Genomic DNA, 60,948 nt, shown 5'->3' with positions numbered 1-60,948 from the left:
ATCTACAAATATGAGCTGGAGAGATGGCTCAGCGGTTAAGAGCACTAACTGCTCTTCCAGAGGTCCTGAGTTCGATTCCCAGCAACTACATGGTAGCTCACAACCATCTGTAATGAGATCTGATGCCCTCTTCTGGTGTGTCTGAAGACAGCTACAGTGTACTTATATATAATTAATCTTTTTTTAAAAAAAAAATCTGATTCAGATTGGCCACATAACCCTAATTCATACCACAAAATTTCTAATTATGTACTACACGTTTGATAGCTAAAAGATACCAGACCACCAAAGAGGCATGATATAAAAAAAAGGGGGGGGGGATCAACCCCAGGAAACCTGTGTTCATCATGGCGCAGTTTTAGAGGGGACTTTACCCAAGAGCAGTTATTCAGTTTTTGATGACATCGCTTTCAGTGGTTGTCAACTTTTTTGTGCCGCATAATTATCCAAGAATCCATTTACTGCTTAATAATTGTTTATGGTTTGGGGGTTTTTATTGCCAGTAAGCTGGGAGTAAAAACTATGTAGCTGAGCAGGTCTTTAATGACTTGAACCTCCACCTTCCAAATACTGGGGCTACAAACTCATGCCACCACGCCCTGCTCTTGTTCTTTATTTGAAAATTACAAATTAAGTTACAAGTCATCCACTTAATGCCGTGGAACCTTCCATATTTCCAAGAAACTTTCTGGTAAATCAGACGTCCACATTATCTAGGAAAAACAAGAGACTGGCTTTCGAGCAATTTGGCCATCTCCAGCTCTCTTAAAACACGGCTTCAACTACCTAATCTTTAAAATCCCTAAATTGCAAGTGAAGAAACTGAGGCTCTTGGCTCCCATTCTTTCATTCAGAAACAAGAGTCCATAGACTGTGTCGTGTCCCTCCCCCCACTACCCCCCACCCGTCTTCTGCGTGAGTCTGGGGAAATTAAGGCTGTGATTGGCTGCCGAAATAACCATGGTTACGGGAGGCGGGGCTGTGAGCACCGCCTACCCTAACACTGGCGGGGTGGCCCCGCGAGAGGCTGGCGGGCACTGGGCCCAGCCAGGAGCCGCAGGCCGGGCCTCGCGCGATCGCCCGGCCGGGCGCGGGCGCGGCCTTCTGCGGGTCCTTGATGCGGTTGAGGCGGCGCGGGTCAGAGAGAAGCCCGGCCCGGTGGCGGGCGCGGTAGGAGGCGGCGGGGCCGCGGGCCCGGCCCGGAGACTGCGGCGCCTCTACGATGGACGCCTTAGAGGAAGAGAGCTTCGCGCTGTCCTTGTAAGTGACGTGGCCAGGGTCTGCGGGTGTCGTCCGGGGCCGGGCGCGGGCTAGCGGATCGGGGCTCCGCTCTAGCGGGGGCGTTTTCTTCCCGCGGGCATATGTCACCGATTACCAGCGCTTCCATCACAATCCTCTGGCCTCAATCTTGGCCGTCAGCAAACCCCAGAGGCCTTGAGCTGCCCTGGCTGGCGGCGGCCTCACCGCCTGTATAAAGCCACTCCTGATCCAGTTACCCGCTAGGCCGGCGCTCCTCCCGCGTGTGGTCACACTCACCAGCAGATAGGTGTGGCGTTAAGAGCCAGGATGCGGTGAGTAAATCCCGCGGGTAATAAATGCAGAAGTCTGAAGATGTCCCACACCAGCCTCAGCTCCCCAAATTGTTTGCTTTTTTTGTGATTGTCATGGGTGTTTTCTTGTACCTGTAATTTCTATACTAGACAGTAATCCTTGATTGGAGAAACTGAGTGATGGGAGGTTCATCTTGCTATTATTATTTTTATGCAGGTTGGGAACCTTACATTAAAAACTGCTAGTGGTCTAGGCATCTAGGGTAATTCAAGCATTTGGGCTAATAGCCACTTATCAATGAGTGCACACCATGTATGTTTTTCTGTGATTGGGTTGCCTCACTCAGGATGATATTTTCCAGTTCCAACCATTTGCCTATGAATTTCATAAAGGCATTGTTTTTGATAGCTGAGTAATATTCCATTGTGTAGATGTACCACATGAAACTCAAGACGGATGATCAAAATGTGAATGCTTCACTCCTTCTTTAAAAGGGGAACAAGAATACCCTTGGCAGGGAATAGAGAGGCAAAGATTGAAACAGAGACTGAAGGAACACCCATTCAGAGCCTGCCCCACATGTGGCCCATACATATACAGCCACCTAATTAGACAAGATGGATGAAACAAAGAAGTGCAGGCAGACAGGAGCCGGATGTAGATCGCTCCTGAGAGACACAGCCAGAATACAGCAAATACAGAGGCGAATGCCAGCCTCAAACCACTGAACTGAGAATAGGTCCCGTATTGAAGGAATCAGAGAAAGAACTGGAAGAGCTTGAAGGGGCTCGAGACCCCAAAAGTACAACAATGCCAAGCAACCAGAGCTTCCAGGGACTAAGCCACTACCTAAAGACTATACATGGACTGACCCTGGACTCTGACCTCATAGGTAGCATTGAATATCCTAGTAAGAGCACCAGTGGAAGGGGAAGCCCTGGGTCCTGCCAAGACTGAACCCCCAGTGAACTTGATTGTTGAGAGGAGGGCGGCAATGGGGGGAGGATGGGGAGGGGAACACCCATAAAGAAGGGGAGAGGAGGGGCTGGAGAGGTGGCTCAGCGGTTAAGAGCACTGACTGCTCTTCCAGAGGTCCTGAGTTCAAATCCCAGCAACCACATGGTGGCTCACAACCATCTGTAATGAAATCTGATGCCCTCTTCTGGTGTGTCTGAAGACAGCCACAGTGTACTTATAATAAATAAATCTTTAAAAAAAAAAAAAAAAAAGAAAGGGAGGGGTTAGGGGGATGTTGGCCCGTAAACCGGGAAAGGGAATAACACTCGAAATGTAAATAAGAAATACTCAAGTTAATAAAAAAATTTAAAAAATTAAATATAAATACCTCTGGATACCACAGGAGACTCAAAAAAAAAAAAAAAAAAAAAACAAAACAAACCTGCTAGTGGGCTTTGTTATTGCCCAGTGTGTGCGAGGCCTTGAGTTCAATCCTCATACCCACAGAAAACACAAGTTCAGCTCCTGAAATGATTATTTGAACCAGCACCTAATCCTGATGTGTTTTCAGCTCCTCTGCCTCTGATGCAGAATTCGATGCTGTGGTTGGATGTTTAGAGGACATTATTATGGGTAAGTTTTGACACTGTGCTTGCTCCCTCTAGTTCCTTTGGTCCATTCCATGATTTAAATCAAGTAGACCTTTGCTTTAAAACAATTTTTTTAAATGTATTCATTTACATGTGTGATGGATTGTGGGTGGGGTTGTTGCCAGGTCGCTGTGGACATGTGGAGGTCAGAGGAGAGAGTTGGTTCTGTTCTGAGGGTTGAACTGGGGTTACCTGGCTTACACAGCAGTCCCTGAGCCATCACAACATCTCAAACCCCTGCTTATAAGAGCATGCAGAGAAATAAATTTGAGTAGTTGATTTTTAAAAGCTCAAAACACTGAAATGTTAACACACAGCCCCGATGTAATAGTAAGCAGGCCACACTGAGCTGTTGTCTTAGAAACAATCTACGGGTCGGCAAGATGGCTCAGTGGGTAGAGGCATTCACCAGCAAGCCTGACAACCTTAGTTTAATCCCCAAGATCCACAGGCTCCCCATGGTTGTCTTCAGACTTCCATACACAGGCTGTAGCAGGCATGCGCCTACTTGAAAACAAATAAAAGTATAATTAAAAGAGAATGAACCCAAAACCTAGTGAGTAGCACACCACTATAATCTCAGCACAGGTGGGTGGAGGCAAGATTGGAGAGTTTGGGTTCTGGCTATGCCCTATAAGCCTTTTAAAAAACAGCCATAGAGCGAAGGTTTCAGAGGAGAACAATTTAGAAAACCAATCAACTGACAGATAGGATGTAGCTCTTAGCCAGGCATTGAGCAATATTAACCAATTTTATTTCACATATACAGTAAGAACAATTTTGGTTTTTATGTCGTTTTGAGCGTTAACATTTTCATGCTGTAGAACAGTCCATGCAGGAGACAAGGTGTCAAATCTCATTGGATCTCTTCGTTTTCTTTTTTTATTAAATAATTTATTTAATGTATATGAGCACACTAACTGTCTTCAGACACACCAGAAGAGAGCATCGGATCCCATTACAGATGGTTGTGAGCCACCATGTGGTTGCTGGGATTTGAACTCAGGACCTCTGGAAGAGCAGTCAGTGCTTTTAACCACTGAGCCAGCTCTCTAGCCCTCTTCATTTTCTTTTGTTGTAATTGTTGTTGTTTAGTTTTTGGGTTGTCTTTGATATTATCGTTATCTTTTGAGACAGGGTTTCTCTGTGTAGCCCTGGCTGTCCTGGAACTTACTCTGTAGACCAGGATGACTTCAAACTGACAGATCCATTCTCCTGGAATGGATCACTATATACAGCTTGGATCAACTGGATCTCATGGAGTCGTCTCCTCAACTGAGGCTCCTTCCTCTCTGATGTCTCTAGCTTGTGTCAAGTTATACACAAAACCAGCCACTACTATATTCTTGATGTGTCTTGACGGTTGGTTTGGTATCGAGAGTTTTGTGTTTAGGGTCTAAGGTCCGGGCAAGCCTTGTTCTTCCTTGCCTTCTGGCCTCAGGCTCCCAAGCTCTAGGACTGCAGACGTGAGCTACGATAGTCTCCTGTTCCCTTGCTTTCTTAGTTCTGATTTCCAGATCCCTTTGGGCATCTTCCCACTCTACTAAGTGGTCAGCAGGCAGTAACAAATCCAAATTTGAAGACAAACAGAAGATGAAAACTAAATGTGGCAGCTTCTCAGCTTTTCCTAGCAACTGGAAAAAGACCTGTTGTTTTGTTTTGAGGTGTGTGGCTTAACCTAGATTAGTCTGAAAAATCACCTTTATAGAGTCTGACTCCAATCCTAGGTCTCTCCAGAAGCCCTCTCCTGAGGAGTTCTCCGTTGTTTTGCCCACTGTAGATATCCCACCTATCATGGAGAAATGGGCTTAATTAATTCTGGGTCACTTTTGAAGATTTTCTTTTAGTTGTAGAAATGCTAGTTGGCTCAGGATTGTCAGAATTCCCTACTTCTTGACCTTGAGTGTTTACTGTGAATTTCTACCTGAAGTCTCCTCTGAATTCACCTGGCAAGCCAGGGGACAGACACCGCATTCATCTTTATGCTCCAGATGAGAAGATTGGGATCTACAGAAGTAGTCACTTGTCCAAGGTCATACAAAGTACATGGCTGAGGAAGGGTTTGAACCCGGGGTAGTCTGGCCTCTTACAGACCCCACCCTTTAACCCACTATGCAGTTTTCACTGGTGCTGCTAAAATGATATTAAAATAGGAGGAAGGGGGACAGCAAGGTGGCTCACAAGCCTAACGGCCAAGTTTAATCTGTGAGACCCACATGGTAGAGGGAAAGAATCTACGCCCATCCTTTGGATGGGTACCATGGCTCATGCATGAATCCCAACATGCTGGAGGAGCCCTTTGAATTCCCAGCCAGCCTGAAATTCCATAGCAAGCTTCAGGCCAGTCAGCTGCACAGTGAGACCCTGTCTCAAAATAAATATGTAGCTTAAAAAGGGTGGTCAATAAGGTGGCTCAGTGGGTAATGTGCTGCTGCCCAGCCTGACGACCTGAATTCAGTTCCAAGCCCTTGTATGTGGACAGTAGAAGGAAAGAACCCCCTACAGGTTTTCCTCCCACCTCTGGCCTCATGCCATGACCAAGCAGGTGCACGTATGCACATTAAAAATGAATAAATGAAAATGTAATTTAAAGAGAAAAAAACTAGGGATGCAGGGTTTCTTGCCATTGTAGTCTCCCAATTTGAGAACTGATCTTTGGTGTACACAGTAAATGGGTGTGTTAAAGAGATCCCAGGTAACTCTTTGTGGGATTGCAGGTATCCTGTTCCGATAGATTATGGCCTCTCCCTCCCCCTCCCCCCCTTCTCCCCCTCCCCCTCCCCCCTCCCTGTATGTGTGTATATGTGGGTGTGTTTGGGTTGTTTGTTGCTTTTTTTCAGTTTTGTTTGAAACAAGGTTTCTCTATGTAACCCTGTCTACCCTGGGTTTTTTTTTGCTCTGTAGACCAGACTAGTTTCATACTCCGGTTAGCCTGCCTCTGCCTCCTGAGTGCCCAGGCTGTGACCCCAGCTCTCAGAGTCGGAAGGATGGCTACAAGTCCAACACTAGCCTGGTCTACAGAGTGAATTCCAGGTCAACCAAGCATATGGATTTATGGAGATCCTATCCCAAAAACTAAAAATAAAATAGTCGCAAAGACTTATAAGCCAGCAAAGTGCTTATTTTAAAAGGTTTATGCTGTACATTGTAGGTATATTTTACTACATTGTAAATGCATTTACTAAACTGTACCAGATGCTGAGTTCCAGCTACTGCAGAGAAGCTTCATGGACAAGTACTACCAGGAATTTGAAGACACTGAAGAGAATAAGCTCACCTATACTCCCATTTTTAATGAATATGTAAGTAGATCTGTTTCTCCTGCCAGAAAATTAAAGTTTCTCTTAAAATCTGAACTTAGATCTGTTATGTATAATTAATATATACTATTAAAATGTTTACATTCATATCAAAAAAGTTGCAAAGCCTGGTGGCACCTGTAGCCACCTGCCACTAGCACTCAAGAGGCTGAGGCAGAAGTATGGCCACAAGTTAGAAACCTGCCCAGGCTACCTCGTAAACTTCAAGTTAGCTTAGGTCGTTTAGCAAGATTATTTCTTTTAAAAAAGAAAAAAACAAATTGAAATTAGTTTACTCTTTATATATGCCAGTACTGCCAAGGGAATGCAGATTAGAATCTGGTTTGGATCATTTTCTCTTGCCAGATCTTAGAACTCTTTTTTTTTTTTTTAAGATTTATTTATTTATTTATTCATTTATTTATTATAAATACACTGTAGCTATCTCCAGACACCAGAAGAGGGCATCAGATCTCATTACAGATGATTGTGAGCCACCATGTGGTTGCCGGGATTTGAACTCAGGACCTCTGGAAGAGAAGTCATTGTTCTTAACAACTGAGCCATCTCTCCAGCCCCTTGGGGCTCTTTTCTAAAGGGTTTTCATGAAGTAGTCGGTGAGCGTACAGCTTGTGGTTTAAAACAAACCGGCCTTTACCGCAGTCTTGTCCTGCACTGGGAGACTTTGCATTTGTCTGCTGTGACAAAGCAGTGCCAGTGAGATGGCCAATGGGTAAAGCTCAAGATGAGGAAGGGAACTGGTTCCATAGGAGTTGTCCTTTGACATCCACATGCACACGGTGGCACATACATGCCCACTCACATACATCGTGTCCTCAATAATGATAAATCAAATAAAAACACGGGGCTGGGCAGATGGCTCCCAGAGGACTGCAGAGCGGCTCAGCACCTACATCCAGTGACTCTCAGCCCCCTATAAATCTAGCTCCAGAGGATCCAACACCCCCTTCTGGCCTCTGCAGCCATCTGCACTCATGGTGTATGTGCAAGCATGTGTGTGTGCGCACGCGCACACACCACAGGACCTCGGCTAATGACCAGAGGGCCCACCTCCCTGTCTCCACTGTTGCAGATTTCCCTGGTAGAGAAGTACATTGAAGAGCAGTTGCTGGAGCGTATCCCAGGCTTCAATATGGCGGCCTTCACCACCACACTGCAGTGAGTTGAGCTTGACTCTGGTTCTGTGCTTCTCATTTCTCCTCCCCTAGACTGAAGAAAACCCACTCTGTCCTTATCATCTCTAAGGACACTGGGTGGCTGGGTCCTAAGTGGGGGTGGGAGGCCCTCTGTGCCTTTGCAAGGCTTCAAGGTTTTCAGATGTGTATGTGTGTGCGTGCGTGCGTGCGTGCGTGCGTGCGTGCGTGCGTGCGTGCGTGCGTGCGTGCGTGCGTGTGTGTGTGTGTGTGTGTGTGCGTGAATTGACTTACAGGCAATTGTGTGCCCACATGCATGCTGGAAACAACCCTGGGTCCTCTGCGAGATCAGCAAGTGCTCTTAACCACTGAACCCTCTCTCTGGCCACTTTTTTTCAGAGGGAAACAGGGTCCTTTATAGCCAAGGCTGGTTACACGCCTGATGCTTCTCCACCTCCCAGGTGCTGATAGCCATTCCCCACCCTGGCCGGCCTGTGCATCTTGAAGGGAGTCTATTCATTCACAAAGCCAACAACACGGTCTTTTGCAGGCACCATAAAGATGAAGTGGCTGGCGACATCTTTGACATGCTGCTCACATTCACGGATTTCCTGGCTTTCAAGGAGATGTTCCTGGACTACAGAGCAGTAAGTTACGGCTGCGTGCCTACTTAGCCTCAGCGAGACACACAGAGACGAGAGGGCAGAGCTGTGGAGACAACCACCTGCCTCCATCCTCTGCCCTTCGACCTCTTCCCCTTAAAATGGTTTGTGTTAGTTTGGTGGCCTTTGAGGAGTTAGCTGCTGTCCCATTCTGACCAGGGCCTTTCTGTGTCTCGATGAAGCTAGCATGGGGCTTCCAACAAAGGAGTCTCATTCTATCATTTTTCATGCAGGCTCCTTTAAGAAAAAGGAGCTGCCTTACTTGTTAGTTCTGTATGCATTTATTGAGACAGAGTAAGTATTACTATCTAGGCTAGAATTTGCTGTGTAGACCAAGCTGGCCTCAAACTCGGACATCCTTCTGCCTCAGCTGCCTGAGAACCTGGATTAAAAGCATGGCACGGTGCCCATTCCTAGTTAGTCATGTTTTTTTTAATTTAGTTTATTATTATTTATGTGTATAAGTGTCTGCCTGCAGGTATATCTGTGTACCACATACATGTATATCTGGTGCCTAGGGAGGCCAAAAGATCAGGTAGGGTCCCCTGGGACTGGAATTAGAGACACTCTAATGCTGTGATGGTGGGAATCAAATCCAGGTCCCCTAAAAGAGCAGTCAGTGCCTTTAACCACCAGGCTGTTTCTTGGGCCCCAAGAAGTCTAGGGCCATAGCTGAGAAAAAGGAAATAGCATGGCCTTGCCCCTTGTACGTTCCTTGGGAGCTCACACAGCTCCCTGCTCTCCCCACCATTCTCCAATCCCAGAGGCTCCTCAGTCAGGAGAGCTTCCTCCCTTCCTGGGGTCTTGAAGTTCTGTGCTTTCTCCTGTAGGAAAAGGAAGGCCGAGGACTGGACTTAAGCAGCGGCTTGGTGGTGACTTCTCTGTGTAAGTCATCTTCTACGCCAGCTTCCCAGAACAACCTACGGCACTAGATCCCTCCTTCACACAGTGGGTGTGATGGATATGAGGTCACCAGCCCAGCAGGCTCAGAGAAATATGGGCTAATGACAGATGCATCCTGCAAGACCCACTGTGCCACAGCCCTTCGTTCATGTGAAGTATTGACGAGTCCTGGAAAACATGACTGACCCTCCTGGCCCTTGTCAGAACCTCCTTCCTGTAGTCAGTAACCCTCACGTTCCCCGCTCCCATCCTCATACAGACACCTCTCCCAGGCACTTCTGAGAGGCTCCTCTGAATCAAGCCCAGGTTGGCCGCCTCGCCTGGGGGTACTCTTTCCCCAGCAACATGGTAGTGTAGTGTGTCAACAGTGTGGACACCACATCACTATGATCCCTTCATCCTGCAGGCTTTAGTGAGTCTTTGTTTTCCCACCGTTTTCACCTGGGTCCGTTTCAGGCCTCAGCCTCAATGTGGCTTTTGTTTGGGTGTGTTTATCTAGGGAGATGCAGGCCAGCTGCCTGTCCTGGTTTCTGAATCTCCTGGGATTACAGCTTGACTGGCTGTCGGGATTCACTGAGAGGGCTGTCCTCTACCCACAAGTGAACATGAACTCCAACCTTACATTAACAGTCCTTTCACCAGCGAACCCTGCTGGTCTTGATGTAGCCCCACTATTCTACTCTCTAAGCATTATTTTCAAGAAACCTATTTTTATAGATGAAAACTCAGGCTAACCTAGTGAGTATGACCTTGGGGTGCCCATGATCAACCACTTAAAGATCAGAGTATTATATGCTGTGTGCTTTTTAGTTATGAGTGTTGTGAGTGCAAACTGCTTTCCAATGGTGTCCTCTCGCTGGGCACCAGTACAAACAGGCTGTGTGCTAGAACGGGCCACAGCTCTGTCGGGATAGCATGCTGGGTGTGTCCGTGCATGTTTGTGTGCCATGCTGTCCAATGGCGTGCTGGGTGTGCTTGTGCATGCTTGCGTGCAGTCCTTCGTGCAGGCCGGAGAGCGGGGGTTTTTACTGGGGGGTTGGGACTTTGGTGTTTGTTTTCATACAGTGTCTCCTGCTAAGTTAATGCTCCCCTGATCCAGCTCGTTCTGGTGGGAGGGGCAGGACACAGTTTTTCTGGTCATCTGTCATCTTTGGTGGACGGCCACCAACCAGAAAGCATGTGTGTCACATCTCTAGAAAGAAGAGAACACTTCAGATCCTAATGTATACTTTTGACTTTAACTTTTATAGTAAACATAAGAATCCACGATGACTTTCCATGTGACCATTCCGACTTTAAAGGATTTAAGCTAAGCTAAGCTCTGTTTTTTCTGTAGCTGTGTGTCTGTCACTTAGGACTTTTGTAAAATGAGTAAAATTTGAGGTGTTTTAGCAAGAATAATAACTCAATGTGTATTGTCTGTTTTAATGTAACTACTGACATCCGGTTATTGTTGCTTTGGTCTTTTGAGATCAAAGGCCCTCTCGGGGCCAGCTCTGTAAATGTCACCTCTCAAGTGACCTTTCCCTTCCTGCTCCCCCGAAAATCAGGGCTGCTCACTGCAGGCATATGCTGAAGGCATTCAGTAAGGTTTGCTGGTCAGCCTGCCCGGTTTTTAAAAAAATAAAAAGGAAAGTGGACAAATACAGAGAAAAAATACTGGGGGCAGGGGTGAAGGGGCTGGAGAGAAGGCTCAGTGGTTAAGAGCACTGGCTGCTCTTGCAGAGGCCCAGGGTCAATTCACAGCACTCTCATGGCGGCTCATACTGACTCCAGCTTTGGGGCATCCAGTGCTCTCTCTCTCCTGGCCTCCTCTGGCACCCATACAGTGCAAATACATACACGTAGGAAAACAGTGCTTACATGTGAAATAAAATAAAAATCATAAGTCTAAAACAAAAAAGATTCAGAAGGCAGGCAGACTGCAAGAATAGGTTGCTAGTTATGTGTGTTGGGCCACAAACTTGGACAGATGCTATATGCTTCCTCTGACGATACTGCGTCAGACCCAGGGCAAGAAAGCTAACAGCCTGACCCGTTCTAGCCCATCACTGGGATGCTGCCTTCTGTTCCCTTTCCTGAGCAGCAGGACCTAGAATGTGGCGTTGTGTTGGGCCGTGAGATACCTGATGGGACTGTGAGAGCTCTGGCTTGCTAGGGGTCTACTTTTCCTCTCTGCCTCAAAATGGGCTATTCTTCCTTAAACCAAGCTTTCCTTGGGGCTTCATCCTGAAACCTTCAAAACAGATACTGTGAATATTTACAGTAACCAAGGCAGGTGTGAGCGGGGACCAGGAGCCAAGGCTTGATCTCCTCCTCACAATATCAAAACCCCAACTATGTGGTCCTAACTTCATCCCGTTACCATTTTCTTAAAGGACCAAAAAGCAATACATTAGCAAGCATCTAGGACCACAAATGATAACACCTTTCCAAACAGACACATCCATTTTTATTTAAATTGTAAAAAATAATAATTCCAAATAAGAGTCGCCATTAACCCCCTGACAACTCACCAGGCAAGGCCCTGCTTCCCTCTCTCCCTCCTTGGAAGTCCCCTGTGTCTAATCAGCAGCCTGGGGGAAGCACCCTGCACGGATGCTCTCTCCCAAAGGGAGAGAAAGAGTTCCACGTGAGGGAGGGGACATGGTGAGGCTTGCTGTCTTGGAAACTATTGAAACCAACTGAAATAGTCCAGTCCTCGAAATCCCAACTCTTCTATAAAAGTCTCTCTACAGGTGACAATGGGTTGGCGTGCGGTAGGGGAGGGGGAGGTGGGACCAGAAGAGCCTGGGGGTGGGCTTAGCTTCTGGAACGTAGATCATGTGTTGTCTTGTTAGGTTTACACTAGGCAGATCAGAGGCTGAAGGTCTGTTAGTGCATTTAGTGCTGGTGAGCAGGGTGGCCCAGCCTGGGACACTGAAGTTCTCTGATGACAAGGCAAAGCCACAAGAGCCCCCCAACCCCATCATCTTCTGCTGAATAAGGGAGGTGAGGAGGATGTCCCCGCTCCTGGCTCTTGGCTGTCCATCTGTGCCAGCTTGGGCCTGTTCCTCAGGAGTGCTTGGAGAGCTTAAGCCTGGTAAGGTTGGGGGTGGCCCTGTGCTAAGACCCAGCCGTGGCTTAGGTCACAGCATAGCTGGCTTAAGAGTAGCCCCCAGCCATCTGACTCGTGGCCGCGTTGCTGCCCACTCCTCGCCAGGCCTGGAAGCTGAAGAAAGCACTCAGTCCGTAGGCAATCATCACCAGACAAGCAAAGAACTGGCAGGGGAGAAAAGAAGCCAAGGTGGTCAGTCAGAGAGAGCCGGGGAAGCACATGGGGACGGTGACACAAGACCAAGTGGGTCTCCTCAGATGGACTTGGGGATAAAAGCTTGAGCCACTATGCCTACCCACACACGCCACACACGTGGCATTATGTTCTAAGAGTCACGGTCAACAGAACTACACAGGTCAGACATGTCAGATGGTGCCAGGGACAGCCATGAGTGTTCCCCTGCTCTCTGGAAGGAGTGACCATGGTGTAGGTTTATACACCTAGTATCCACGGACCTAGTAACCACGAGTAACATTCAGGGCTGGAATTCAGCTTAGGTAGAGCTGCCCAGCCTCACAAGGCCCTGTGGTTCCAGGACCGGAATTGAAAAAAAAAACAATCCGTAATAATATTCAAAGCCCCCAGGAGTTCTCTGAGCCAGTTTGTACTCTGTGACATACGCTTTCAGAGGCTTAGATCTCAGTTCCCAAGAGGGAGTTCACTAAACCATATTCAGGAAGAGGGAAGACACCGGGCACAGGCTGCCCTGTCCTGGACATGACCACAACTCCAGTTTCCTTGGCTGACAAAGAACCTATAGGATCTGCCACTAGAAGTGAACAGGGCCTTGTGGATGGAGTGTGGATAGCCATTTGACACAGCCCCCAAGTTTGGGTTTTTTTATAAAAGTACAAATAAAAGAAATGTAGATGGAATGTGTGTAGTGATTGACAGCCAGCCCAAGGGGACACGTGACGTGACTATCCACAGTGGATCCCAAGCATTCGTGTTCCCTCGAGTTCTGCTGTTTACTCACTAAGGAAGACTGAGGCCCACTGAGCATCCAGCCAGTGACCACTCAGGAGCCTATGAGCACACAGAGGCCTGGGCTGGAAGCCATGCAGAAGACCGGAGCCCCGGGAACTTACAGAGGCAGCCGAGCGCTGGTTGTACGGTCGGGAGCCCCTCAGGGATGTCAGATCGACCGCCGCCGCACAGGCGACAAAGGCGGTGATATAGAGGACGGTGGCAGCAACAAAGAAGACCAGTAACTGTGGGGGAAAGGAAGGGAAGATGTAAAACACCCATGGGGAACATCGCCACCTTGAGCTGAGTCAGAAAGCCCTGGCGGGAAGGCCTGATGTGTCAGCGCAGGACAGTGCCACTGCAACAAGCCACCACCTCTAACCAGCTAAAGAAATGCAGGCCACCTCATAGCTGGCACACGTCATGTCCATGCTCTCCCTATGGCCACATCAGCACTTGGCCTTGTGTCTGGCCCTCACATCCCTCTACCCAGTGGGAGAAATCTACAATTCCCTTGCACTAAACTCGAGGGCAAATACCAGGGCCAGGACCCTAGGGAATCTATACAAGGCATCCAGACACCTGGATGTGAGCCTTCAGCTGGCAGCAGGGCCTGATCCATACCCCCAGTGATGGCTCTTGTCTTCAAACTGGTCTCCAACCATTTATTTGTGCTTTGCATTTCTTTAATTGCCAACATTTAAAATTAGATCTCATATGAAAACATGTTTAAGGCTTCCGGGCATCGTGGTCTACACCTGTAATCCCAGTATCTCAAGAGGCAGAGGCAGGAGGATCACAAATCTGAGGCCAACCTGGTGTATATAGTGAGATACTGTCTCAAAACACCAAATAAGATGGGTGGTGGTGGCGACCCGTGCCTTTGAACCCAGCACACAGGAGACAGAGGCAGGCCGATCTCTGAGTTTGAGGCCAGCTTGGTGTACAAAGTGAGTTCCAGGACAGCCAGGGCTACAGAGAAAGCCTAGCTCAAAACAAAACAAAACAAAAAACGCTCAAATCTGGGCAAAGTAGCTTACAGGAGCCAACATGTCCAAACACAAAGGCAGGAAGACATGGATTCCAGGTCAGTCTGGCCTACACATCAAAACTGTATCAAAAAACAAACAAACCAAAAAACTAACCAGGGCTGGGCATGGATCTCAGTGGTAAAGCGTTTGTTCTGCATTTATGAGGTCCTGGATTTGAGCCCTAGCACCACCAGTACAACAAACAAAAGCCCTCAAGGCTTGGCACCAAGGGGCCTCATCCTCTCAAGGTTGAAGCTGGACAGAGGCAGCTCCTCAGGGCCAGGTACTTGTTAGTTTTCTGGAAACTTCTTGGCCCAGTTCACTAGTCCATCTTGCCTGGTCAACAGGTCGACAGTCTCCAACTCTGAGTAGAGAAGGGTCACCGCCCAGCTCCTCTCCCAGCTCAGCCCAGCAGCACCAGACAGAGCAGCAGCTGGCCGCCTCCATTGAGCGCTGTGCTGCAATGTCCTCCTTGCCCTGGAGACCGAGGTCTCCCGCTTTGCAGGATTCTTCTTTAGGGGCTCAGGGATATTCAGAAGGGGGCTAGGCCCTCAGCTGGGAGTCCAGCCACCACCACCTCAATCCCAAATCTTGTACCCAAGTACAATGAGCGACCACTGCACACCCTGCCTGGCTCTGGCTAGTGATACAAGGATCTAACAAACCCATTCTGTCTGAGCATGACTCACGTTTCCTCTCATTAAACAGGCATTGAGTTGTAAACAACTGCTGCCCAGTTCCAGCCTCGCTTGCCTTGCGATCATGTGCCTCTGTGTTCACTAAAAGGCTTAGATGCAGCTGCATGGGTTTTCTGGGTTGCAGGAAAAAAAAAAAAGCCAGCCATTTTCTGTGTCTGGCTAGGGTGCTTCCTGTAGTCAGAGGAGCCCGGCCTGAGACAAACCTGGAGTACCCTTCTCTCCAAATCGGCGGAGCCTCCTGGAGGAAGCTAGGACCCATGCTAAGCCCCAGCTTGCACTGACAAACCCAGATCTCCTAGCTCAAAATTCTGATCATCCTCAAGACAGAACAGTATCCCAAGACTCCCTAGGATATCTGCAGGGCCATCAACAGCCCCTCACTGCTGGCCCCACACTTCCCCATCCCAGCTCCTCAGGTAACTAAGAGGCAGGAGGAACCCTACCCACCCACCCACACACCCACCCACCCACCCACCCACACACCCACACACCCACACACCCACACACCCACACCCACACCCACACCCACACACCCACACACACACACACACACACACACACACACACACCCTCTGTTTCACATTAATGGAAGGTCAAGAGGTCCTGTCCTAGCCACTCACTGACAAGAGGACTCAGCCTGGAGCCACCCAGTGCCCCTGCCCCAACTCACCACCAACGGCCAGGGCACCATATACAACTTCATGTGCAGTTGAAACAGGTAGATGATGAAGAAGACAATTGTTACCAGCCAGAGGAAGACAGCTACAAACATAACCCAGCCGTAGGCAGGATACAGGTGGTATGGGGTGTCAGCAATCAAGGCCCACACCAGCAGCCCCAGCACCTGTGGAAAAATGGGCAAGTTTCTCAGAGCCGAACAGGGCCAGCTGGAGGCTCAGGCCTTGGCCTCCTTTCTTGTTAACTCAAAAGTATCTTAGGCCTGCAAGATGGCTAAGAGGGTAAAATGTTTGCCACAAGCCTGACAACCTGAGTTCAATTCTGGAACTCAGGTATTAGGAGAAAAGTGACTTCCAGAAGTTGTCCCCAGACCTCTGTGTGTGCACAGTGGCAGGGAGCACGCCCATACGCACGCACAATTAAAAACAGCTTCTTCAAAGAAATCTTGACTTGGCGCCTGTTTACATCTGTGCTGGGGATATTGTCTGGCCACTGTTCCCCCTTTTCAAGTCCCACCATGCTGTGTGACAAAAGGCTCTTCCCTAGGTCCCCCAGATACTACCACCCAAGGGAGGAACAGTGTCTCTCCCATACAGTGTATGCTGCATATGTCAGTACCGCCCACAGCAGACCAGGGTCTCGATTTTGTCACAGGGAAAAACAACAACACGCCTGCTGGAAGCCAGTCTTGGAGGCTCATACCTGCAGTCCTAACACTGAAGGAAAAAGAGACTCAAGATGAGTTCAAGGCCAACATCTACCTAGGGGGTCATAGGCCAGTCTTTGGCCATGTGAACCCATGTCTCAAAATAAGAGGGGTGTGTGTGTGTGTGTGTGTGTGTGTGTGTGTGTGTGTGTGTGTGTGTGTGTGTATGTGTAGATAGCTCAGTGGTTAAGAGCACTGACTGCTCCACATGGTGGCTCACAACCATCTGTAATGGAATCCAGTGCCCTCTTCTAGTGTGTCTGAAGAGAGTGACAGTGCCCTCACATACAGAAATCTTAAAAAAAAAAAAAAGAAAGAAAGAAAGAAAAAAGAAAAAAGAAAGAAAAGGAGGGAGCACTTTGAGATGGCTCAGCAGGTAATAGGACTTATTGCCCAAGCTTGAAAAGCTGACACCCTGAGGTTACCCTACAGAACCCACAGTGGAAGGGACGAACCTTTGGGAAGGTAAACCATGCCGGGAAGCTTGGAGGGTAGAGTGGCCTGATACCCCCAAATCCCTAACTGTGTATTTTGAACCTAAAGGCATGGGCTTTGTTTAGAACCCGTTCCTCTTCCACCTGCACAACTAACTGGTCTGTTTCCTTACCTCATTTGTAACAGTGAAGGGATCGCACCCACCTCAGACCTCGAGGCCTGGGAGTAAGCTCAATTTTACACTGGGAGCAACAGTCAGCCTGTGTAGTCTCTCCCCCCAGAGTCCTGCCACAAAACACCAACCGCAGAGGGTTCCACACACAGACTCCTTGCAGGGGCACATCCCAAGGATCCCCGGGAAGACCCAGGGAAGTACAACTCCGTGGCTGTCCTAGGCCTCCCCAGCATCCTCTTGGTTGGCCAAGGATCTCTATCTAGGTTGGGGGATACCCACTCTCCTCTTGTCTGGAACTCTGCCACCATGGGTGTGGAAGTCTACTGTGGCTCTGGAGAAGGCCTCTGTTGCTAGACACAGAAGGATTGTTCCTCCCTCTGCCCGCGCAGTGTGGAAGCCGGTGGCCCCAGCCCAAGGATGAGACCACTTTCAGTCAGATCTTAGGATGCTGGTCTTTGGAAACAAATTCCCATCCCCTGGCCTACCCACTCTGCTGACAGGCCTCTTGCAAGTCCAGAGGGATCTAAAGAGCAGTTCTCACCCGAGGGCTCAGGACTCGGAGTTGGGGCTCTGCCAGCTACCTTCTCTCAAACCACCCCACCACAAGGAAGTTTCTTTGGTTTGGAATACGCGCTTGCAGGATGATGACAGGGACCCCGTAGCTGAGCAGGCCTAGGAGCCCAGCAATGCCCCAGCCAAAGAAGACTCTGTACCTGCACTCCCCAGCTAGGGCGAGCCCCAGACATCCCATGTCACATAGCACCCCTCCATCTGCTCTTGCCTCTGACCCTCACGAGCACGCCCAGGGTTTGGCCCTTGTGCCCACTTTACAGTGAAGAAGATGGGACAGTGTAGCAAGGCCTTCCTAGTCTGTGGTCACATGCCAAACTGGGAGCCAGCCCTCATTTTGTTACAACTCAAGGGCCAGGGAGATGGCTCAGCAGGTGAAGGCACTTGCCACCGAGTCTGACGACCTGTATTAGATCTCCAGAACCTATGTGGCAGGAAAGAACTGACTTCCTTAAAGTTGTCCTCCAACCTCTTTCTTGGCATGGCCTCATTAGTCCAGCCTGACCTTGAACTCACACTTCTGCTTCTCAAGCACTATGACAGGTATGTGGCACCACACCTGGCCCTCACACACCCTGTACTCCCCACCCCAAATCACCGTGCCTGAAATAGACACACTAGAAAGGCCATGAACCCCCAGAGCTAGGTGAGGTCATTTCTGTCAGAGGAATGAGTACGCCCTGGAATAACATCTCCGGCAGCATCTCAGGTGAGACGTGGGAAGGGGAAGAGGGGGAACACCTAGGGACCATCAGGTGAAGTACGTTCCAGGTTCCCAACCCTCTGCCTGTGGGTCGGCTGTTCCCTAGTATCTGAAAGGAAATTAGAAAGGGCGTCCAAATGACAATCCAGAAAAGGCCCATGCATGTTCACATTCATGCCCACTTACAATGCTGTCACTCACAGGCTTCAGTGGAGGGGTCACCAGTTAAACAGCTGAGGCTCCCTGGCTTAGATTAGTGACCTCCCAATTACCCTCTCTCTGGGCTGTCTTGCCAAGTTTCCGTCAACACTCAGCAGGCATACAGTACACTGAAGGTAAAAGGTGAATTAGCCAGCTCTGCCTTGTCATAGCTGTAAGAAAGGAGTTGCTGAGGGATGGATAAGGCAAAACGTGTCAGTCCCCTCTGAGGGCAGGGCTGTAGAACATGTTCCCACCCTATCCCACTCCACCCCTGATTTCCAGATCAGTAAACACACACTAGAGATAAAGCACAAGATAGGCAGGAGAATATGTGTTCCTGTGGAGTTGTGGAGCTTGGCCCCAGGCCTAGGAAGCTGACTTGGTTTCTGTCCTAGAACAAGGAAGGTCCGTTCCTTTATTAGAACCCAGCAAACAGGTTTCTCCTGGTCCCTAAGCCATCAGCCTGGGTATTTTGCTGACCCCTTGACTGACCTGTGTGGTCCTGTGAGGGAGGTTCCTGAAGCCTCAGGACCTCCTGGGACTCACTGAAATGCACCTGTCACAGATCTCCGTCTAGCTAAAGCACCAAACACCACTCTTCCAGGGGTGGCAAAAGGCAGCAGGTAGCGGGGAGTGGAGAATGAGGCCAGCGTCCTTAATTCTACTCCCTTACCCCATGACCAGAACTCCACGTCCAGAACGTGTCTCGTGTAGCTCACATATCCCAGCAGCATGACCTGTCCCTGGGTGCCTCTCTTCAGAACCCTCTACTGTAGCACTTCTGTGTCAGGGCACCCGACCTTCAAGGTGCTCCCACATCAGATCAAAAGCATGAACTGGTCAAATACGCATGCTCACAGGGTGGCCAAATACGCATGCTCACGGAGTGGCCAAATACGCATGCTCACGGGGTGGGTGCTGTGGGGATAAATTCAGGTAGGGGTGGGGTTCCAGAAGGAGGAAAGTCTTGGGACATAGGGCAGAGGAAGATCTCACTGGTAAAGTTACACGTTAGAAGTATTAGGGAACTGAAGAGGGGAGGGGGACAGAGTCACGTGGGACTCTAGGAAAAGATGCAACTCTATGGCATTCTGGGTAACCTTGACCTCCGTGTCCACCAACCCCTGATTTCTAGACATTGTCGGACCAAAGTCGAATGAATCACTGTATGCTCTTGGGAGATTCACCTAACCTTTCTGGTTCTATGTCCTCACCTGGAACACATGAAGTAGGGTTTTTTTGTTTGTTTTTTTTTTAATTGGGCAAGGGATCAGGGACAGGTGTGCCGGGGGCCATAACATGGAGGGTGTAGTTATATGGTGTAGTTAAATCACAGGAAAGCAAGGATGGAGTGAGGGCGCTTCCAGGAAGGGGAAGCAGCTCTGCCTGGAGGTTGACACTAAGGTTCCTAGATGGGCTATTCGGGTTGTAGAAGGGGCTGAGCCAGGCCTCTGGAATAGAAGCGCATGTTGCTGGTGAAAAACCCAGTCCCGAGGAGCTAAGGGCTGCTGGGTAGAATTATGCACGCCTCTCAAGGGCTCTGTCCAGAGCTGCGAAGTCCTGAAGGGATGTTAGAAATTGTTCTTTAATTTTGTGACATCTTCAGTGTTTGAATGTTAGAAATTAAGCTAAATGTTTTAGAGAGAGTGCATGTGAGCACAGAGAGAAAGAAAAAGAGCAGGTGTGGACCCTCTGACATTGAGTAGTGGTGCCGAGTCTTTCACAGCCCTCAGTGACTGCTCCTCCGTTACACTACAGGGAAACTGAGGCCCAGAGTGGCCACGTGATCTTTCCTGGGGTTTCCCCCTCACTCAGGGCACAGCTAGGCAGCTGAGGACACTCATAGCTTGGCCTAGCATTGCCTGGCCCATCCCAACCTCCACTCTCATCCTGGCCCTTCTCCCTACACTGAAAGGGACTTTATGGGGATAAGAAGTCACCCATTGTGTCACAAGACACAAAGGAGCAAGAGACCCAGGCTCCAGGCGCCTGGGCTGGCCATATCAGCACCACACACCACTCTTTTCTGTGCCAAAGGTGGGTTGGGGAGGCACCTTGGAATTCCTGTACTGGATGTGAAGCATTTTAGAACATGTGGGGGTTCGGCACCATGTCCAGATCTCCAGGAAGCCCAAAGCCACCAAGCTGTCCTGTCCTTTATCTGAAACAGACACAGGAGGAACCACAGAGTCACTCTGTCAGCGTCCTCTTTCCCAGGGACACTTCTGTGCCAGGCTGTTTCAAGTCCAAGGAAGAGAGCAGGGTAATGGGCAACTGGATCTGGTCTGCGGGAGTCTGCCTAGACCTTGACCAGCATCACAGTATTCCAAATTCCAAACGCAGTTTTCCTATGCAGCCTGCTATTTGCATGTCGTAGGTCTCAGAAGAGAGTGTTTAAATCCCAGAGGTACAAGAGTTTACACACACACACACACACACACACACGTAGGCTGATGGCTGAGCCATGCTAAGTGGTACAGACCTGTAATCCCAGCACTTGGGAGGCGAAGGCTAGAGGGTTGCCATACATCAGAAGCCAGCATGCCCTACACAAGACTTGGTCCTAGTTCAGCAATAACACCAATAATAAACAATTAAGTGTATTATTGTTATTATTTAGTAAGGAAATCTACCCAGAATGAACTCACATTACTTCCTACTTAACCCCAGCTGCGGCCCCATACAGCAGATGACGCAGATCTCCTTCCAGTCATCACCTCCTGGTGTGTGAGGCATGTGGGGGCTGTGACTCCAACCCCTCCCTCCATTTCTTCTGGCACCCCATCAGTGTGTCTGAAAGTGTTCCAGAAACATACAGCACCCATCCGTGCCCCACTCCTTGCTCTTCCCCGGGGGTCCCCATAATGTCTGCTTGGGTCTCCCCAATACTAGGATGCCTCCAGCCATGAAGAAGAACATCTCAGGAAGTTCTTACTCTGCCCGAGAAGGCCCGGGTAGAGCTCTTGAACTTCCAGCTTCCACCATAGCCTGGCATTCATCAGGTCAAGCCCCCTAACTCCCTGGGCCTTCCTCTCTCTCTGGACCCAAATTTCTCCCAAGAGAAGCACTCAACCCAGTCCACAGAAGGAAAACTGAAGCTCTTTTAGACGATGAGAGTCCGGCCTAAGGACATTCACAAGGGGTGCAGGACAGCCTAAGGGTAGATTTCCTTTCTCTTAGTACTGTCTCCTGGGAGGTGGGGACACCTGGAAATCAGTGCTTTGAGGACATATTACCGTCTGGATGCCAGAGCTGAGGCGCCACCACAGCCTGTGAGCCTCTTAGCCCCGTAAAGTCTACGAATCTAGCTGCACACCCAGGGCAAAGCCTTCCGCATTCCCAGAATGTGGCCTGAAATTATCTCTCCCATCTCCACTCTCAGGAGGAGTGGTGTCACGCCATGCCCCACATCCAAGGCCCAGGTTGGTAGAAGGAAAGAGTCATCTGGTGTCAGAGATCATCCAGCCCACAGTCAAAAGTGCTGGCCCAAGTGCTGGCCCAAGTCTGGGACTTGATAGCCTACTTGGCGGGTCCCTCCTGACCTTTGGCCTTGTCCTCACTTGGAGACCATAGTGTGTCACCCTGCCTCTCCTTCCTGAGCAAACAGGAGAAGGTCACCCTGCCCAGCAACGAAGGCTGGAACCCTGCTCTGTCAGTGTGAGGGTTGGCTCTCCCTCCCAAGGAAAACAGCCTCCACCTAGGTTCACAGCAGCTCCGAAGGGAAGGGTGGCCATCGGGTGGCCATCGTCCAGCCTCCACCGCTGGAGATGGCAACTGCCCGATGAGCAGGAAGACTTTGCAAATGTGAACTGCCCCCTCCTGAAGTAGAGGCCACCTTCTGCTGACAGATTACTAGGAAAAACACCCAGGGTGCCCAGCCAGCAGTCCCAAACTCACAGCACTCACTCACTGCTGTGTGGCCAGAGGAAAGTGCCTTCCCTCTCTGGGCCTGATAGCCAGCCACATCGCTCACAGCTTTGGACATAGCTGCAAACTATGTGTGATTCCCCACTTCCCAACACTTTTATTTATTTGGAAAGAATTCTTTTCGTTTGTTTTTTTTTCAAGATAGGGTTTCTCTGTGTAGCCTTGGCAACCCTGGAGCTCACTCTGTACACCAGGATGGCCTCAAACCCCAACAGAGATCTGCTTGCCTCTGCCTCCTGAGTGCTGAGATTAAAGGTATGCACCGGGATTGGGGATTTAGCTCAGCGGTAGAGCGCTTGCCTAGGAAGCGCAAGGCCCAGGGTTCAGTCCCCAGCTCCGAAAAAAAGAACAACAACAACAAAAAAAAAGGTGTGCACCACAGCCGCCCACCTGGAAAGAATTCTGAATGGCTGTCCACTTGTTAATTTTGGTTTTTAGACCCAGCGTCCCATTACTTACTCAAGATGGCTGGTATGTCCTAATGTAGCCCAGGCTAACCTTGAACTCACAAGTCTTAACCTCCTGACAGCTGAGACCACGGGCATAGGCTCCACTTGCTATATCTTTTGAAATAAGTACTGTAGGGCTGGCATGATGGCTCTGGGTAAAGGTATTGCCAGCATCCCTGATGACCTGAGTCCTGTACTGAGAGCCACATGGCAGAAAGAGAATCACCTCCCACAAGTTGTCCTCTGACCTCCACATGTGCACACACATGCACACATACACGTAAAAAAATTCAACTAATAAAAGTTAAGTAAATACAATGTAACGATAAAATGAAAAAGTGTTATACATGGCAAAGTTCTCAAGAGTGGCCCCCTGTGTAGCAGTCAGGCACCATCTATATACATACAATCCCGGACTCAGACAGGGGGCTGCCTTGTGTCTGGAGATGAATGACCACAGGCTACCCATTAGCAGTTCTCAATTTGTGGTCTGTGACCCCCTTTGAGGGTCCCATAGTAGATCTCTTGCATATCAGATTTTTACATTACGATTCATAACGGTAGCAGAATCACAGTTGTAACGTAGCAATGGAATAATGTTGTGGTTGGGGGGTTGTGGTCACCACAGCATAAGGAACTGTATTAAAGGGTCACAGCATTAGGAAGGTTGAGAGCCATTGTTATACTTGATTCTGCCCCAGGCTCTCTCACTGACTGCACAGCCTGGGCCTGGCCCTGGCCCTCAGTACACATAGAACTGCTACTTGGTCCCTTGAGAGCAGTAAGGCACCTTCGCTCACTGTGACATATATCCTGGCATTAATGCACCCAGATTTCCTTTATAGGCCCCACAATGAATCTGTATATTCACCTGACTAACAGTAAAGCTAACAGTAAGTGAAACGTAAGTCCCCGTTAAGTGGGAGGACATGGGCTGTCTACTGCAATGGAAGTCATAAAATTAACTGCAACCAGTATGTGGCAAGGTTAAAATTCCACAGGTAGAGAGAAGAGATCCTGGGTTCCCTCCCACCACTGTCCCTCCTCAATAAAACACAGTTTTGTGTGGTCTCAGTTATTCCCAGTCAGAAAATATTACATTAAAAAAAATCATGTTTGTTTGAAAGCAGGAACTCCTGAAGCAGAAGGTAGCCTCAAACTCAACCATATAAAAGAGGATAGCCGGGGCTGGGGATTTAGCTCAGTGGTAGAGCGCTTACCTAGGAAGCGCAAGGCCCTGGGTTCGGTCCCCAGCTCCGAAAAAAAGAACCAAAAAAAAAAAAAAAAAGTTTTAAAAAGAGGATAGCCTTGAATGTCTGATAGCTCTTCCTCACTTCCCGAGGGCTGGGGTTAGAAATATGGGTCACTGTGCATCTGGCTTTTAATTCACAGGTCCAGTGAGATGGCACAGCGAGTAAGGCTCCTGACGCTACCAACAGAGTGAGTCTGAGCTCTGGGAGCCACAGGGTGGAAGGAGGGAGCCAACCCCCAGAAGTGGTCGTCTGGCCTCTTTACTCTTGCAGTGGCTTGCCTGTGTACACGAACACACACACACACACACACACACACGCACAACATTTCATTTAAATAACAACTCATATTACTTAGATACTGTTTTTGGTTTTTGAGACAGGGTCTCGCTATGCAGTCTCCTACAGCCTGGAGTTCACTCTGTGGATCAAGCTGGCTTCAAGCTCAGATATCTACCGGCCTCTCCCTCCTGAGTTCTGGGATTAAAGTCACATATGCCCCTACACCTGGCCCTATTCATACATATTACAAATTTTTCATAAAAGTACACTGCTAAGATGGTTACTGTCAATCTCTTGCTGTGTTCAATTATAAATTAAATTTGCCACAGCTACATAGGTACAGAAGAACCCTATCTAAGGTCTCAGAATATGTCCTTATGGAGAAAAGGTGATTCCTATAGGTTAATCCGCCTGAAAGCCACTGAAGCTGTCTCCTTGGCACGTCCTGTCTGGGTGTAGTTAATACAGATGGCCAAGCTCAACACAGACCTTAATGATGTTGAGTTATGGAAAGGTCTCACCTTGCCTCAATTTCCAGAAGCCAGGAAAAAAAAAAAAAAGTGGGGACCCTCGTAACAACAAAATTCACACTTTGAAACAAACATCAGGAGAGGGTGTGGTGGGACACCTGGAAGCCATTTGGGAGATGAAAGGAGGAAGATCAGGGTTCAAGGCCAGGCTCAGCTACACGGCCAAGCCTCAGAAACCTAAAATGAAAAATATTGAAAATAAATAAATAAATCTAAACATAAAAACAGAAAACACTGCCTGAAAATCTCCTGGCACTTCTGCATCAGGCCAGAGGCCAGGCCTGGCAGTTTCACAGATGGAGGACACACAAAGGACTCTGAGACATTTTCCCTTAAAGGTCATGCTCACTCCCGGGAGGACAGAGACAGACGAACACCACATACCAACCCGCCATTTGTGCCTATCAGACTGGGGTGCGTCCAGAAGTGTATCGCATCGACAGCCAGGGTGGCTGGGGGAGGCACCTATTGGAAATAGGGCAAAGGGGTGACCTCCATGGAGGTCGCTTGGCAAGCCCCATCCCTATCCCAAGTGCAGCAGGGTGTGGTAACACAGGCCAGTCTCCTCGGAGAGGCACAGGCCTGTCTTCTCAGCTACTTACATTCAGGTCCAACCTAAGCTAAAGAAAGAGTTCAAAGCCAACCTGGACAACTAGGGACACCCTACCTCAAATTGAAAAACATAACGAAGAGAACTGGGAGTAAGCGTGTTAAAATTAAACACAACCTAACAGTTAACTATGTAACAGCGTAAAAACTGCAGGTAAACAGCCCGGGTGGGGTAGGGTGCTAACACACACTGCCCGTGCCCTCTGACCCCGGAAACCCACTTTCAGAAATGTGTTACACAGACAAGTCATTGGCATATGCAGAACACTCGTGCTGACCGGTGCAAATGGCAGAGGAATAGAAATCGGAGTGTGTTAACCAAGGGGCAGGCTGTCCAGCTCAGGGGCCAGCTGCACCTTGAATTGCTACAGAAGCAAGGAGGCTAATATGTTCCTTGTGCTGAGATGGAGACTCTAGGCTGGAGAGATGGCTCAGTGGTTAAGAGCACTGGCTGCTCTTCCAGAGGACGGAGACTCGAATCCCAGCATCCACACTGCACCTCACCACTCTCTGTAACTCCAGTTCCAAGGGATCTGAAGATTTCTTCTGGCCTCCCTGGGCACCAGGCACGCAGGTGTCACAAAGGCACACATGCAGGCAAAATACCCATGCACATTAAATAAATAAATAAATAAATAAATAAATAAATAAATAGGGCTGGAGAGATGGCTCAGTGGTTAAGAGCACTGACTGTTCTTCCAGAGGTCCTGAGTTCAAATCCCAGCAACCACATGGTGGCTCACAACCATCTGTAATGGGATCTGATGCCCTTTTCTGGTGTGTCTGAAGAGTGGTAGTGTACTCACATGCATGAAATAAACAATAAATGATAAAATAAATAAATAAATAAATAAATAAAATGTAAACGTTTGAAATGAAGAATCTGTGAGTGACCTGGAGCTCAGGGGTAGAGCAGTTAGTTGCCAAGCTTCTTTAGCCTCCAATGCCATAAAAAATAAATAAATAAATAAAAAATATGGAAATGAGGGCTTTGGAAAAACAGAAAATACACAGCTTCCTGTGCCCTGATGTAAGACACGTCTTTGTGGTTTCTCTGTGTGGCTCTGGCTGTCCTGGAACTCACTCTGTAGACCAAGCTGATCTCCAACTCACGGAGACCCCCTTCTGCCTCTCTCTGCCTCTGGAATGCTGGGATTAAAGGCATGGCCCACCGCTGCCAGCCTCACCCGGCTTTTAAATGGGGCTGGAGTTCTGTGCAATCAGACACACGCACGCGCGGGCGCGGGCGCGCGCGCACACACACACACACACACACACACACACACACACACACACACACACACACACACACACACCAGCCCCACTACACATATACTGGTGAGGAGGACAGAAGCGGTTGGCCGGAAATGAAAAAGATCATATTTTACCAATCTTTTTTTTGTATCACTGGGATATTTGGCTGTTAGGTCTGACTTTGTTTCTTCATCTGCTTGCTTGCTTGCTTGCTTTCAAAGAACAAAACGTTTTAAAAATGCGATGGTGGCTGAAAACTTGAGCTGTAGCCAAGTGAGCAGAGGCTGTACAGTCATAGCAGACCCTCCGTGGCGGGGTGCACGGGTAACTGGCTCACAACAGACAAACACCGGAAAGTGCGGGCTTTCTAAACTTGCACTTCTATTCATTCTGCCGTGGGTGTGCTTGTGCACATGCGCGGGCGTTCACATGCCATGGTGCCCTCATGGAGGTCAGACTGAGAGTGGCCTGAGTCAGTTCTGGTCTCCTACTGCACTTGGTAGCAGAGGGTTTTGCCTACTGAGCCATTTCACCATCCCGCCCCATCCCCTGGCCCCTGGCCCTCGACCCCTGCGGGCCATCAGTGCTTTTTAAAGGCATAGAAAGCGGACTGCAAATGCTCCAAAATGGCTGCCCTCATAGGGAGCGGAGCTTGGTCCAACTTTAGCACTCTCTGCACGTTTATGTATTCATTCGCCTTTTTCGAGATAGGGTCTATGTAGCTCAGGCTGGCCTGCCTTGAGCTTGCCTTGGGTTTCCTCAGACTGTCCCGGAACCTGACTTGTAGATCAGGCTAGCCTCAAACTCAGCGCTCCATCCGCTCGCTTTTGTTTTTTAAAGGAGAATAAATTGTTGTTTCTAATTGAGTGATTACAAATGAATTCCCACAGTTATTACACTCTTGCCCACCAGCGAGTGGGAGTGCGGTGGGAATTAGCCATGCAGGGCATTCGTGGCTTTGGCACAGGAACCAGCAGGCTTGACTGAGGCTACCAAAGAACCATAGACCAGTGCTTAAGGAAACCCCCAACTCTGTCCTCCCAATTCCACCCGCCCACTGCTCACATCTGCTCAGCAACACAGCAGGCCCTTCTTGGAAGCCAGAGCTCTTTTGGGCCTTATCCTGCCCCTCCATGGAGAGAAGCCAGCTTGCCTACTGGGACTGACATAGAGCCAGAATCATCAGGATGAGCTTCCTCGTGTTCCCCAAAAGAGAAGGATGACGAAGCTTTCAGAGATGAGCTTTGTCCCTAGAATCATTCAAGCTTGCCTAAGAGCCCCAGGATTTTAGGGCCCAGTGAATCCTAAGCTCTTGGCAGGCACCACTTCTCTACCATTACTGTTCTACAGATAGGGGTATAAGGTTGAGGGGGATAGGGAGTCAAGAATTTTCTTAGATCCCAAGTTGAAAGAAGCAGAGTCTGGATTTGAACCCAAGCCTCTGCTTCCAGGCTTACAATCAGCCAGTGTTCTCAAAGAGACACAGAAACACTACGGTGATAGAAGAGGCCTCTGTTTGTTTACCTAAAAATAGAACTGTGTGGCTGACCCCAATCCTAAGAGGAAGACTAGGAAGGGCACACTGTGAACACCCCCATTCCCTCAAATCGTTCATAATATATAGGTACCCCCCACATCCTGGCACCAGGGCTTAATCCCTGTCCCTGCTAAACAGGCCAGTCTCAAATTCTCGATCCTCCTGCTTTAGCCTTCCACTCACAGGGGCACTGGGGTTACAGGCCCTGTTTGCCACTGTACCCTGCTAGACCCTTCTTTTTTTTTTTTTTTTTTTTTTTCTTTATTTCGGAGCTGGGGTCCGAACCCAGGGCCTTTCGCTTGCTAGGCAAGCGCTCTACCACTGAGCTAAATCCCCAACCCCTAGACCCCTCTTCTAAAACCCCAATCATCTAGACAGACTCGTAAGAGCTCACCTCTTCCAGGAAGCCCTCCCCAGGGCCTTTCGCTTGCTAGGCAAGCGCTCTACCACTGAGCTAAATCCCCAACCCCTAGACCCCTCTTCTAAAACCCCAATCATCTAGACAGACTCGTAAGAGCTCACCTCTTCCAGGAAGCCCTCCCCAAAAGTCTTGGCTGAGTCTCCCCTTCCGGAAGAGGTCATCCTTCTCTTGCAAGGTCATCTAGGAACCCCAGAACCTCATTTAAAGGCAGCAGGAGACATTGATGGAGTCAGTCGTCAAACAGCCAGCTCTAAGTGCAAGTCCTACCCATGGGCAGTAGCTTTGCTGTCTTCCCTCCAACCCCGTCCTGTGACTCTATTCAAGTCCCTTTGTGCTTATCAGTAAGTCCCAGGTAAGATCATCCCTTGTCCCAAAGCTGGGGAGGGGACATGTGTTAAAAAGTAGCAAAAATATGAGCCCGGCAGTACTTGTGAACACCTTCAATCCCAGCACTTGGAACACACAGGCAGGAGGATTTCTGTGAGTTGGAGGCCAGCCTGGTCTGTGGAGCAAGTTTCAGGACAGGTAGGGCTACACTGAGAAATCCTGTCTCAAAAAACAAAAACAAAATAAGAAAGGAAAGACAAATATGAGCACTTCACCCCCACACTCTTCAAAGTTTTTCTAAACTCATTGGGATGCACCTCAGGTGCCTGTCAGCACCTTCCTCTCCCTTGCCTCACAAAGAACTGTAACATAAAGCAAAAAGTTGTCTCCAGGTCAAATTCACCTGCCTGTTTAGACAATAGCTGCGAAGACTCGCTTTCGTTACTAGGAAGCTCAGCTGGGAGCCAACATTTTAAACTTGCAGGTTTCCTGCTAGATTAGGTCTTTTCTTAGCTTTCTCAAGCCAGGCTTTAGAAACACACTAACTTCTGTTTTAATGATTAACAGCACCCTCTGATATTCTTTCTGGAGCTAGATGGGTGTGGGCAAAGTTATGGAGTAGTAAAAAGACCATCAGGTGTCTGTAGATGTCAGGTTCTGCAGGCGAACCACCATGCTAAACGAAGAACTATGTTTTGCTCCGGAAGCTTGGGCTTGCTATTCATCCATCTTTCTACCACTGCAGGACTCTCTATACCCTAGGAGACAGAGCCAGTGGCCTCAGTTTACCGCCTCCTCCAGGCAGCCTTTCCTGATCCCCAGGGGCCTGGCACTAGGCATGGAGCCTCTCTCACTTCCTCTAAAGTGTCACACCCCACACTGTAAGAGCAAACCAATATGAGTAGGGGCCGGAGAGGTCAGAAAACAGCTCTCCAGGATGGGAGTGATTAGAAAGAAACTTCTGAGCCTGTTTTCTCATCTGCTAAGAGAAGAAAATTCTAGTCAAATCTGGCCATGCTGGTGCATGCCTTTGATCCCAAAACTCTTAATTCAAAGCCAGCCTGGTCTATAAAGTGAGTTCCAAGACAGCCAAAACTATGTGGAGAGACCCAGTCTTTCAAACAAACAAACAAACAAAAAACAAAAACAAAAAACAAAAAACACCTAGCCAGCCTCCAGTTGTGGCTTTCCAGCAGGTATGGTGCCTATCTTGGCCCCTCCCCACTCTTGGCCCCAGTGGAGTAGGTTGCCACAGAAACATCTTAGGAACCAGCGGCTGGCATAGTCTCCAAGTGAGGTCTGTAGAACGAATATAGGGACGGAGGTAGGGAGTAAAGGGCACCTATCACTTCACACCCTGACATCTTCATGCTCCAAAACCTCCCAAGGCCACCAACATAACCAAGACCCCAGTTCTGGCCCTAGATGCATAAAATGCTGGGCTCCTGGCCAGACCAGAAAGATGCTTCATCTCCTGCTCAGCCTGTGGCCTTCTTTCCCTACCTCACTCAACTCAGCCGTCTGCTGTCCCCACAGCATTGCCCGCACTACCCCAGCCTCGCATTCCACTGAAGGCCCAGCTCAAAAGCTAGCCTTTCTAGCCCCTCAGTGAAGCCCTCCTAGACCTTTCTCCTCTCTGTCCCTTTCACAAACCATTTAGCTCCGCCCACAGCCCAAAGCTGACTCTCGGGTGTGAGGTTCAAAGAAACCAGCTGCAGACCCTGGAGTAGTGGTGCCGGGTGGCGCCCGAGAGTAATTACAACACTTGGGAAAATCTAGTCCAAGGCTAGCCTCGCCTACATAAGGAATTTGAAGCCAGCAATAGCTAAGTGAGAATTCAAGACCAATCTGGGCTATATGCGACCCAGTCTCAAGAAAATAAAAAAATACAGAAACGAATTGAATAAAACAAAATAAATAAAACAAACAAGCCAATCGCCAAGAGCCCAACACTCCAGGGTCGACTGTGTCTACGCTGCAGAGTTAAATTGGTCCCAGAAGAGGGCATCGAGCTATCTTCCCTGATCTCATCAAAACCAAACAGTAGCCCAAAACCACTCCGGAAGAAGACATTAAAATGCAAATTTCTTGGTGCGCTATTGAAGATTTAAAGTGCGGTTTCACATTTTTCCCTGGGGTGGGGCCCAAGAATCAGAATCTTAAACAAACCCAGGGAGAAGACGGCGCGGGGTTGGGGGTGAGGGCGAAGGGCGAAGGCTCACTAAGGAAGATCAGAAATCTCGAAACCAAGATAGCATGCCCTAGGTGGACATGGCCACTCCCCTGGAGGGCAGGAAAGACCTAGTCTCACTGCAGGTCTCCCGACTCCCTAGCTTGGCCTGGCACCCTGGCTCCATGTGCCCATTGGAGGGATGACAGAGACGGCCACCTCCAGTGCTACCCTATTCCTCTGCCAGTGGATCTCAGTTAATGCAGAGGGCTCCCCAGAGGCAGCCACAGGCCTCCAGACCCTTCCAGGAAGATACTATAAAAAAGATAGCTGACATCTTAGGATGCACCTAGTGGGGCCTGATGAGTACCGGGGACGGCAGGCACGTGGTTTCTGGCCTTTGCCAATCTCCACAGCCCAAGGAAGGAGATTTGGTCCACGGACCCCGGGCAGGTACCATGGAGGGAGCGCGCGAGTCAGGGCCACCGATGTGGTGTCCTGCCCTGTCCAGGAGGGCTGCAGAGCCAAAGCACTTAGTGGCTAAAGCCGGGTGAAGAGGCAGACAGTGGACTTTGCCCGGCGGAGAAAGCCAGAGCACGGTCCTAGAGGGAAGGGGGCAGGGCAGAAGGAAAGGGACAGACTGGCGGACTGTAGTGAGCTGCAATCTCAGCTGCGGCGTCGCCGCGGGAACCACCCGAGTAGGGTGTGTAGGTCCCCTCCATAGGAGTCATGCTGTGCTCGCAGGGCTGTCACACGACCGTCCCAGGGTGCAAGGTTCCAGACGATCTCGGAAGTGTGCGTCCCGGGGGTCCCCGGAGAGTTCCCCATCCAGTCCCCGAGCTACCCCGCTCACCAGCTGCAGAAGCGCGAGCACCCCAAGGGCGGAGCGCACAAAGCCCAGGTCCGGTCGCATCGCAGACACAGATGCTCCCACGCCCTGCGCGGGGCTGCTGGTCCTGGTGCTCACTTTCGACGGGAACTCCGCCATAGCGATCGCGAGCCTACGACGCTCGGGACGCGCTCCCGGCGCTGCTCCGGGGCTGCGACAGCGGATCCCTAGACAGAACCTACAGGTGCGCGAAGCCCGACCCCGCTCCGCCCGAGGCCCCGCCCCTCGAAGAGGCCCCGCCCCTTAACCCTCGGTTCGCCTGTTTGCTCTGGATAGAGATCGTGAAGAACCCCTAGTGTGCTGGTGTTTGGGCAGGTCTCTGTGAATAAGCGTCCTTGGGAGTTCTACCCGCCTCGGGGTACGCAGTGTAGGAGAGTGGAGTGGAGTCATTTCCTGGACTGCAGGCGGGTTCCTTTCTAAACAGATAACGAAAAACGGGCAAGTGCAGGAGAGGGGACGACTGAAAATCCAAGGCTAGCCTGCTTATATAATGAATTCCAGGATTGTTTGGGCTACAGGGTGAGACACCTACAGAGTGTCTCAAAACTAACTAACTAACTAGCTAACACTACCTAAGTCGGGCAGAGAAGCATGTGACTGTAAACCCCGCCAGAGGCCAGGAGAATGAATTCAGATTATCTTGAGCTACATAGGGAATTCCAGGTTAGCCAGGGGCACATGAGACCTTGTCTACACGACAAACAAAACAAAATGAAACAAAAACTAGTCTAGTGGTACACGCTAATCCCAGATATTAGGGAGCTAAAAATACGAAATGGTTTGGGGACCAGGAATGGAGCTACTCGGTAGCGGTAGCGGGCTTTTCTGGTGTAGTTGTGCAAACGCAAGTCCCTGGAACCAACCAGCACGGCAGGTAGCAACTGACAATCTAGAACCTGGAGAGGGCTGAACAGTGGCTCCTTCTCTGTCCTAGAGGGTGTACAGGTATCCACTTTGAAGAACTATTTGAGAACACTCAAAGTCTTGTGCAGAGAGGCTTGACTTTGGGATGAGGGGTGATACTGGATTTCACTGCTGTGTGTGCCCTGAAAATCTTTTCCCCTGCACAGACATGAGGAGTCACGTGCATAGACCTTTGTGCAAAAGCAAACTGGGGAGGAAAAGGGTTTATTTGGTTTTTGCTTCCACATCATTGTTCATCCCTGAAGGAAGTCAGGACCGGAACTCAAGCAGGGCAGAGACCTGGTGGCAGGAGCCGATGCAGGGCTGCTTACTGGCTTGCTCAGCCTGCTCTCTTGTAGAACCCAGGACCACTAGTTCAGGGGTGGCACCGCCCACAATGGGTGGGGCCCTCCCCCATCAATCACTAAGAAAATGCTCTGCAGGCTTGCCTTCGCCAATCTTACGGGGGGGGGGGGGCATTTTCTCAAGCCAACTTCCCTCCTCTTGGATTGTATCAAGCTGACACAAAATCAACCAGCACATTAGTCAAGGAAGACCTATCAGAAGGGATGACACCTGTGCAGAAGCCCGAATTTGTGAGTAGGAGGAAACCTTGGGAGGACGTAAGCAAGGGGCGGAGTCTGTGCAAAGGCCCTGTAGCAGGACCAACCTAGGGAGATGGAGAAATAGAAAGCAGGTCCCCAGTGGGACTGAGCACATGAGGGTGACACTGGCCCCCAGTGAGAAGGGACCAAGTCACAGAGGCTATGCAGACTACTGTACTATCCTGTGGCTTCTGGTGACAACTTACCACATGCTCCAGGCCTTAAAGTAACAAAAGTTTCCTCTCAGTGATGGAGGCTAGATACGCAGAAGCAGCATCATGGAGACACAGCCGTGATGTCCTGAGGCCAGGCAACCTCTGGAGTTATTTTTTTTCTCACATTTTGTTTTAAGACCGGATTGCTCTGTCACCCAACTGACTTCATGCTTTTGACATTTCCGTGTAGGTCAGGTCTTTACACGCTGGGATTACAGGTGACCAGCCATCAGTGGATTCTGGTACCCTATCTAGCCCTGTCTATGTATCGTCAGTCAGCTCTCCTCTTCCTATGCACAAGATCTACACTCCCACCCCATCTCTTTTGTAAGGATGTGGTCATGACGATATTGCCTACGAGATAATACAGTTCAGTATCCTCAAATCAGGAACTTGAAATATTTATTCAGTCAGCCAGTCACTAACAATCTGCAAAGATTCCTTTTTCTTCTTTTCTTCTTCTTTATTATTATTATTTTTTTTAGTATAGAATAGAGTTTGTTAGGTCATGGGGAGGGGATGTAAGAGGGTAGTGGGGGCAGAGAGAGAGAGAGAGAGAGAGAGAGAGAGAGAGAGAGAAGGAAGAAGTAGAAGAGGAGTAGAGAGGCCGCCCATGAGCACACGGAGAGAGATGGGGGAAGGGAATGGGGAGAGAAGGCACAAAGTGGGGAGAGGGTAAGAGGAAGAGAGCAAGAGTCTTCTTTTTAAAGACAAAGTCTCATGTAACCCAGGCCAGCCCTGAACTTCTGATGTGTCTGATGATGGATTTTTGCCCTGCTTCTGCCTCTCAAGTGCTGAGATTATAAATACCAGTTCACACTGTGCCAAGGACTGAGCCCCGAGTCTTGAACACGATAAACAAATACACTAGCACCGGGCCAAATGCCCAAGGCTCTATGTCCAGCAACCCTTTTGTTTCTTAAAAGTTTGTCTGGAGGGTCTAGTAGCAGAATGCGCCTGCTCAGATGCCCACAAGGGAAGGCTCTATCAGGGAGGGGCTGCCCTTTTCCACTGAGGGTGCAGCTCAGGAGGGACATACATGGATCCCTGAGGGAGGAAGGGGATACCTGGCCAGCCATCTGTGTCAGCTGAATCTAGCCTAGGGACCAATGGGATGGTAAGTCACTCTTTTCTTTTGGCTTTTTATGAGACAAGAGCTTCTTGCAATGTTGCTTAGATTGGCCTCAGATCTGCTGCAGACTGGATCTCTTGTCTCTGTCTCTCAAGTTCTGGGAGCTACCACATCTGGAGGCTCCTTCCTTCCTTCCTTCCTTCCTCCCTCCCCCCCTTTTTTTTTTTTTTTTTTGGTTCTTTTTTTTTTTTTTTCCCGGAGCTGGGGACCGAACCCAGGGCCTTGCGCTTCCTAGGTAAGCGCTCTACCACTGAGCTAAATCCCCAGCCCCATTTCCTTTCTTTTAAGAAAGATCTAACACTATGGCCCAGGCTAGCTTTGAACTCACTATACAGAGAATGCCCCTAAATTCCTGATACTCCTGCTTCAGGTGTACGTCATCATGCCTGGGTCAATTCTTTTTCTTTTTTTTAAAAACTATTACTATTTATTTTATTTTATTTATTTATTTTTTGAGATAAGGTTTCTCAGTGTTACCCTGGTTACCCTGGAACTTGCTCTGTAGACCAAACTGGCCTTAAATCAAAGATCTGCCTGCCTCTGTGTCTGGGGAGCTGGGATTAAAGGTGGGCACCCCCACTGCCCAGCTATCCTTTTCCACATATTTTGAGGACTAGAACAAGGATATTTGGAGTAGCACTAGTTAGCTGTTATACAGTCCTCCAAAATGATGCTTGCAGGTTTTTTGTTTTTTGTTTTTTCTTTTTTTCTTTTTTTCAGAGCTGAGGACTGAACCCAGGGCCTTGCACTTTCTAGGCAAGTGCTCTACCACTGAGCTAAATCCCCAACCCCACTTGCAGGGTTTTTAACTGGCTGAGTGATGCAAGCCTAAAATCTCAGAATGGGGTCCTGGGGGACCAAGGGCTCTCTCTCACTTACCTGTCTCAAAAAACAAAGAACAAGAGGGAGGCTTTTAGGATCTTGGGACTTTGACAGAAGGACTGGTTGATTCTGGTTTAACCCAGTGCACTTGGGACGCCCTCCCTGTCTCTGTCTCTCTGTCTCTGTTTCTGTGTGTCTGTCTCTGTCAATCTCTCTACTGAGCACGCACACACGCACGCGCGCACACACACACACACACACACACACACACACACACACACACACACACACACACACACACACGCACCACGAAAACAGCTACTCTACAAGTGAAAAGTACATTTCAGTAGCAGGGAAACTGTAACTTAGAGACCAGTCCAAGCTCAGAACAAAGCGGGGCTGGGCCCTTTCACTTTATTATGACACAGAACAATCAGGGGATTGTTTTTAAGGCAGATTCTGAAACAGTGGTGTGTTTTTGTTTTTGCCGTTGGTTTGCATTCTGCCGTTTAGCTAATCCCACTCCCATTCCTTTCAAATGGCATCGCAGAGCAAGCGGAGCACTGGGTCAGCTGCCAGGAAATGTGGGAGGGGATCTGAGCCAGGCTAGAACCAGCTGCCCACCCAGATCCACACAGACGGGACAAGAGCTCGGGATAGTTGGAATGTACTGCAGGACTGGGCTGGGGAATCGATTTGACCCTCTTCCCAGGGATGGTCTCTGCTCACCCAGAGCACCTATGGCCAGCCCTCTTTAGTTCTTCAGTGTTCTATTCTGGTGAAATCCCTACTCCAAGCCTGGCAGATCAGAGGGACACTAGGATTTTTCACAGGGCAGATAGACATTAGTCCAGGAGCCAGGCCTAGTTGTATAAGGCCTGTATTCCCAACTACTTGAAAGACCCAGGAGGGGAATTAGCCTAAGTTCCAGGCAAGCTTTGCCTATATAGAAAAACCTTTTCTCAAAAATATCAACAAGACCAGGAATATTGGTCCAAGCCTTTAATTCCAGCTCTTAGGAGGCAGAGGCAGGCAGAACTTTGTGAGCTTAACAAGGCCAATCTAGTATACAGAGTGAGTTCCAGAAAAGCCAGAGCTACAAAGAGAAAGCCTCAAAAACAAAACAAAACAAAACAAAACAAACAAAAAAAAAAAACCCCACAAAAAACCCACAACAACAAAACCCTAATGAATTAGATCATTAAAATAGATTATCTTTTTTTTTTTTTGGAGTATGTTAGCATTTAATTAACCTCTGAAGTGGCTTTAAGACACCAGAACACAGGCACCCCCAACACCCCTAATCTTCTCTTCAGCGCTTCTGAAGAATCTGGCCTTCACAAAGCTTCCCCTTCCCCTTCCCCAGAACTCTGTAGTGGCCTGATCCAACATCCTCAGTGTGGGAGCAGCTCCAGTCTTGTCTTTTGCTGCACTGACCCGTGTCTGCTCGCTGACCAACGTCCATAATTTACCCAGGTTTACAGTTGGGCAGAAGCTCTGGTTCCTCTTCAGGGGGGTCACGCCTCGTACCAACTTTCCCGAAGTAACCTGGACGACATTTGTCAAAGTTGATCCTGTGGTAATGCATGCCTCCAACATTCCCGCGGCCTCCTGGGTGCTTGCAGCCAGTGGCTCATGTGGCCTCGGAGTTTCCCAGTCTTCTTCAAGTCTGGGTGGCATGGCGGTGGCAGAAAAGAAAGAGAGTTTTAAAAAAAAAATCAGCTAGGGGTTGGGGATTTAGCCCAGTGGTAGAGCGCTTGCCTAGGAAGCGCAAGGCCCTGGGTTCGGTCCCCAGCTCCGGGAAAAAAAGAACCAAAAAAAAAAAAAAAAAAAAAAAAAATCAGCTAGACCTGGGAATAAGGCACTGTCTATGAAGACCTGGATTCGAACTCTTTTTGCATCCAGCTCAAAAGCTGGGCGTGGCTGTCAGTGACCATGACTTCAAAACTGGGGGATTGGAGACAGGCAGCTCCCTAGAGGTCTCAGAAGTGAGAACTCATTGAGGTAGCCTGTCTCAAAGTAACAGGGCAGAGATTAACAGAGATTAACAGAAGAGGAGACCGGTGTTCTGTCTCCACAGGTCCCTACCGGCAGGGTCACCTGCACCCTCAAGCGTCTGACCCATATACCACCCACATTCAATAAAACCAAAAAGACATGGGGTTGGGGATTTAGCTCAGTGGTAGAGCTCTTGCCTAGCCCTGGGTTCGGTCCCCAGTTCAAAAAAAAAGAAAAAAAAAAAAAAAAAAAAAAGACAAACTAAGAGTGTTGAGAGGTGCAATGGGAGAAAAATTACAGAACGGGTCACTGAAGGGTACTAACACTATTTTAACTAACATTTAAGGGCTGAGATGGCTCAGAGGTTAAGAGCACTGACTGCTCTTCCAGAGGTCCTGAGTTCAATTCCCAGCACCCACATGGTGGCTCACAAAATCTGTAATGAGAAATGAGATCGATGTCCTCTTCTGGTGTGTCTGAAGACAGCGACAGTGTACGCACATACATGAAATAAAGATTTATTAAAAATAAAAAACAACTAAATTTCAGTTCCAACAAATTTACAGGCCTCTTCCTATGAGCTTCCATGTTTCCAGCTAGCACACATACTGACGGTGTCACACTTGTGCTGATGGTGTGGGATTGGCTCCTCTTTCCAACATAATTATTAATTATTAATTCATTCATTCACATGGTTTATTGCTGGTCAAAGCCCCCTTGGCAGACATGTTAAGAGTTGGATGAATTTTCTCAGATCTTTTCCTGTGTTTTTTTTTTTTAATTTTTAATTTTCATTGGTGTGTCTATGTAGAAATAAAGACATTTTCATGCATTTACTTTAAAACCTTCCAATCTACTTTAACAAAAATGAGATTAGTATACATATTGAAAAAAAATTTTTTTCCCACATGAAAAGGTTTAATGAGAGGACCAGACAAGGGAGAGGGACAAGAGAGAGTAGAAGAGGAGAGGAGTAGAGGCCGGCCATGAGCATGTGAAGGGAAGGGGGGAAGGGAATGGGAGAGAAGGGACAAAGGGGAAGAGAGGAAGAGAGAGAGCAAGAGCTACATATTGAATTTTTTTCTTTTTTTTTTTCTTTTTTCTGGAGCTGGGGACCGAACCCAGGGCCTTGCGCTTGCTAGGCAAGCGCTCTACCACTGAGCTAAATCCCCAACCCCTACATATTGAAATTTTAAAAATTATTTATTTGCTGTGTTTTGCCTGAGACTACCTCAACCACATGCATGTAGTACCTAAGGCAGCCAGATGAGGGCGTTGGATCCCCAAGAACTAGGCTACCGATGATTGTGAGATGGTATGTGAATGAATCTTGGGAATCAAACCTTTGCGAAAGCAGACAGTGCTCTTAATCGTGTGTGTGCGTGTGTGTGTGTGTGTGTGTGTGTGTGTGTGTGTGTGTGTGTGTGTGTGTGTGTAGGTCAGAGGTCAGCCTCAGGGGTTTGTCCTCGCCTCCACATTGAGGCTGCTAGGTGTTCTAGGCTAGCTAGCCCCAAACCTTCCAGGGATTCTCCTGTCTCACCTCTCAGCTCATTGCAAGAAATGCTACTGTGTTCACCTTTACGTAGGTTCTTGGTATTAAAACTCAGGTCCTCAACGCTTGCACATCAAACTGTCTCCCACCGAGCCATTTCCCTGTCCTCTCCATAGTGGAATTTGGAAACTTGGAGAGGAGCTTCACTCTCTTTGACTTGCTGCATGACAACTTGGGTGACTAACTAGTCCTTTGTCTCCCTACCACAGGCTAACACCGACTTCTAGCCAGGCTCTTTCCCAAGGTGTTTCTTCTTTTTCTTTTTTTTTCCTCCCCATTTTTTTTAAAGATAGGATCTCGTGTATCCCAAATTAATCTTAAATTCACTCTGTAACCGAGGCTAATCTTGAATTCCTAATTCTCCTTTCTTTACCTCTCAATGGCCACGATTATGAATATCCGTTGACACACCTGTCTTATTGCTCTAAGTTTTAAGTTGAGAAACAGTTTACTTTGAGAAGTTACTTTGAGAAGTTACTTTTTGTTTGTTTTGGATTCCCCCCCCCCCCTACACACACACACAGTGTCTCTGTGTGGGCTTGGGTGTCCAAGAACTAGCTCTTGTAGACCAGGCTGACCTTGAACTCCGCCTCTGCTTCTCAAGCGCTGGAATTATTGCCTGGCAGAGAAGTTACTTTTTTTGGGAGACAAAAAAAGTATTTCTCATGTAGCCCAGGACTTAAACATGAATTTACAAAAAAAAAAAAAAAAAAAAAAAGAAAAAGAAAAAAGAAAAAAAAAAGAAAAAAAAGTGTCTTATAGGAGAAGGATGCAGCTAGTTGGGTTAGTAGAGTACTTGCTTAGCATGAGTTCAGCCCTGCCCCAGTAACCCTCAGTGGATGGAGGAGGCAGGAGGATCAGGAGTTCAAGGTCATCCTCAACTACTTAACGATTTTTGAGGTCATCCTAGGCTATGAGACCCTGCTCAAAAAACAAAAACAAAAACAAAAACAAAAACAACAACAAAAAAAACAAAACAAAAACAAAACCCAAAAAAACAGACAAGATCAACACCAACAGTTCTCTCCCTAAGTTCTCCAGTTTCTCTGAAGCCGACCGCAGCGCCCCCTGCCCGCAGGCCATCTCCAGCCTGTCCGCCTCGCTAAGAATTAGTCTCGGCATCCGGTGGCGCGGAGCCACAGGTCCTCTAGAATTCAGAGGCAGTAGCTCGTCCTTGTATTTACGTCTATAGTTCTTTCCTACAGAATGTAAGAGAAACAGGTTTTCTACGTTGTTTCCAGTGAAACAGCTGCAGGTCCGTTTAAAAAGAGGGGAGTCTTGTCAACACTGTATGTGTTTGTTGTCCTTTATTTAGTTTTTTTTGTTTTTTTGTTTGTTTGTTTGATTGGTTGGTTGGTTTGGGTTTTTTTTTGTTTGTTTGTTTGTTTTTTTTTGTTTTGTTTTGTTTTTTTTGAGATCGAGTCTAACTCCATGGCCCAGGCTGGTCTGGAACTCGAGGCGGTTCTTCTGCTTTAGATTACTGAGTGCTAGAATTACAAGTGAGGGGCGCCACGCCCTGCTACTACCGGTGGTTTTTAAACCCTGGGTAGACCGGACTGTAGATACTGCACAAAGCGGGAGAGACGCTGGCTGTAGATGCCAGGTTAGCATGTGCGTGTGCAGCTGGGGTGAGGGCGTGGTGTGTATATGTATATGTATATGTATGTAGCGATGGTGATGATAGGAGAAAGTGGTGGTGGCATGGCAGCAGTGGTGTCACAGAATGCCAATAACTAAAATGAACATGAGAAAGCCCACTCTCCAAGTCAGGATGGCCGAGCGGTCTAAGGCGCTGCGTTCAGGTCGCAGTCTCCCCTGGAGGCGTGGGTTCGAATCCCACTTCTGACAAAGCTTACGTTTTCTTGCCGGCAATTTTCTCCGAAAATCAAAAGCAAATTTGAAAACTAGACCTTGCGCCTGACAGACCAGAATGAGAGTTATCATTTTTTTTCCCCAGCTCCTTAATTCTTTTTACAGTTCCAAATAAAAAATACGTAATAAGAAGATAGTTTAAAGAAGTATACAATGACATTTAAAACAACAAAGAAGAGAATATTATGAAAAGCCGATTAATGATTACCTAATTCAACTTGATTATGGACAAGAAAATGGTTAACTTGTCAGAAGTGGGATTCGAACCCACGCCTCCAGGGGAGACTGCGACCTGAACGCAGCGCCTTAGACCGCTCGGCCATCCTGACAACTGGAGATGGCTGGCGTAGAGAGTGTTCTTTGTAAGCTTCTCAATGTGCGCATGCGTACCGAAGTAGATGTCTCTAGTTTTCCCATTGGGAGGAGCAAGTGCCCTGTGTAATGCCACCCAGTGACCAGCAGGAGGCGTTCGCCACTCACTGGAAAACCCGAAAGGCTTTTTTTTTTTTTTTTTTCATTTAAATGAATGCAGAAACTGTGTCCTTTAGTTTTGTTTCCTACGGATCTGCCAGCAACCTTGCATTTTTTTGCATCCTCACCTTCATGACTTTATGGCACGTGGCAATCAGGTCCGTATATTCGAGCCAGCTAACGGTGCTTAGCCTTTGCTACCCTGTGACGTCGTAAAGTCCTGGTCCTCTTGCCTAACGGTGGCCAAAATCGCAGCGACCCATTTGCAGGGTTACTGGTTTGTTTCGGATTCTAGCTTAGATGAACCCCTCGGCGGCACGGTCTGATCCGGGTTCTGGCCTTGTCTCCAGTGCCCACAGAGTGCCTGACACACAGTAGCAAGCAGATCAGACCCCCTAACCCCCGCACCCTCTCGCTTTCAGTCATTTCGTGACTCATCACTCCTCTCCGCCCCTTGCCTTCTTCTGTTCCTTCTCGCCCCCTTCTCCCCAAACCTCAGACTTGCTCACGGAAACAGAAAACCCGCAGCCCAGAGGAGCTGTTCCCCATGTTATTTCCAAAGGTACAAATAAGGACAGCATACCGTGCCCACAATAATAATGACGATAAGTAACATCTGAGGCAGAGGCGGGTTGATCTCTTTGTGAATTCTAGTCTACATAGTGAATTTCAGGCTAAATCCTGTGTCAAACCAAAAATGATTAAGAATGGTTAGAGAATAAATTAATGGGAGGGGAAAAAAAAAGAAACCCGACGAAGAATGGTTACAGACATTGGGTCAAAAGGGCCTGAGACAGTTTCAGTGAATCCAAAGGATAAGGCAAACAAAATCAATGTTGGATGGAAAGGTAGCAACGTTTGGTGGGAGATCCAGTGAACACAAAGGTTCTCAGGCAGAGAGAACTAAACTCTCTCGGGAGGAGAGGTGGCGTGTCAACATCGCCAAGACGCAGGAATTAGGGCCGAGGAGCTTAGGTTTGTGTATTATGATATTATAAGTGTATATATTATTTAACACACTGAAGTTCACCCCTTTACATACCTCTGGCCCTCCCTGAACAGGATCTCTGGCCATAAAGGGGAAACGACAGACAAAAAGAGGGAAAAGAGACGTGGAAGTCTAGGCATGGTAGAACACACCTATAATTTCAGTACTTGGGACATAGAGGCAGGACATCATGAGTTCTAGGCTAGCCTGGTCTACAAAGTGTGATGCTGTGTCTAGAAAGAGGAAAAGATAGGACCTCTGTGAATCCAGCCTGGTCTATGTAATGAGCTCTATACCAAGGCTACACAGGGAGACCTTATCAACCCTAACCCCAAATAAAATCGAGAGTTGGGGGGAAGGAAAGTGGGAAGTAAGGAGGGCCAGGGAGATGGCTCAGCAGTCAAGAGCAGGTACTGCCTTTGCAGAGGACCCTAGTCCACTTCCAAGCACCCATAAGCAGGTGGTTCATGTTTGCCTGTAACTCCAGCAAGGAGACCCTATGTCTCTGACCTCCTAGGGTTCCACACGTACATAATTTAAGATGTTTTTAAATCAGGAAAAGGGAGAGTCTGAGCGGGGGAGGGGGAGGGGGGGAGAAGAGGGAAATTTGAGACTCCCTGTGGTGAAGGTCTAAAAGGAAAGCAAAGCCTTCAGCCTCCCTCCTAGAGGGAAGGAAATGACACAGAAGCTGTGTTTGGGCAGTCCACTGGGAAGAAGAATTACACACCCTAAAATGGAAAGAGGGAAAGGAAAACAGGCTGTAGGTGCCAAATTCCCATCTCCCTCGCTTTCCTCTGCCGCTTCTGCAGGTAACCGACCTGTCCCGTTGCTGGCTGGCTCCTGGCTCCAGGCTGGTGTCCAAGCCCGAGGGGTTTCTGGAAGCAGCACGCTTGTCTCATCCATGCCAGGCAGGGATATCCCAAACGAGCTCACCAGAGCCTGCCCAGCCTGAAGTCCTGCCAGCAGTTAGCCTCATACCTTGGCTGGGGCCACAGTGGTTCTGGTTTTCTGTTCCTAGGACCTCAAACATCCCCCCAGCCAGCCTGAGAAAGGCGGTGGGTAATCCCAAAGCATAAATATAAATGTTTTTCATCTCCCTTTGTTGTTGGTTTTGTGTCTTTAAGAAAGGTCTTGGTATATCAAATCAAGTATAGCATAGCACTGCCTAGTTAGCATATTGCCCAGACAAATCTACAACATGGAGTCTTCCTACCTCAAGGGTCCCCAGTGCTGAGTTCACAGGCATGAGCCACCAGGCTAATATATACATTTACATATACTATATACATATTAATGAGAATCTCGCTAGGTTTCCCAGGCTCATTTTGAACTCCTGAGCTAGAGCAATCCCTCCACGTCCCCCTCTGTGAATCATGACAGCCAGCTTAAAAGTGGCTCATTAGGGCTGGAGAGATGGCTCAGTGGTTAAGAGCACCCGACTGCTCTTAACACTCTTAATGAGTTCAATTCCCAGCAACCACATGGTGGCTCACGACCATCTGTAAAGAGATCTGCCCTCTTCTGGTGTGTCTGAAGACAGCTACAATGTACTTATATATAATACATAAATTTTTAAAAAAAAGTGGTTCATTAACCTCCCTGACTCAGGCAGAAGCCTTCCCTGGCCCCAGCCTGGGTTCTCTGCCCTGAATACACCACGGCTGTTTATTACACATGTGGCTGTTTCTGTAAAGTGCCGGCTACAGATGTCTCAACCATAGACCCCCTCCACATGGCAGAACCGGCTGGGACTTCCTCTATCCCCAAGGGAGCTTGTAGGCATCTTAGGAATGTTCCGGACTGAGCGACTAACTATTCCACATGTGTCTGCAGCTGGGAACTGAGTGCCTGCTTTCCTGCCTAGGAATTGCAAATACTGGGACTAGAGTCTCCCAGCTAATATAATGCCTGGCTGTTGAGAAGGAGGTCTCCTTCTACCTATTCAGCTCTTTGACACCCGCCTCCCCACCATGGGATCAAGTCCTGCCCTGTGTACCAGCCCAGGAACTCCTGTTTGATTGTGGGTTAAGGAGGAGATGTTGGAGTCCTCAATGGTTCAGAGCCTATGGGAAAGGGTTTGTTATACCGACTCCTGCTCTTCTTCCCTCCCGGAACCATGCCCCTACTCTCGCTCCTCAGAAATCCTGCTAAGATGGGTTTGGCCCTTAGAGAGTTGGTGATACTGGACTCAAGTTTGTAGGTCTAGAGATGGCCCTGAAAGGCTGGGGAAGCAACCACCCGCCTAGGGCCTCATGACACATTCAGAAAGTACAAAGGACTAAGGTCTCTGTCCATTCCTAGAACCCCCAGCTTCCCAGGGGAATCTCACGCCCCTACTCTACATTTTCAAGAAGATATGACTCGTGTATTGGCTACTTCAAGGTCACCTTGACACAAAGTAGTTATTTGAAAGGAGGGAAACTCAATTAAGAAAATGCCCCCATAAAATCCATCAGTAGGGCATTCTCTTAATTGGTGATTGACCGTCGAGGTCCCAGCCCATTGTGGGTGGGGCCACCCCTATGCTGGTATTCTTTGATTCTATAGGAAAGCAGATCAGCAGATTGGGCTAACAGTGGGGGAGCGAGGAGGGAAAGGAGACCTCTCCTCCTCAACAGGCAGGCTTTAGCTGGGGAGATTCCAATCCTGAGATGCAATCTCAGGGCAGAGACACAGGGACCCGGTTTTCAGTGCAGCGAGCATTTTAGCCATCTGCACTGTGGGTACTTTAGCCTCTAGCCATAGAGGTCATAACTCCCCCAACCCAGTAGTAACACAGAAAACACTGAAATGTGTGAAGTACTCTAGCATAGGGCATGAGGCACGTCTAAGTCTAGAACACTTGGGTATTCGCCCTGGCGTTTGTTTCCTGGGCTAAAACCATGTGAACAGAGTAAATACTGCATGGGAAAGAGCCTCCCATTCCCCATCACCACATCTCTGCCACCCATGCCTGTTAGATTTTTTTTTTAAACAGCTGTAGAGAGGCTTCGTCTGACCATAGTCCAGACCTGGTGGTCCTGGCTTCTGTAAGAAAACAGGCTGAGCAAGACATGAGGAGCAGCCAGTAAGCAGTGCCCCTCCATGGCCTCTGCACCAGTTCCTGCCTCCAGGTTCCTATCCTGATGTCCTTTGAGGATGAACAGTATGTCAGTATGAGCCAAATGAACACTTCCCTCCCCAACTTGCTTTTGGCCATGCCGTTTGGTTGTAGCAATAAAACCCCTAACTGTGACAACTAGCCCTGCACATGCTAACAAAAATAATCACAGACTTTGTGCAAAGGAAGACTTAAGAGAATGATGGGGGAGGTTGGGCAACAGGAATAAAGGTTCTCAGGGAAGGAATGCATCAGGATGCCTTAGCAGAGGGCTCTCCAGCTCCCTGAGCTCCACCCATCTATTTGTCTATCCATAATGTATTCATCTATCTATCTATCTATCTATCTATCTATCTATCTATCTATCTTTCTATCCATCCTTCCATCCATCTATCCATCCATCCTTCTATCCATCCTTCCATCCATCTATCATCTATCCTTCTATCAATCCATCTATCCATTCATCCATCCATCCATCCTTCCATTTATCCTCCCATCAACCCACCCACCCATCTATCATCCACTCATTTATCCATCCACAATCTATTTGTCCTTACCAAACTTCTAGACTAGCATTTCCTGATGGAGAGACCGTGGTGAGGTCCCTGCCTTCCCGTAGCTGAGTCTGGTGGGAAAGAAACATAACGAACAAGTAAGTTACATCCGAGGCAAGGAGACTGGGCAGTGACTGCGAAGAGAGTGGAGCCACGTTAGCCATGATGAAGACACATTCGAGCTGTCGTAGGAAAGATGGGATTCAGAACCTGCACTGTGTGGTCTGGGGAAGGATGGCTCTGGACGGGCCTTGAGGGGCAGATGGACTTGTGTATGAGAAATCAGAAAAGAGGAAGTATGGTGGTAAGTGCCTAAGGCTTGAGAGGCTGAGGCAAGAGGTCACGCACCTGTGGCCAGTTTTGGCTAAATAGTAAGATTCTGTCTGGGGAAGAGAAGGAGCTGGATAACGGAAGATGGAGGAAAGGGAAGTGGATGGGTTTGGGGAGGTGCGAGGAAAGCTGGGCACGTTTTGGGTTGCCTCGGGTGAGGCAGGCAGGACAGCCTGGGGTTGGGTAGGTGGTACTCTTGAAAACCTTTCTGCAAGGTCAGCAGTCAGAGCCTGCCCCACAGTGTTCACCAGGTGGAGAAATGCAGCCTTGCATGCTTTGGGCAGCATCCTCTATGTGCCAGGCTATCCTGTGCCCAGCTTGTCCTAACTTGTCCACAGACTCGATACAGAACCTATTTTCAAAGGTGGGCAAACTGAGGTAGAGTCACTTCCGCCTAAGATCACGGAGCTGGCGAGCAGCAGAGGTAGGTGTGACCTCAGGGTCCCCAGCCCACATGCTCTCTCTCTCGGTTCTGATGCCTCTAGCTCAAATTGGGCCACGTGTCCCTGCTCTGCAGAGTAGCAAACAAGAGCCTCTGCCATTCCTGGGTATTTCTTTCTGGGCATCTCTTTTCTAGGGTGATCAAAGGATTTCAAGGGCACATTTAGCATTCCACAGAACTTGAAAGTGAACTTCTGGCTTTGAAACCATTCTGGTCACACGGAAACACTTCTGTCCATGTGACCCAATTCTAAGTGGAAAAACTGGGCCACAGTGGTGGGGAGGGGCAGGGTGACCTTGGAGGTCTTTGATAGATCTCACCTCCTGTCTTAAAGACTTCTGCCTACCTTGTCCACTTCATTGTCAGACCTCCTGTCCCTTGGGACATCCCGCTTTCACACAGTGACTGAGATGCCAGACTGGGGTCTTGGCACAGGTTTAGCCCTGGCGCCGGATGGCTTCTGACCTCCTCTGGCAGCCAACGAAAGCAGAACCTGGAGCACAAAAGCTTGGCCGGGCCACAGGGACAGCCATGCTGGGAAAAACCTACCCATTCTTTTAGCTGTCTCCAATAATGAAAACAATCCTAAAAATAGCCCCACCCCTCCAGGTCCAACCTGCTCATGACTCAGCAAGCTCGCACAGCTTCAGATTTTTCTTCTCAGTGGGAATGAGCAGTGGGAAGAAACCCTGGGTGAGGCAGAGTCAGGGGGCACCACAGGGCTAGAGGGTAAAGACCCACAGCTCTCCCTGGGGAGTCAGGCCTTCATGTAATCACAACACACTGAGGGGCTGAGGCAGGAGAATTGCTGTGAGTCAGGGACCGGTATAATTTATAGAATGAGATCTCTGTAAAACTAAAAAAAAAAATTAAGCCAGTAGTGTTAAGCTAAAGAAAACCTGTTTTTGCCATCTCCACATTAATTATTGAACTGCAGGGCTGGAGAGATGTCTCAGCAGTTAAGACCCTGAGGGGACTGCCTAAGAGAACACCTAGCCCGGCAGTAGGCACACAGCATTTCTGAGGAAGCCTTGTTTTAATTTTTAAAAGTGTATATATACACATGGTAGGGGACATCCCTGGAGGACAGAATAGGGTGTGGCTTCTCCTGGAGCTGCAGATGTGGGCGTTGGGCACCAAGCTCAGATACTCTAGAATAACAGAAATCGCTCTTTACCACTGAGACGTCTCTCTACCCACCCCCATTCCCAGGGATCTTTGACGCAGATGAATCAAATCTATGTATTTTTTTTTCTTTTCTTTTTTTCGGAGCTGGGGACCGAACCCAGGGCCTTGTGCTTGCTAGGCAAAGATCTATGTATTAGCTGTCTGACTATCAATGAATTACTTGCCTCTCTAAGCTCCATTCTTTCTTTGCGTCTGTCAGATAATTATAAACACACATATTATGGTGGCGCTGTTAGGATCATGATGTCCACAGTGGCATTTGCTAAGACTCAGTTTCCTGTCACCCTTTCCTCTGGAAGGGAGAGCTGGTGTCATGGAAATGCTAGGAGTCCACCTCTCCGGGCCCTGGCCTGGGTAGTCACCAGGTCCTGACCAGGGCTCAGTAAGTCAAGAGTCACACAGGGACTTCCCCAACTCAGGTGGGCTTTCCGGGTCAGCCCTGGGACTTTCCTCCAAGCGGGGCAAATGCTAAGCCGGGAGGCGGAGGCAAAGCTCTCCCTGTGGCTGTTGTGGCCATCCAGGCTGCTGATTAAAGGAAGGAAGACATTTTTTGCTTTGGGTAGTCCAGGTTGGAATGAGGCCGTGAAAAACCTCCTCTGGGCCAGAAAGCAGTCACAGTCATGTAAAAGGTACCAGGGATGGCAGTGGGGGACTGTCTGACCCTGGCCGGTGAGACCTCTGTCCTCGAAGCTGCAGCAGGGCCAACCTGTGTACTACACATGCCCTTCCCGGTCTGATCTGTGCCTAGGAAAGCTGGGGCTACTGAAGAGCAGGTGATCCAAGTGTCACTGAGGAGGACCTTGAGCAATGAAGGAGCAACTTCAACACCGGCTTGGAAGCACCCGCCTTGAAGTAGAAATGAGAACTCTGGCCCCTCCGAGGTCTTAGTGACTTCCGCTGCAGCCTCTCTCTGTATCGACATCCTCTACAGGCTAGGCCAGAGGGCCTGTCTGCTCCGCCACCAGACACAGCCTGTGCTGTCCCCACTTGCTAAGCCAGCCATCCTCTAGCCTGGCTGACCTTCCCAGACAATGTTTTCCTGGTTCCTCTCTGACTCCCACCTATTTCTTCATGTATAATTAAAAGGGCTTCTTTTAAGGGGCCCCCAGGACCTGCCCCAGTCCCACTGAAGGCACTCCAGTGATACACTACAGGCAACAGAAAGTTAAAGTCCTTTTTCTAATACCCAGCCCATATATTTATTTATTTATTTTAAACATTTATTTATTTATTATGTATACATCATACACCTTTCTGCCTGCATGTATGCAACTACAGGCCAGAAGAGGGCACCAGACCTGATTATAGGTGGTTGTGAGCCACCATGTGGTTGCTGGGAATTGAAGTCAGGACCTCTGGAAGAGTAGACAGTGCTCTTAACCTCTGAGCCATCTCTCCAGCCCCCAGCCCATATATTTAAATACCAAGTTACTTCTTTCAATGCCGTTTCAGTTTTTATGTATGTCCACTTATATATGACACACATATGAGTCTGTGCATGCACATGTGTCTTGGCGACTGTTAGATTGCTGTGAAGAGACACCATGACCAAGGTGTCTCTCTCTCTCTCTCTTTTTAAAAGGATTTATTTATTTAATTTTTTTAAGATTTATTTATTTTATTTATATGAGCATACTGTCGCCTCTTCAGAGACACCAGAAAAGGGCATCGGATTCCGTTACACATGGTTGTGAGCCACCATGTGGTTGCTGGAAACTGAATCCACGACTACTAATCCTCCCCAAACAGCACACCAACTGGGGGCCAGGTGTTCAAACATATGAGCTTATGGGGGCCATTTCCACCCAAACTACCACAAATACTTAAATAATTCTAGCAATTACCTCTGCTGTGTAAATCTCCCACCTGTCTAAGTGTCCGAAGTTGCAGTCTCCTGTCTCTGTTTAAATTGTTCATAGTAACCTGGAACGTGGACCTGAAAGAGATTTAAGGATGACGGGATATGTGGAATGTATAAACCTGAGGCCTATGTAAGATGGGAAAGTTTTCTGTTTCAGGCTGGTTCCCTTCTGTGCATTAACCAGAACCTAGAGCGCCATTTTAACGAGCTTTTCCTTTTATTAACCCCTAAGTATGCAGAGGATGTATGGAAGGCTTATATTCTATCATGTAGGTCTGGTAGATAGAACTTACCTTCTCAGGCTTGGTGTGGTTCCTTTACCCACTGGCCATCTTCCTGGCCCTAGAAGCGTTATGCAATAGAAGACCAGGAAGGGCTGTGCTAGGCATGTCTTATATATTACTGTCTCAGAGCAAGGCTGAGAGGTAGAGAGAATCTGGATCATTTTTTAGAATTACTTTAGTTTTATTTGTATGTGCATGTGCACATGTGCATGGGTGCCTAGAGACAAGAAGAGCTCGGAGGCCCTGGAAACAGAGTTTCAGGTGGTTGCGAGCTTATCCAAACTCTGGTCCTCTGCCAGCAGGGGCAGCCATCTTAACTGCTGACCTATCTCTCTGACAAATCTGGACCATTATACAAACCAGGAAACTGAAGCTTGGAGATTTTCCTTTTCTTTCCTTTTCTTTCCTTTTCTTTTCTTTTCTTTTCTTTTCTTTTTTCTTTATTTTTTTCTTTATTAACTTGAGTATTTCTTATTTACATTTCGATTGTTATTCCCCTTCCTGGTTTCCTGACCTACATCCCCCTAACCCCTCCCGCTCCCCTTCTTTTTTGGGTGTTCCCCTCCCCACCCTCCCCCCAATACCGCCCTCCCTCCAACAATCATGGTCACTGGGGGTTCAGTCTTAGCAGGACCCAGGGCTTCCCCTTCCACTGGTGCTCTTACTAGGATATTCATTGCTACCTATGAGGTCAGAGTCCAGGGTCAGTCCATGTATAGTCTTTAGGTAGTGGCTTAGTCCTGGAAGCTCTGGTTGCTTGGCATTGTTGTTCATAGATTTTCCTTTTCTAAGTTCCCTTAGGTCTCACGGTTAGGTGGTACAGAAGCAGCAATGACAGGGAGTTGGCCCCGCTGGCTCAGACTACGCGGTCTCTTAGACCTTAGTAGACACGTTAGGTCAGATCTTGGGGAGCTTTGTGTTCCTGTGTGCATCCTGGACAGAGAGGCTCAGCCCAGACACATAGCTACTGGGGCTGAGCGCAGAGAAGAAGGTCTGTTAGGTTTGGGGGGATCCTTAACACATGTCAGATGCCATGAACAAAGCAGCTGCAATGTGTTGCCAAGGCGCTCAGGGCTTTATATCTAAGCAACGGACTTGAAACCAAAGGGAAACTTGGGTGAGCATGTAAATGAGCCAGCCTCACCTGCCCGCCCTTAGTCACCCCCTTTGAGTTGAATTTAAAATGCCCAATCTCAGGGGATGGCAAATGTGTCCAATGTATGGGCATACGAGTAACCTCTGAAACATGGGCAGAGCTCTGAGGACCTCCCTTCAGGCACCATTTCCCCCGAGGCAATAGATATCCCAAATCCTATTCGAATTCGATAAGCTGTCTTCATAACTGACACAATTGACCAGCCCATAAATAAAACTTTCCAATTTGCAAAACTCAATCAGATATTGGTACACAAGGCAGCAAGCAATGGAGGTCAGACGTGGTGATGGTCTAAGCCAGATCATGGCCAACAGTTGCCCTAGACCATGGGTTCCCCCAAGCATTGAGCGGCAGCTGCGTGCCCTTTGTGATTTGCTCGAGTAATTTCAAAGCATCCCACCGGGAGATGTGTTCTTGTTCCATTTTACAAATGGTGAAACTGAGGCTGGGAGAAGGGAGGTGTGACAACATGGATCTGGGGCTTCGGGGCTCCGGACTATTGTTCTGTCTCCCCGTCTTAGGAATCGCACACTGTGACTGATGCTGTGACTGACGCTTTGACTGATGGGAGCAAGTGTGTATAAACAGTGTTGACTCTTCTCAGCTGGGCACTTTGCAGATCTGCTCAAGCTGGGAGTAGGAAGAGTGGTATTTGACTACTAGCCTTTTATTACCCACAGCAGGGAAGTGACTCAAACATTCCTGCGGGATAGATTTGGGATCCTGGAAACTCCCAACTATCCAAAAAGCAGCTCTCAAGTCTCTAGGCACAGAGCCATCAGCTAGAGGATATTCCCAGGTGATTTCCCTGTGGGGAAAAAAGGGACTTGCAGCCACCAAGATTGTGTTGGCTGATAGCGATGGCCAATCTGACAGAATCTTGGAAGTAAATCTCTAGGTAAGGAGTTTGTAGATTACATCAATTGGCACGGGGCCATGCCTGAAATAAAAGGCGGCAAGCCTGGCACCAGAACCCTCCCCAGCTTCCTGGCTTGGGAAACAGAAACAAAACCCCTTCCTTTTCTATTAAATGGTTAAATAGAACAAAGGAAGTTTCATGCTTATATGGGTAAATAGGTTTCAGAGTCAGCCCTGGTCTCAGGTCCTGGGGTTACTCTTCCTGAGATCCACCTATGGGCTTACTCTTCCCAGTAGGAGCCTGCCAATTCGGAATTGGCTTCCGGGTTTAAAGGACCAGGTTCTTTATAACATGAACTGATTAAAAAAAAAAGAAAAGAAAAGAAAAGGAAAGAAAACATCTGGGGGTGGGGGTAAATCCCTCTTCCGGTTAGCATTTGCTCAAGATCAAAGCATTTGCTCAGAGTGTTATCCTGCTCTGGGAAAATACACTTTGCTTATCAACTGTGCCACTTTCTAAGTTAGCAGATTGTGTCAAGAGTATGAAGCCAGCTCTGACCAGCCAGAGTGAGGTACAGACCCTTTGCATTAGGAATAAAAGTCCACCAGGACTCTTGGTTTATGGGCTTCCAACGCTGCTGTGCACCCTTCTACAGAGGCACCACTCTTTGCTTTGCTGAGGTGCTTTGGATTAATGGTCATCTTCCCAAGATTACCCACCCCCAGACCCATTTTAAACACTTGACTATGGATTCAATGTGACCAGCTACCACATACTCTTGCACCCTGACTTTCCCGGGATGATGAATTTAGCCCTCAAACAATGAGTCCAGATAAACCCTCCCTTCCTTAACTCACTTCTGTTAGGCATTTTGTTATGCCAACAGGACAAGCAACAAGGACCAAGCTGAGAAAAACCTCACTTCTGGAGCCCTAGAGAAGGAGAAGCCAAGATAAGAGGCCAGCATTTATCCAAAGCCCTGCCAATGGCCAGTCAGAGGTGACAAGCCCCAACCTGGCACCCTGAATTCACTTGGCACTGGCTTTAACATGCTGGAGGCTAAGACTGCCAAGGTGGGTGTGGCCCGTGGTCTGCCTGGAAATGCTTCTAGCCCCATGGGGAGTGAGGTCAAATTGGAGGAATACCAAGTACCCTGGGAGTCTGCCTGGTGTGTGTGCTTTCTTTGGGGATACAGCAGGAAATGCTCTTGGACTGGGTCAAGAAAGAAGTGTTTTGCTTGGAAGAGAAGGTAAGACAACATTGGGACAGACGCAAGGCTCAGAGGCAGGGATTTTGCCCAGAGTCCGTGGAGAGCAATAGAATGTCTGGTGGGAGAGCATTGCTGTTGCAAACAGACAGGATTTGAATCCTGACTTCGTGTCTTAGGACTGTGGACATTCGCAAGCATGCCCACAGCCTGGCTCCTACATTCCTTCTGTGTGAAACAGAGAGGTCAATACTCGCCACTAAAGGCTTTCAGGTGAGATCAATGAATCCACCTAACAGCTGTGGAGAGAGGTGGCCATGTAGCCACTAGCCTACCACATACACACAACACGGCTGGACTCAGGAGGACGGTCCCGGGGCCACAACTGAGCTGGACTCTTGTTTCATGTTCTGCTGTGGTTGGCTCCAAATAACCCTCTCCCCAACCTCAGCCAGTGTGGAAGACCCCAAAGAGTGAGGAGAGGGGAGGTTCAGGGGAAGCTAATGGATCTTCCGGGGAATTCCAGCTACAAGGAGAGAACGGTTCTCCTAAGAGGGAGAACATGGAGGGGGTGCTGCTACACATGGAGCAGAGTGGTCCTTCTTACCCCACAGAAGCACCCATGCCCTAGAGAGGCCCCTATACCCTACAGAGGCCCTTCCATATCCTACAGAGCACCCATGTCCTACAGAGATCTCCTAGGCCCCATAGAGCACCCCCATATCCCACAGAGCCCCTATACCCTACTTAGGCTCCTCCATGCCTTATAGAGTCCCATACCCTCCAGAGGCCCTCCCATGTCCTACAGAGCACCCATGCCCTACAGGGGTCTCCCAGGCCCTATACAGCACCACCATATTCTGCAGAGACCCCATACCATACAGAGGCCCCCCATCCCAATACAGAGCCCCTATACCCTAAATAGGCTCCCCCATGCCCTTCAGAGTCCCATACCCTACAGGGTCCTCCCATGCCCTACAGAGGTCTCCCAGGCCCTATAGAGCACCCCCATATCCTACAGAGCCCCTATACCTTACATAGGCTCCCCCATGCCCTACAGACTCCCATACCCTACAGAGGCCCTCCATTTTCTACAAGGCTTCAAAAGGACAGGACAGACTGAGAAGGAGGTACATATTTATGACCCAGAAAGTATCCTCTGTCTCTTGGGATGAGACCTCTTCTTCCTGCAGCATATGACTCTCCTCTCTGCCCTCTGTGACTCTCTTCTCTGAGGTGGTCTTCATCCTTTTATGAAAGATGCTGTTCTCACTCCCTAGTCTGCCATGGCTCTCCCTTGCCCACATCCTTTATTAATGATGCTGTTAACGGGGAAATTTGGAGGCTTCCTTTTGAGATTCTTAGCCTCCTTAATAAAAAAAAAAAACACACCCAGAGGGACACTTGAGGACAATTTTATTTGAGTTTGAAAGAGAAACAACAGTGCAGACTATAAATCTTGGCAACTGCTAGGAGCAGGGGATGGAGATGAGACAGACAGAGTCACCCTTTTTGCAGTGGAGGTCAACAAGCAGCTGCACGGCAGAAAGGAAGCCAGGCTTCTAATCGGCAAGAGAGCCCCAAGGGTCCAGGAAAGCATGCTTAGGCTTTGACCAGTATTTAAAAACAAAGAGTGAAAAAGGAAAAAAGAAAAAGTTAAACCTCTGAGACGTGGTACTGTTCCACAGTGCTGCCTGGTGGAGACAGCAAGTGTCTGCTGAGTAGCCTGGAGGCCACGGAGGCTTTAGACACCTCCACTCCATTTCATTTCCCAGGTAACAATGGAGAGGTGAACACCGGTTTGCACCTGGTATTGGTTTCCATTTTGTTGCTGTGATAAAACACTCCACCCCAAAGCACCTTATGGGAGGGAAGGGTTTTTATTTCTTCTTATACTTTCAGGTCACCGTCCATCACTGAAGGAAGTCAGGGCAGGAATTCAAGACTGGAGCCTTGTTAGAAATAAGTCTGAGGTCTCAATGAAAGGGACCTCGATTGCAATTGAAGTGTCTGACAAGGCAAACTTGACCCTTGGTCAACAGGGTATGCTCCCAAGACAATGCACCGAGACAGGAAGTACTTTTGTTTTTTTATCCTTAAACAGGCAGTGAGTGAATCTTTTTCCCATTGGCTGGGCTCCACATCATAATCTTAGGTAACTAGTCTGAAAAGATTTGACCCAAAGGAAATAAGGAAGGCAAAGGGGTCAGTACACCAGGCCATCCACGTTTTTGAATACAACAGTGGAGAAAGGTTTATTTCTTCTTACAATTCTCTCTCCTCACTGGGGAGTTGAGGCAGGAACCTGAAGGCAGGGCTTGCTCTTCATGGCTTGCTTGCTCTGCCTGCTTTCTTTCTTCTTCTTCTTCTTTTTTTTTTTTTTAAGATTTATTCATTTATTATATATAAGTACACTGTAGCTGTCTTCAGATACACCAGAAGAGGGCATCGGATCTCCTTACAGATGGTTGTGAGCCATCATGTGGTTGCTGGGAATTGAACTCAGGACCTCTGGAAGAGCAGTCAGTGCTCTTAACCGCTGAGCCATCTCTCCAGCCCCTCTGCCTGCTTTCTTATACAGCCCAGAGATGGTACTGCCCACAGTGGGCTGGGCCTTCCCAAACCAATCAATAATTAAGATAATACCTCGTTGACTTACTACAGTCCTGTAGAGCCATTTTTCTCTTTCTAGATGTGCCTAAGTTTGTGTCAAGCCGAAAAATATCGACCAGCACACAACTAGCACAGACTCATGACCCAGAAAGAATTCTGTCACTCTCTAAGGAAGGCACAGGAAATGCTCTGATATGGCTGGGGGCTTCAGGGTGGCCATAAACACACATAAATAATAATGATAAAAATGACTGGAAATACAATTTTAATTCTCAGAACTGAAGCTGAGGGAAAAAATCTGGACAGAAAATTCTTTACAAGGTACCATGGAAATACTGTTTTTAGAGGGAAAAACTTCTAAAATATAAATTATTTATTTAAAATTATATTTATTGTAAATGTGAGATAAAATTTCATTAAGCTACAAATCTTATGTTGGCTATTTACATTTTTGAGAATTATTTTCTTCTAAAACAGATTCTAGAAAGATATTAAGTTTTATTCCTTAAAATTGTTTTTTATGCAAAGGAAAAAGACCAAGCAACACATAAAGGCAGACCCATTAGAATAACAACTGACTTTTCTATGAAGACTCTAAAAGCCAGAAGGGCCTACAGAGATGCTGTGCAAACTCTAAGAGACCACAGAGTCCAAACCAGCCTAATATACCCAGCATAACTATCAATCACATAGACGAAGAAAAACATTCCATGATAAGACCAAATTTAAGCGGCGTCTATCTACAAATCCATCTCTACAAGAAGGCCCTACAAAGAAAATTTCAACCTGAAGAGGTTAACCACACCCAAGAAAACACACGAAATACATAATACCAGACCAGCAAAAATCAAAGGATGGGGGTCAGAGAATCCACACCATAACAACAAAATAACAGGAATCAATAAACACTGCCCATTGATAACTCTCAACATGAATGGTCTCAATTCTCTCAATAAAAAGACACAGACTAACAGATTGGATTAAAAACCTGGATCCATCTTCATGCTGCATCCAAAAAAACAAAAACAAAAACAAAAACAACCAAAACACACCTCAGCATCAAGGTGAGAGATCGATTCAGGGTAAAAGAATGGAAGGTTGGGCTGGAGAGATGGCTCAGCGGTTAAGAGCACTGACTGCTCTTCCAGAGGTCCTGAGTTCAAATCCCAGCAACCACATGGTGGTTCACAACCATCTGTAATGGGATCTGATGCCCTCCTCTGGTGTGTCTGAAGACAGCGACAGTGTACTTATATATAATAAGTAAATAAATAAATCCTTTTTAAAAAAGAGAGAGAGAGAATGGAAGGTGATGTTGTAAGCAAATACACAAAAGAAGGAAAATGGACTTCAAACCAAAACTAACCAAAAGAGATAGAAATCTGTTCTACATACTCATCAAAGGAAAAAATCCACCCAGAGGACATTGCAATTCTTAACATCTATGCACCAAACATGAGAGCATCCAGATTCATAAAAGAAACTCTGCTGCGCCTTACATCACAGATTGACCTTCACACAGTGATAGTAGGAGATGTCTATCCCTCACTTTCACCAATAGCCAGGTCACCCAGACAAAAAGTAAATAGAGAAAGGCTGGAGCTAAATTATAAAAATAAACCAAATGGAGCTAACAGTATTTACAGAACACTTCACCCATGCACAAAAGAATATACCTCTTCTTAGCAGCTCATACAATTTCCTCCAAAATCGACCACATACTTGGACACAGCAAGATCAACAGATATGAGAAAATTAAAATAAAACCACAAGTCTTATCTGACCACCAGGGATTAAAGCTGGATCTCAATAACAACAGGAAAAAAGCTTACAAACTCATGGACACTTAATAATTCATTACCAAATAAAAATGGGTTGAGACAGAAATTAGTAAATAAGTTAAAAACTTTTTAGAATTGAATGTAAATGAAAACACAACATATCCAGGCCCATGAGGCACGATGAAGGCAGTTCTACAAGGCAAGCTCATGGCTCTGTCTACATAAAATAAATCAGAAAGAAGCCAGACAGTGGTGGCCCACACCTTTCATCTCCACACTCCGGAGGCAGAAGCAGGTGGATCTCTGAGTTTGAGGCCAGCCTGGTCTACAGAGAGAACTCCAGGACAGCCAGGGCTACACAGAGAAACCTTTGTTTCCAAAGAAAAATAAGCTCTCATATTAGTAACTTAACAGCACACCAGAAATCTCTAGAACATAAAGAAGAAATAATACCCAAAAGGAGTAGATGGCAGGAAATAATCAAACTTAGGGCCAAAATAAAAAAGAAGAAGAAGAAGAAGAAGAAGAAGAAGAAGAAACAAATACAACAAATCTGAACAGAGTTGTTTCTTTGAGAAAATCAATAAGATTGACAAACCCTTTGCCAGATTAACTAAAAGACAGGGCTAGAAGATTTAAGTCGATAAAATTAGAGATGCACCAAATTGGAGCACAGATTTTTTTATACCTGCTCAGGATAATTGATTACATGGTTTCTAAGGACTTCTACAGTCCACAAGTGCTTCATAAGTTCAAAGCAATAGTTCATGTCATAGATCGATAAGGCTTAAGGAGTTACAGCAGAAACATTAACGTCTTTCCATTAAGATTATTAGTACCTGACCAAGCATTCATTATCTTTTTTTTTAAACTTGCAATGCTCGTCTTTATTTTGTTCCTTATATTTTGAAAGTGAAAAGAAATAGTATTGAGTCAATTCCTTTTTTATGTTTTTAAATATTTGTTCTATGTATTTACAAGCCTTAACGTTGCTCTAACGATGTCAACTGTATTAAGGGTATTTTCCAGGGTAGCACTTTTTGAACAATTCTTGGATTTTTCTGGTCCACAGTACTTCCTTCTGTCTGTTCCAAGGTTATATATGTTTTGATTACTAGTGTGATTTTTAAGTTTCCTGAAGCAAGCTGAGAGGCAGGCAGAAAGATCTGACAGGGAGTGGGGTGAGAAAGGGAGGGGAAGGGGAAAAGGATCTTTCTTACCTTGTTCACCCCAAACCTTCTCAAACCAGGGCTAACAGCTCTGCCTGAACGCAATGTGCGGTGCTTCTGAAGGGAAGGGAAGTTTATTTCTCAAGCATTCATTATCTTGAACTAACTCTACAAGTTTGTTATAAGTTTAAAGCAATAGTTTTTACGTCATAGGTTAATGTGGTTTTGTCGAGAGACCCATCATCTGCCTTGTGTCTTTAGTATTTTGAAGTCTTGTATAGATAAACTAGTCGATCACTTTTCTCTCCTTGTACCTACAATAAAATGTCTGTTCCCAGTTCACGACCTTTGGTTACCAGATAGTAGCCTCATTCCTAACCTGCACGGGGATGTTTTCCTTGATGGTAAATTTGTTCCAAGCCTGTTTTCTTTTCCTAGTGCAATATGCCTGTGACACATGAAGGTCAAAACTTGGGAAATCATTAAGCTGTGTAATAGCGGTGGGAAAGGCATTATCAGCAGCAAGAAGCAATCCTAGGACAAAGTCTCTGGGGTCCTTGCCTCTCAGAGTGCACCTATTGCAGTCATGCAAAAAAAGTGGGCAATCTCCAGAAAACTCACTTGCTTGCCATAGCCTTGCCTGTATATCTTCTGTCGAAACTCGAAGCATTTTCACTAAAATCAGGAACAAGAAGACAAGGTAGTCCTCTGTCTTCACACCTGTTCAATACTTGAAGTTTTAGCTAGAGTGACGAGATGATTGAAGGAGACCAGGGGGAATAAATAGGAAAGGAGGAAGTTAAAGCATCTTAATTTACAGATGATATGATCGTATACATACATGACTCTAAAAAAACCCACCTGGAGACTTCTATATATGATAAACACTTTCAGCAAAGTATCAGGATGCAAAGTTAGCACACGAAGGTCAGTAACCTTTCTATATAGAAACAGCAAATGGACCAAGAAAGAAACCAGGGAAACATGGCTTTTACGGTAGCCTCGAAAAATATCTTGGAGTAATAACTTTACCCCGAGTGCAAGTGAAAGGCCTGCACGGTAAAAGCTTTAAGACATCAAAGAAAAAGTATTGAGGGAGATATCAGAAGATGGAAAGACCTCCCATGTCCGTGGGGTCGGTAGAATTAACAGTAAAAATGACCATCTTACCAAAAGCAACCTACAGATTCAATGCAATCCCCACCAAAATTCCAACGCAATTCTTCACGGAAATTAGGAGGACAATTCTCAGTGTTATATGGAACTATGAAAACCCAAGATAGCTAAAATAATCCAGAGTAGTAATGCGACTGCTGAAGGTGTCACCATCCTCAATCTCAAGCTACTACAGAGCTACAGTAATGACAATAGTATTGTCTTGGCATAAAAAGGGACATGCTGATCAGCGGGATTGAACTGACAATATAGACGTAAATTCATACACATACAGATGCTCGATCTTCAATAAAGAAGTTAGAAACTCAAACTGGGGGTGGGAGGAAGACTGTATCTTCAGCAAATTGTGCTGGTCAAGCAGGATGGTTACGTGTCGGGGAGTGCAAACTGAACCATAGTTATCACCCTGCACAAAACTCAACTCCAAAGGGATCGAGGCCTTCCACTTGAGGCCAGACACCCTGAATTTGATCAAAGAAAAAAAAATGAGAAATAGTCTTGAGTTGAGTGGCTCAGGAAGACCTTCTGAACAGAACACTGTCACAGTCACTGGGGGCTCAGGTAACTGAGAAGCTTCTGTTATGGAAAA

General features: G+C 47.8%; 2 protein-coding genes, 1 long non-coding RNA gene and 2 other non-coding genes across 11 annotated transcripts in view; 3 read left to right on the top strand and 2 right to left on the bottom strand.

Moving 5' to 3' along the window:
- Nucleotides 1-945: 945 nt before the first annotated feature.
- On the top strand, nt 946-10,580 carry Arl2bp (ADP-ribosylation factor like GTPase 2 binding protein). 6 transcript variants are annotated; one of them, XM_006255121.5, is made up of 6 exons: nt 996-1,571; nt 3,080-3,141; nt 6,354-6,460; nt 7,551-7,636; nt 8,162-8,258; nt 9,104-10,580. In XM_006255121.5, exons 1-6 carry the CDS (start codon nt 1,567-1,569, stop codon nt 9,203-9,205), a joined length of 459 nt encoding a protein of 152 aa, XP_006255183.1. In that variant the 5' UTR covers nt 996-1,566; the 3' UTR covers nt 9,206-10,580. The 6 variants fall into 6 exon arrangements, 5 of the variants coding, with proteins under 5 accessions (XP_038953846.1, XP_006255183.1, NP_001386006.1 ...); NM_001399077.1 differs by having other exon boundaries at nt 1,038-1,260; NM_001024906.2 differs by having other exon boundaries at nt 1,038-1,260; nt 3,016-3,141.
- Nucleotides 10,581-11,605: 1,025 nt separating this feature from the next.
- Pllp (plasmolipin) lies at nt 11,606-32,395 on the bottom strand. 2 transcript variants are annotated; one of them, NM_022533.2, is made up of 4 exons: nt 32,046-32,395; nt 15,639-15,812; nt 13,362-13,484; nt 11,609-12,437 (listed from the first exon to the last, which is right to left on the bottom strand). In NM_022533.2, exons 1-4 carry the CDS (start codon nt 32,178-32,180, stop codon nt 12,321-12,323), a joined length of 549 nt encoding a protein of 182 aa, NP_071978.1. In that variant the 5' UTR covers nt 32,181-32,395; the 3' UTR covers nt 11,609-12,320. The 2 variants fall into 2 exon arrangements, with proteins under 2 accessions (XP_063134339.1, NP_071978.1); XM_063278269.1 differs by having other exon boundaries at nt 11,606-13,484; nt 32,046-32,311.
- An 8,678-nt stretch (nt 32,396-41,073) lies between these two features.
- On the top strand, nt 41,074-41,156 carry Trnal-cag8 (transfer RNA leucine (anticodon CAG) 8). The gene has a single exon. It is a non-coding gene; the product is annotated as a tRNA-Leu (tRNA).
- Nucleotides 41,157-41,426: 270 nt separating this feature from the next.
- Nucleotides 41,427-41,509, bottom strand: Trnal-cag7 (transfer RNA leucine (anticodon CAG) 7). Its single transcript has one exon. It is a non-coding gene; the product is annotated as a tRNA-Leu (tRNA).
- An 11,231-nt stretch (nt 41,510-52,740) lies between these two features.
- LOC102550889 (uncharacterized) overlaps nt 52,741-60,948 on the top strand; it is a 12,165-nt gene continuing 3,957 nt past the window's right edge. The window contains exon 1 of the long non-coding RNA XR_361619.5: nt 52,741-53,662. This is a non-coding gene — a long non-coding RNA (uncharacterized LOC102550889). The remainder of the gene's footprint in view (nt 53,663-60,948) is intronic.

Source organism: Rattus norvegicus, chromosome 19, assembly GCF_036323735.1.
Source record: "Rattus norvegicus strain BN/NHsdMcwi chromosome 19, GRCr8, whole genome shotgun sequence".
NCBI lineage: Eukaryota > Metazoa > Chordata > Mammalia > Rodentia > Muridae > Rattus > Rattus norvegicus.
The sequence above is the reverse complement of the archived record's forward strand: the minus strand, read 5'-3'. Positions and strand labels throughout refer to the sequence as shown.

Excerpts from the sequence above, each read along its gene's own strand:
- Arl2bp (NM_001399077.1), top strand. The coding sequence starts at position 1,223 with ATGGACGCCTTAGAGGAAGAGAGCTTCGCGCTGTCCTT. Across the intron at positions 3,142-6,353 it reads TTTAGAGGACATTATTATGG|ATGCTGAGTTCCAGCTACTG; the intron begins GTAAGTTTTGAC and ends AAACTGTACCAG. Across the intron at positions 8,259-9,103 it reads TGTTCCTGGACTACAGAGCA|GAAAAGGAAGGCCGAGGACT; the intron begins GTAAGTTACGGC and ends TTTCTCCTGTAG.
- Pllp (XM_063278269.1), bottom strand. The coding sequence starts at position 32,180 with ATGGCGGAGTTCCCGTCGAAAGTGAGCACCAGGACCAGCAGCCCCGCG. Across the intron at positions 15,813-32,045 it reads TGCTCGCGCTTCTGCAGCTG|GTGCTGGGGCTGCTGGTGTG; the intron begins GTGAGCGGGGTA and ends ATTTTTCCACAG. Across the intron at positions 13,485-15,638 it reads TGGTGCCCTGGCCGTTGGTG|TTACTGGTCTTCTTTGTTGC; the intron begins GTGAGTTGGGGC and ends TTTCCCCCACAG.